Raw genomic sequence first — 72,089 nt, 5'->3', positions numbered from 1 at the left:
ACCTAGAAGTGACAAAAGCATGGATTAATTTTTCTGCATCATTTTTGGACAGAAAGTTTCTGATTTTTGCAATGTTACGTAGATGGAAAAAAGCTGTCCTCGAAATGGTCTTGATATGTTCTTCAAAAGAGAGATCAGGGTCCAGAGTAACGCCGAGGTCCTTCACAGTTTTATTTGAGACGACTGTACAACCATTAAGATTAATTGTCAGATTCAACAGAAGATCTCTTTGTTTCTTGGGACCTAGAACAAGCATCTCTGTTTTGTCCGAGTTTAATAGTAGAAAGTTTGCAGCCATCCACTTCCTTATGTCTGAAACACATGCTTCTAGCGAGGGCAATTTTGGGGCTTCACCATGTTTCATTGAAATGTACAGCTGTGTGTCATCCGCATAGCAGTGAAAGTTTACATTATGTTTTCGAATAACATCCCCAAGAGGTAAAATATATAGTGAAAACAATAGTGGTCCTAAAACGGAACCTTGAGGAACACCGAAATTTACAGTTGATTTGTCAGAGGACAAACCATTCACAGAGACAAACTGATATCTTTCCGACAGATAAGATCTAAACCAGGCCAGAACATGTCCGTGTAGACCAATTTGGGTTTCCAATCTCTCCAAAAGAATGTGGTGATCGATGGTATCAAAAGCAGCACTAAGGTCTAGGAGCACGAGGACAGATGCAGAGCCTCGGTCCGATGCAATTAAAATGTAATTTACCACCTTCACAAGTGCCGTCTCAGTGCTATGATGGGGTCTAAAACCAGACTGAAGCATTTCGTATACATTGTTTGTCTTCAGGAAGGCAGTGAGTTGCTGCGCAACAGCCTTCTCTAAAATTTTTGCGAGGAATGGAAGATTCGATATAGGCCGATAGTTTTTTATATTTTCTGGGTCAAGGTTTGGCTTTTTCAAGAGAGGCTTTATTACTGCCACTTTTAGTGAGTTTGGTACACATCCAGTGGATAGAGAGCCGTTTATTATGTTCAACATAGGAGGGCCAAGCACAGGAAGCAGCTCTTTCAGTAGTTTAGTTGGAATAGGGTCCAGTATGCAGCTTGAAGGTTTAGAGGCCATGATTATTTTCATCATTGTGTCAAGAGATATAGTACTAAAACACTTGAGCGTGCGTCTCTCTTGATCCTAGGTCCTGGCAGAGTTGTGCAGACTCAGGACAACTGAGGTTTGGAGGAATACGCAGGTTTAAAGAGGAGTCCGTAATTTGCTTTCTAATAATCATAATCTTTTCCTCAAAGAAGTTCGTGAATTTATCACTGCTAAAGTGAAAGTCATCCTCTCTTGGGGAATGCTGCTTTTTAGTTAGCTTTGCGACAGTATTAAAAAGGAATTTCGGATTGTTCTTATTTTCCTCAATTAACTTAGAAAAATAGGATGATCGAGCAGCAGTAAGGGCTCTACGGTACTGCACGGTACCGTCCTTCCAAGCTAGTCGGAAGACTTCCAGTTTGGTGTGGCGCCATTTCCGTTCCAATTTTCTGGAAGCTTGCTTCAGAGCTCGGGTATTTTCTGTGTACCAGGGAGCTAGTTTCTTATGAGAATTTTTTTTAGTTTTTAGGGGTGCAACTGCATCTAGGGTATTGCGCAAGGTTAAATTGAGATCCTCAGTTAGGTGGTTAACTGATTTTTGTCCTCTGGCGTCCTTGGGTAGGCAGAGGGAGTCTGGAAGGGCATCAAGGAATCTTTGTGTTGTCTGTGAATTTATAGCACGACTTTTGATGTTCCTTGGTTGGGGTCTAAGCAGATTATTTGTTGCAATTGCAAACGTAATAAAATGGTGGTCCGATAGTCCAGGATTATGAGGAAAAACATTAAGATCCACCACATTTATTCCATGGGACAAAACTAGGTCCAGCGTATGACTGTGACAGTGAGTGGGTCCAGAGACATGTTGGACAAAACCCACTGAGTCGATGATGGCTCCGAAAGCCTTTTGGAGTGGGTCTGTGGACTTTTCCATGTGAATATTAAAGTCACCAAAGATTAGAATATTATCTGCTATGACTACAAGGTCCAATAGGAATTCAGGGAACTCAGTGAGAAACGCTGTATATGGCCCAGGAGGCCTGTAAACAGTAGCTATAAAAAGTGATTGAGTAGGCTGCATAGATTTCATGACTAGAAGCTCAAAAGACGAAAATGTCATTTTTTTTTTTTGTAAATTGAAATTTGCTATCGTAAATGTTAGCAACACCTCCGCCTCAACAGTTCCACAGATGATGCAATCTCGATTGCACTGCCCTTTCCCACCTGGACAAAAGGAACGCCTACGTGAGAATGCTATTCATTGACTACAGCTCAGTATTCAACTCCATAGTGCCCTCAAAGGTAATTACTAAACTAAGGACCCTGGGACGAAATACCTCATCGTGATGGGCTGCCCCCTGGTGGTAAGGGTAGGTAACAACACATCTGCCATGTTGATCCTCAACACAGGGGCCCCTCAGGGGGGGTGCTCAATCCCCTCCTGTGTTCCCTGTTCACCCATGACTGCATGGCCAAGCAAGACTCCAACACCATCATTAAGTTTGCAGATGACACAACAGTGGTAGGCCTGATCACCGGCAATGATGAGGCAGGCTATAGGGAGGAGGTCAGAGACCTGGCCGTGTGGTGCCAGGACAACAACCTCTTCCTCACCGTGATCAAGACAAAGGAGATGATTGTGGAAAACATAAAAAGGAGGACTGAGCACGCCCCCATTCTTATCGATGGGACTGTAGTGGAGCAGGTTGAGAGCTTCAAGTTCCTTGGTGTCCACATCAACAATTAACTATCATGGTCCAAACACACCAAGACAGTCGTGAAGAGGGCAGGACAACACCCATTTCCCCTCAGGAGACTGGAAAGATGTGGCATGGGTCCTCAGATCCTCAAAACGTTCTACAGCTGCACCATCGGGAGCATTCTGACTGGTTGCATCACCGCCTGGTATGGCAACTGCACGGCCTCCGACCGCAAGGCACTACAGAGGGTAGTGCGTAGGGCCCAGTACATCACTGGGGCCAAGCTTCCTGCCATCCAGGACCTGTATACCAGGCGGTGTTAGAGGAAGGCACAAAAAATTGCCAAGGACTCCAGCCACCCTAGTCATAGACTGTTCTTTCTGCTACCACATGGCAAGTAGTACCAGAGCGCCAAGTCTAGGTCCAAAAGGCTTCTTAACAGCTTCTACCCCAAAGCCATAAGACTCTTGAACAGTTAATCAAATGGCTACCCGGACTATTTGCATTGTCCCCATCCCACCCCCCATTTTTACACTGCTGCTACTCTGTTTATTATCCATGCATAGTCAATTTACATATTACCTCAACTACCTCGACTAACCAAAGCCCCCGCACATTGACTCTGTACCAGAACCCCCTGTGTAGCCTCGCTACTGTTATTTTATTGTTGCTCCTTAATTATTTGTTATATTTCCATTTTCTTAACTGCATTGTTTGTTAAGGGCTTGTAAAGTAAGCATTTCACTGTAAGGTCAACTATACCTGTTGTGTAGACCTTACATTGGTAATATGACACCATATTACCAATTAGGTTCAAAGGTAGTGCACCAGGAAACAGGGTGTCGTACTGTATGCCGACCAGTTGTCGTTGATGTGTGGAGTTTCAGAGTATTAAACAGATGAGAGAGAAAGCTTAGGCTGTAACCGTGTGTGTGTACCCCCTGCTCTGCTCTGCTCTGTCAGAGTGAGTGATGCCCAGTGCCTTTCAGCTGCAGCTCTCTGTGCCAACTCACTAATATCATAATGACATGCTCCCTGGTAGGAACACATCATTCACTCTACTCCTCCTTGTACCTTTCTCACTCTGCCTACAGTGCCTTCATTCCTGCTTTCTCTACCTCCTCTCTATTTATCCTGTTACCTTCCTCTGCTGTTCTTTCTCCTCACACCTTTGTTTATCCATTTCTCTCTAGCTCTCTGTCAACTGGACTTTTAGAGTAGGCCTCCTCTTCAAGCTCTGGACTTTAAATGTTCCAGGCGGTAACTTTAATCAAACGGTCTCTCAGGACCTAGACATTCCACGTGTTTGCCATTTGAAACTCTAAAATCTCAGTTACTGTAAATACTCGAGACCAGTGTACTTCATCTTACGTTAGTATTTCAATGACTGTCTTGACACCCTATTCCCTATCTAGTGCACTTCATTACATTGTTTGATCCATCACTTGTTTTCTTTAGACTGAACCATCAATCTAGAATCTATCAATCAAGTGGACCGTCTCCTCATCTCACCCCTCTTTGATTACCCAACCTCCTTCCACCCTCTTGCTTTTACTCTTCTCCTCATCCTCTCCACTCCTTTCCTCTTCTTCCTCCCCTCTCCTCCTCCTCCTCTCAAATCCGCTGCTGTTACCTGCTTCATGCTCTCTGAATGCAAGCCTCGGCTCGCGGATATGTGTCTATCTCTGGGATTATATAATAAAAGCCCTTACACAACACACACATACAGATTCACATTGGGTGTTGGCATTTGTGGATAGAGTTTGTTTCATGTTTGAATTAAACCAAATCTCACTCAGCGCACACACACACGTGTGTCTACAGGCTAACTCAGACATTTAGAAAAGCAAAATGCTTTTAGTCCACACACTTACTTACATTCACCTATACTAAGACCTTTATAAAACACATCTCTGGCTCCTGCAGTGTGAGGGTACAGATTTCATGGACTTGCCTGTCTTTCGTTTGGCAGCTTTAGTTTTCCAACTGTCCTAGAAAAGACAGAATTTGGTTTTAACTCCTAAAATACAAATTCTCTGCATTTGTCTGCTCTACAGAGACCATAACTCTGAACTAAATGCTCTAAAACAGGTCTCTGTAATGTCATTAGGATAATCACAGCCCACTGGGCACATACTGGTTGAATCAATGTTTCCATGTCATTTCAATGAAATTACAGTGAACCAACATTGAATTGACATCTGTGCCCAGTGGGAAGTAATTGTTTAGAATCTCTGGTGCCTGTTGCTAAGTAGTCTCCATGGTGATAGGGTTTATTTCCTGTAGTGATTCCACAGGGTTTACCTCTATCTTATTTGATCTTACTCCCTCTCTCATAGTCATTTTACATAAATCACCAGCAGAAAGAAAGGGAGCAGACTGTCAGTGTGAATGTGTTCTGGGTTCATGGTAGAACATCACACACAGTCAAGGTAGCTCTGCAGGTTCAAGGCCTGTGCTGTGGATATCTCCTCTGCTTTTGGCTCAGGGTGGATATGAAGCTGAGCTGGGGCAAGAAAAGGAGGCAGAGGGAGAGGAATGGAGGGAATGGGGTGAGGGAGAATAAGATGAGGTTAGAGAGTATGGCGCTGAGAGATGGGTAGAGTAAGGGAGAAAGGCATGAAGGATGTAGATAGAAAAGGGGGGTGAAGGAGGGGGTGAGTGGCTGGTGCAAGGCTTTATTTAGCCCATGCCTGCAGGTGTTGCCTAGTAACAGACTAAACAGAACGGAGCAAGAGAGACAGTGTGCATGTTGCTTTTCTCTTTCTTTGGCTCATTCTCAGTTTTTCCCATCCTCTCACTCTCTCGCTCTCTGTTTTTGCTGTTTCTTTCACCCTTGCCTAACTAACCTTTACAGTGGCCTGTGAAAGTATTCACCCCCTATTTTGTTGCCTTACAACCTGGAATTAAAATATATTTTGCAGGGATATGAGTTATTTGATTTACACAACATGCCTACCACTTTGAAGATGCAAAATATGTTTTATTGTGAAACAAACAAGAAATAAAACAAAAAACGGACAACTTAAGGGTCTATAACTATTCAACGCCCCCAAAGTCAGTACTTTGTAGAGCCACCTTTTGCAACAATTACAGCTGCAAGTCTCTTGGGAATGTCTCTATAAGCTTGGCATTCTTCAAGGCAAAATTTCTCAAGGTCCTTCAAGTTGGATGGGTTCCGCTTGTGTACAGCAATCTTTAAGTCATACCACAGTTTCTCAATTGGATTGAGGTCTGGGCTTTGACTAGGTCATTCCAAGACATTTAAATGTTTCCCCTTAAACCACTCGAGTGTTGCGTTAGCAGTATGCTTAAGGTCATTGTCCTGCTGGAAGGTGAACCTCCGTCCCAGTCTCAAATCTCTAGAAGATTGAAACAGGTTTCCCTCAAGAATTTCCCTGTATTTAGCGACATCCATCATTCCTTCAATTCTGACCAGTTTCCCAGTCTCTGCCGATGGAAAAACATCACCACAGCATGATGCTACCACCACCATGCTTCACTGTGGGGATGGTGTTCTCGGGGCTATGATGTTGGGGTTTGCGCCAGACATAGCATTTTCCTTGATGGCCAAAAAGCTCAATTTCAGTCTTATCTGACCAGAGTACCTTCTTCCATATGTTTGGGGAGTCTCCCACATGCCTTTTAGAGAACACCAAACGTGTTTGCTTACTGTTTTCTTTTAAGCAATGGCTTTTTTCTGGCCACTCTTCCGTGAAGCCCAGCTCTGTGGAGTGTACGGCTTAAAGTGGTCCTATGGACAGATACTCCAATCTCCACTGTGGAGCTTTGCAGCTCCTTCAGGGTTATCTTTGGTCTCTTTGTTGCCTCTCTGATTAATGCCCTCCTTACCTGGTCTGAGCTTTGGTGGGCGGCCCTCTCATGGCAGGTTTGTTGTGATGCCATATTCTTTCCATTTTTTAATAATGGATTTAATAGTGCTCCGTGAGATGTTCAAAGTTTCTGATATTTTTTTATTACCCAACTCTGATTTGTACTTCTCCACAACTTTGCACCTGGCCTGTTTGGAGAGCTCCTTGGTCTTCATGGTGCCACTTGCTTGGTGGTGCCCTCAGCTTAGTGGTGTTGCAGACTCTGGGGCCTTTCAGAACAGGTGTATATATACTGAGATCATGTGACAGATCATGTGATGCTTAGATTGCACACAGGTGGACTTTATTGAACTAATTATGTGACTTCTGAAGGTAATTGGTTGCACCAGATCTTATTTATGGGCTTCATAGCAAAGGGGGTGAATACATATGCACTTTTCAGTTTTTTTATATAATTTTTTGAAACAAGTAATTTTTTTTCATTTCACTTCACCAATTTGGATTATTTTGTGTATGTCCATTACATGAAATCCAAATAAAAATCGATTTAAATTACAGGTTGTAATACAACCAAATAGGAAAAATGCCAAGGGGGATGAATACGTTTGCAAGGCACTATATGTGTCACACAGGTCAGCACGCACACACAGCGATGACTCTGGGACTGCTGTTTTTCAGTAGCAGTGATAAGGGCTGCAGTTATCGGGGCCCAATTTTCCAAAAGCATCTTAAGTTCATCGTTAGAATCTTCGTAGGAGCATCGTTAATCCTCCAAGCTGTTTCCAAAAACCATACATTACGAGCGCTTAAGTGCGATGTTAGTAATGCCTGCCTCAGCTGTTCTACAGTATATGTGGTCTAAGTGCTTCGTTTGCCCTGCCCTGCCGTGTCACTTTATATACAGATCTCCGCTAGACCTAGAATAAAGATTGTGATCTGTCTCTGTGACAGCTGACAACAACTAAGTTGACTACAAATACAAAGTCAATAACTGTGTTGCATATTGGGGGGTTCACACCCTTCTAGAGAAGTTCAGGGGCTGGCCCCCTACCCCAATTCTCCCTCCGGGAGATATTTTTTCTCTTAAGAAATAGCTGTGAAATTGAGATTTTAGTGATTTTTGAAGGGAAAATACACTGAACAAAAATATATAAATGCCAGAATTTCAAAGATTTTACTGCGTTACAGTGTATGTAAGAAAATCGGTCATAAGAATTGGGAATACAGATATGCATCTACTGGTCACAAATAACTTTTTTGTTTTTAAGTAGGGGCTTGGATCTGAAAACCAGTCAGTACCTGGTGTGACCACCATTTGCCTCATGCAGCACAACACATCTCCTTCACATAGAGTTGATCAGGCTGTTGATTGTGGCCCGTGGAATGTTATTTCCGTGATATCCAATTGGGAGTTACAGTCTTGTCCCATCGCTGCACCTCCTGTACGGACTCAGGAGAGGCAACGTTCAAGAGCCATGCGTCCCTCGAAACACGACCTTGCCAACCCGCACTGCTTCTTGACACACTTCTCACTTGACCCGGAAGCCAGTCGCACCAATGCACTGGAGGAAACACCGTCCAACCAGCAACCGTGTCAGCTTGAATGCGCCCGGCCACAGGAGTTGCTAGAGCGTGATGGGACAAGGACATCCCAGCCGGCCAAACACTCCCTTAACCCGGACGACGCTGGGCCAATTGTGCGCCGCCTCATGGGTCTCCCGTTCACTGGCTGGGATCGAACCCGGGTCTGTAGTGACGCCTCAAGCACTGCAGTGCAGTGTCTTAGACTGCTGCACCACTCAGGAGGCCAATATGTACTCTTTTGATCTAAATTGCTTTTGTTTTAGAGATGAGTACTGAATTGCATGGCCTCTAAAGGCACATTTGAAGTGTCTTACACCGCTGCGCCACTCGGGAGGCCCCCTGTGGAATGTTGTCCCACTCCTCTTCAATGGCAATGCTAAGTTGCTGGATATTGGCGGGAACTGGAACACGGTGTCGTACACGTTGATCCAGAGCATCCAAAACATGCTCAATGGAGGACATGACTGGTGAGTATGCAGGCCATGGAAGAACTGGGACTTCCAGGATTTGTGTATAATTCCTTGGGGCTGTGCATTATCATGCTGAAACATGAGGTGGGGGTGGCGGATGAATGGCACAATAATGGGCCTCAGGATCTCATCAAGTTATCTCTGTGTATTCAAATTGCCATTGATAAAATACAATTGTGTTTGTCTGCAGTAGCCAGTAGCCCATACCATAACCCCACCGCCACCATGGGGCACTCTGTTCACAACGTTGACATCAGCAAACCGCTCACCCACACAATGCAATACACACTGTCTGTTATGTGCCAGGTACAGTTGAAACCGGCATTCATCCCTCAAGAACACAGTTCTCCAGCATGCCAGTAGCCATCAAAGCTGAGCATTTGCCCCTGATGTTGGTTACGATGCCATACTGCAGTCAGTTCAAGACCCCGGTGAGGAAGATGAGCATGCAGATGAGCTTCCCTGAGATGGTTTCTGACAGTTTGTGCAGAAATTCTTAGGTTGTGCAAACCCAGTTTTATCAACTCCTACGGATGGCTGGTCTCAGACGATCCCACAGGTGAAGAAGCCGGATGTGGAGGTCCTGGGCTAACATGGTTACACGAGCTCTGCGTTTGAGGCCAGTTGAATGTACTGCCAAATTTTCTAAAACTAGGCTTATGGTAGAAAAATGAACAATCAATCTAGCAACGGGTCTGGTGGACATTGCTGCAGTAGCATTCCAATTGCACGCTCCCTCAACTTGAGACATCTGTGGCATTGTGTTGTGTATTTTATAGTGGACTTTTATAGTGCCCAGTACAAGGTGCACCTGTACAATGATCATGCTATTTAATCACCTTAATATGCCACACCTGTCAGGTGGATGGATTGTCTTGGAAAAGAGTAATGCTCACTAACTGGGATGTAAGCAAATTTGTGCATAGTTTGAGAGAAATACATTTTTTGTGTGTATGGGCATTTTCTGCAATCTTTTATTTCAGCTTATGAAAATGGGACCAACTCTTTACATGCTGCATTTATATTTTTGTTCAGTGTTCATTCAAAACATGGTCAATATATCCCAACCACAACTGAAAGGCTAGTCATGGCTCACAACAACACGGCTCACATCACCACCATCATCCCTGAAACCCTAGACCCACTCCAATTTACATACCGCCCCAACAGATCCACCGATGATGCAATCTCTATTGCACTCCACACTGCCCTTTCACACCTGGAAAAAGGAACACCTATGTAAGAATGCTATTCATTGACTACAGCTCAGCGGTCAACACCATAGTGTCCTCAAAGCTCATCAATAAGTTAAGGACCCTGGAACTAAACACAGGGGCCACTCAGTGGTGTGTGCTCAGTCCCCTCCTGTACTCCCTGTTCACTCATGACTGCACGGCCAGGCATGACTCCAACAGCATCATTAAATTTGCCAATGACACAACAGTGGTAGGCCTGATCACCGACAACGATGAGACAGCCTTAGGGAGGAGGTCAGAGACCTGGCCGTGTGGTGCCAGGACAACAATCTCTCCCTCAACGTGATCAAGACATGATTATGGACTACATGAAAAAGAGGACCGAGCATGCCCCCATTCTCATCGCCGGGGCTGCAGTGGAGCATGTTGAGAGCTTCAAGTTCCTTGGTGTCCACATCACCAACAAACTAACATGGTCCAACCACACCAAAACAGATTCTATCTCAAGGCCATTAGACTGTTAAACAGCCATCACTAGCACATTAGAGGCTGCTGTCTTTAGGCATAGACTAGAAATCACTGGCAACTTTAAGGGTTGGAACACTAGTCACTTTAATGATGTTTACATCTGGCATTACTCATCTGATATATACTGTATATACTGTTCTATACTTCTACTGTATCTTAGTCAGTTCCGCTCTGACATCGCTCGTCCATATATGTATGTAGTCTTAATTCATTCCTACTTAGATTTGTGTGTATTGGATATATGTTGTGTAATTTGTTAGATATTACTTGTTAGATATTACTGCACTGTTGGAGCTAGAACCACAAGCGTTTCGCTACACCCGCAATAACATCCGCTAATCAAGTGTATGTGACCAATAAAATTAGATTTGCCTAAGAACAGCCCTTAGCCGTGGTATATTGACCATATACCACTCCCCTCGTGCCTTATTGCTTAAACAAGCAATTATCACATGTAGCCCAACAGATGCAGCCTATAGGCTGAAGCATGCGGTTGCCCATCTGTATTTGTGCTTATCAGCTAGATCAGTGCTTCCCAAACTTTTTCTGTTATGGCCTTTCATCATGGAGAAAAATCATATGCGCCTCCCCACAAAAATATGGTATATGAATACATTTTATTAATCAAGAAATAGTACATACAAAACACAATTTCCTGGTTTCCCTACCACATTGAAATCAAGAAATAGTACATACAAAACCCAATTTCCTGGTTTCCCTACCACATTGAAATCAAGAAGGAACAAATAATAAAGGAGAAATAAACCTACTTACTGCTGTGCAATGTCCCACGCTTCCCTATCAATGAAGGGGTGGGCCAATTTCTACATTTTCTCATTTGGTTCAAAGTATTCTTTGGGTGATTTATTCGGTTGCAGGAACATGGTGAGTGCTTTCCCCCCACAGTTTTGACCTTCAAATGTGTTTTATTTTAATTATTTATTTTATTTTCTATTTGTTTTTTTACCCCTTATTCTCCCCAATTTGTACTTAGTCTTGTCCCATCGCTCTCTGGAGAGGTGAAGGTCGAGAGCCATGTGTCCTCCGAAACACGACCCTGCCAAGCCGCACTGCTTCTTGACACACTGCTCGCTGAGCCAGCTGCACCAATGACTTGGAGGAAACACCGTCCAACTGGCTACCCTGTCAGTGTGCATGACCCCGGCTGCCACAGGAGCCGCTAGAGCGGGACGGGACAAGGACGTCCCGGCCAGCCAAACCCTTCCCTAACCCAGGCGACGCTGGGCCAATTGTGTGCCGCCTCATGGGTCCCATGACACACATCTGCGATGCAGTGCCTTAGACCGCTGTACTACTTGGGAGGCCTCAAATTTGTTTTCTAAACATAAATGAGGATAGGTTGCTGCTGCTGGCTAGAGTCTGAGACAGGCAGGTTGCCTCTGACTGGGTATAGAAACAGGCTTGCTTGAGCCTTCTGCCTGAGGTTCAGAGAAACAGCACTTCTCTAATTCTGTAGCCTATTAGAATCCAGTCGTTTCAATGTTTTATAATACTACCAAAGTTGTCTTTCAACTCACAAAATTGAGCCCAATATAACTGTTACCAATTATCACTCATTTTGAGAAATACTGCCCTCATGCGAGATGCGTATCTGCTCACTACGCAATAGAAACATAATATTCCCAATAAAAAGTGACCTCACTTTTCTATTTTTTGTGTTATTACATAGAACCGATCAGAATGCCAAAGTCATGTCTGGAAATGTTTTTCCGGGATGTGATGTAATATGGATGACCCGGCAAGCCAGACTATTCCCTATACAGTAACGTAAACTCACTCACTTTTGTACATCGCCTTGGTCCGTACAATTGACCTTATTTTAGAGCCCCAAAAACGTAATACTTCCAGATCAACTGTATTGTCAATATCATTTTAAAGCACAATTTCTCCCCTTTCCAACAGAATCAATTACATGACCCCCACGCTGCCCGTTTCAAGCAGGCAATGAGCCCCGTCGGATCCTTTTAAAAATGGCGGGTGGGGAAGCGAAACTAATGTGTGATAGTGAGAAGGAGAGATATTGTTTGGGAAAATTGCTTTTTTTCAAATAGTTGCTTTATGCTTGCTGTACGTTACACTACATGATGTAACGGAGGGTCTGTTTTTTCAACTTTTCTCCAATACTATAGATCCATTACCATGTCGATCAACGCTTGAATAGAAATGATGTTCACACCCCAGATTTTGAAGTCAACACAGTCGCTACAGTCCCATTAGTATTTCTTTGTTAAGTTAGCACTGCATGAGTGAGACAGTTGCTATCAACACCTACCTCACAACTACATTTAAGTAAACTAAAGTTTTGGAAATACATAAACGCTACTTAACCAGTTATAAAATAATGTTACCAGTATATGCATTTATCTTAGCCAGCCAGTAAAGTTAGTTATTTTAGCCAGCCAGCTAGCTAGCCAACTACCACAGACAACATAGCTAAATAGTTTATCTCCATCACTACTGAAACTTGTGATGTACTGGTAGGTCGGTAGGAAATAAAGTATAATTGGAATCCTGCCTTCCACTGGTTATATTAACTTTGGTGTCCCGTCCACGGGACGGTTAAGCTAACGTATGCTAATGCCATTAGCATGATGTTGTAAGTAACAAGACATTTTCCCAGGACGTAGACATATCTGATATTGGCAGAAAGTTAAATTTTTTGTTAATCTAACTGCACTGTCCAATTTACAGTAGCTATTACTGTGAACAAATACCATGCTATTGTTTGAGGAGAGTGCACAATTTTGAAAATGAAAAGTTATTAATAAACAAATTTGGCACATTTGGGCAGTCTTAATGCAACATTTTGAACAGAAATACAATGGTTCATTGGATCCGTCTAAATCTTTGCACATATACTGCTGCCATCTATTGGTCAGCATCTAAATTGCAGCTGGGCTGGAATAATACATTATGGCCTTTCTCTTGCATTTCAAAGATGATGGTACAAAAAAAATACAAAAGAACAGTTGTTTTTTTCTTTGTATTATATTTTACCAGATCTATAGTGTTATATTCTCCTACATTGATTTCACACTTCCACAAACTTCAAACTGCTGCCTCAGTTTGTATGATGGCAATTTGCATATAATCCAGAATGTTATGAAGAGTGATCAGATGAATTGCAATTATTTGGAAAGACCCTCTCTTTGCCAAGCAAATTAACTGAATCCCCCAAAAACATTTCCACTGCATTTCAGCCCTGCCACAAAAGGACCAGCTGACATCATGTCAGTGATTCTCTCGTTAACATAGGTGTGAGTGTTGACGAGGACAAGGCTGGAGATCACTCTGTCATGCTGAATGAGTTCGAATGACTGGAAGCTTCAAAAGGAGGGTGGTGCTTGGAATCATTGTTCTTCCTCTGTCAACCATGGTTACCTGCAAGGAAACACGTGCCGTCATCATTGCTTTGCACAAAAAGGGCCTCACAGGCATGGATATTGCTGCCAGTAAGATTGCACCTAAATCAACCATTTATTGGATCATCAAGAACTTCAAGGAGAGTGGTTCAATTGTTGTGAAGAAGGCTCCAAGAAAGTCCAGCAAGTGCCAGGACCGTATCCTAAAGTTGATTCAGCTTCGGGATCGGGGCACCACCAGTACAGAGCATGCTCAGGAATGGCAGCAGGCAGGTGTGAGTGCATCTGCACGCACAGTGAGACAAAAACTTTTGGAGGATGGCCTGGTGTCAAGAAGGGCAGTAATGAAGCTACTTCTCTCCAGGAAAAACAATAGGGACAGACTGATATTCTGCAAAAGGTACAGGGATTGGACTGTGGAAGACTGGGGTAGTCATTTTGTCTGATGAATCCCCTTTCCGATTGTTTGGGGCATCTGGAAAAAAGATTGTCCGGAGAAGACAAGGTGAGCGTTACCATCAGTCCTGTGTCATGCCAACAGTAAAGCATCCTGAGACCATTCATGTGTCGGGTTGCTTCTCATCCAAGGGAGTGGGCTCACTCACAATTTTGCCTAAGAACACAGCCATGAATAAAGAATGGTACCAACACATCCTCTGAGGGCAACTTCTCCCAAACATCCAGGAAAAGTTTGGTGACAAACAATGCCTTTTCCAGCATGATGGAGCACCTTGCCATAAGGCAAAAGTGATAACTGAGTGGCTCGGGGAACAAAACATCAATATTTTGGGTCCATGGCCAGGAAACTCCCCAGACCTTAATCCCATTGAGAACTTGTGGTCAAACCTCAAGAGGCAGGTGGACAAACAAAACCCCACAAATTTTGACAAACTCTAAGCATAGACTTTGCAAGAATGGGCTGCCATTAGTCAGGGTGTGGCCCAGAAGTTAATTGACAGCATGCCAGGGCGGATTGCAGAGGTCTTGAAAAAGAAAGGTCAACACTGCAAATATTGACTCTTTGCATCAACTTCATGTAATTGTCAATAAAAGCCTTTGACACTTATGAAATGCTTGTAATTATACTTCAGTATTCCATAGTAACATCTGACAAAAATATCTAAAGACACTGAAGCAGAAAACTTTGTGGAAATGAATATTTGTGTCATTCTCAAAACTTTTGGCCACGACTGTACAGTCGACATGTGCACAGTTCCCTTACTCCAATCCGATCGCATCAACTGGACAAACCGGTCCCACTTCAAAGCTAGCTTCTCTTTTTTGGTCCACAAATGAGTTGTAACCCCGTCCTTGTGGATATTACTGCATTAGCTACGAACAACGGAAAACTACTACAACGCTCACTCGACTACCACTACCAAACCAGTGGAGGCTCCTCATAAGGAGGAAGGGGAGGACCATCCTCCATAGGTAAATTCATTTAAACAACTATCCTCCAACCTATCAGAGCTCTTGCAGCATGAACCGAGATGTTATCCACCCAGTCAAAGGATCAGAGAATTAATCTAGTAATGGAAGCATAAACTACAGCTAGCTAACACTGGGATGCATAAAATGTGATGAGTAGTTGACTCAGAGAGAGAGACAATAGTTGAACAAATTCATTTATTCAGAGAGAGAGCAAGAGAAAAAGAGAGAGATTGTATGACCATATTAGAGACACATATTTCCCTCAGATTACACAGACCCACAAAGAATTTGAAAACAAACCCAATCTTGATAAACACCCATATCTATTTGGTGAAATACCACAGTGTGCCACCACAGCAGCAATATTTGTGACCTGTTGCCACAGGAAAAGGTCAACCAGTGGAGCACAAACACCATTGTAAATACAACCCATATTTATATTGATTTATTTTCCCTTTCATACTTCAACTATTTGAACATTGTTACAACACTGTACATAGCCAATAATATAACATTTGAAATGTCTATATTTTAAAATGTTTGAGTGTAATGCTTACTGTTCATCTTAGTTTATTTCCTGTCTATTTCACTTGCTTTGGCAATGCAAACATAAGTTAACCATGCCAATAAAAGAAATAGAAAGAGAGAGGGCGAGAGTAAGGACAGAGCGATCGAGAGAGGGATCGGATGAGCACACCTCGTCATTTCAACTACCAGCTCTCAGTCTCAAGTCAGAATTCAAACCTTGTGGTTGTAATCAATGAGATAACAATATATATTTACCCACTCAAAAAGACAGACAAAAGTCAATTGAGTTTCTCATGTGTTATCACTATGCTTTAAATAATTTAACAGCACAGCAAGTTGAAATGGAAATAAAATGTCTAATATTGTGTTTAGTTATTCAACAGATTTAATGTGTTATCACTTTGCTCCATCTAATAGCAGAACTTGAGATTACACCAAAAATACATGGTGCAAGTGATCACTGCTGTTTAAGATTCTGCACAGATTATTACAGCAATTGTGAAGATCTCCACAGACCTGCGACGACATACGCATGCTATCTACGCATGCTATCTACGCATGCTATCTACGCATGCTATCTTGAACATGCACGCTTTATATGATTACATAAGAAGAAATGTATGGTTACAGTAACAAGAAATTGTGGTCATGGATGTGTTAGGGTTAGGGCTAACCTTAACCCTAACCCTTTTTCATTCGTTTGTAAGAGCCTTCATTTTAGGCTATTTACTGTATTACAAAATGAATATTGACAACACAACCAAATATCAACATTTAAGTAGATTTATGTTCTGCTTGGACAATTCCATCTGTGCCACTGACTTAGTCTGGCTTTAATTTCAGTTTATCTCCAAATGTTTGATTCATATGTTGGATTCACGTCTCCATCTCAACCAATAACCAAAATCAAAGAATCCAACTTTAAATGCACTTTAACTAAAGTTTGATTTAATTTAGTCCTATTCTTTAACTTTCCCTGATTGATGATACCGTATGAGTGATAGAGTATGGTCACATTTAATTTGCTATGTTAAACATACCCTTAGGAATGACTTTGATAGACACAGTGAATCTATGTATATTTCTCAACAATCCTTCTCACGATAGCACATTGGTAAAAGTCAGTGACAAATATCCTAGCAAGCTAAGCAGGTCTGGGCTTGATTAAAACCCTGGATGTGAGACCAAAGGGCTGCTATAGATAGATTAATTTATCAGTAGGAGTTGCTGCCCAGTCTATGGGTTTCTGACAGTGTATATAACTTTGAAGATATGACAGTTTTAAAGGTACAAATGCAACATATTTTACAAGGTTTGTCTGTTGAAATTTGGTTACCGTGATGGCATAGTCCTGTTGAAATTTCACCCTAAAAACAGTTTGACTTATTTCAAATTCAGTGCATTTTCCACATAGATTCCACGTCACAATACATTGACAAATTCCATTTAAACAACGTTGATTCGACCAGTTCGTGCCCTGTCTGCCCTCAATGTGTCCCATTCAGATGATCGCTCACATGCACACTCACATGCACATAAGAGTCCCACCTCAGGCAAACAGGGTATTATAAATCAATCCGTTCTTCAGGGAAAAGGAATCTAGAGAGAGAGATAAGAGGATCACCTTGAGAGGATCCCCAGAGCACAGTCTGCATTCACACAATGGAACAAACACACACACCCATTACACCCTTGCACCCCCTATCCACACACACAGCGATGCAAGCTTCTGAGAGCTTTCAAAAAAGTGTCTAAAAATAAATTTTTCCCACATGCACTGTGCCATATAAAATATTTATAGTAACTCCCAGTCCTTTAGCTCTGGTATTAATGCAGCAAGACTTGGAGAGGTGTGTGTGTGTGTGTGTGTGTGGTTGGCTCTTCTTCTTCTAGTAAAACCTGGAAGTTCTCCATTTCCCACATCCCCACGAGGATAAAAAAACAAACATTTTAAGCTCAGGGGTGAGGTTAAGGGTTACAATTAAGTCCCTATTATGTGTATTGCATTGTGTACATGTAGAATGTGTATTATTAATGGAATATATATTTAGTATATAGAGGAGGAAGCATGATTTATTGAACAGGTCTTTGAACATGTAGAGCGCTGTGGTGTTATAGATTATGGATGGGGCCTTGGGCCACCTCGGCTGTCCTGGACCAGTCTTAACAACACATCCTATCTCTGTTCAATGGCTTAGTAGTCCTATCTTACTCACATGAATGTACTGTACATTCCATTCATTTTTAACGGCCTACGCCAATTTCTCGCTCACAAAAGAACACAGGCACATTTTTTTATGTGTAGTGGGTGCAGAAAGTCACCACTCCCTTTCAAAATGTTCACCTTTTGTTGCCTTACATCCTGAAATGAAAACACATCAAATCAGACTATTTCCAGATTTATTTACACACAATATCCAAGTGAACATAAAATTCTAAAAAACTCAAATGTATTAAAATGAAACTGTAAAATACCCTATTTGGATAAGTGACCCCCCCCCCCCCCCCCCATAGGTTAATACTTGGTGGAACCACTTTTAGCTTGAATTACAACCACGAGTCTCTTTGAATACGTCTCTACTGACTTTGCACACCTAGACTGTGCAATAGTGGCCCATTTCTTCCTTGCAGAATTGCTCAAGCTCAGTCAAATTTCATGGTGACCGTTCATGGACTGCAGTCTTCAAGTCATTCCCACTTATTCTCGGTGGGATTTAGGTTGGGACTCTGACTAGGCCTCTCAAGGATATTCACCTTCTTGTCCTTCAGCCACTGTACGGTTGCTTTGGCGGTGTGCTTTGGATCATTGTTATGTTGAAACGTGAACCATCTTCCCATTTTTTACTTCCTGGCAGAGAGCTGCAGGTTCTCCTCAAGAATCTGTCAGTATTTTGCACTGTCCATTTCCCCTTCTATCCTGACAAGTGGTCCAGTCCCTGCTGACAACAGGATGCTTCCACCCCCATGCTTTACTGTAGGCATGGTGGTCTTTACTGTAGGCATGGTGGTCTTTACTGTAGGCATGGTGGTCTTTACTGTAGGCATGGTGGTCTTTACTGTAGGCATGGTGTTCTTTACTGTAGACATGGTGTTCTTTACTGTAAGCATGGTGTTCTTTACTGTAGACATGGTCTTCTTTACTGTAGACATGGTCTTCTTTACTATAGACATGGTGTTCTTTACAGTAGACATGGTGTTCTTTACTGTAGACATGGTGTTCTTTACTGTAGGCATGGTCTTCTTTACTATAGACATGGTGTTCTTTACTGTAGGCATGGTGTTCTTTACTGTAGGCATGGTGTTCTTTACTGTAGGCATGGTGTTCTTTACTGTAAGCATGGTGTTCTTTACTGTAGACATGGTGGTCTTTACTGTAGGCATGGTGGTCTTTACTGTAGACATGGTGTTCTTTACTGTAAGCAAGGTGTTCTTTACTGTAGGCATGGTGGTCTTTACTGTAGGCATGGTGTGCTTTACTGTAGGCATGGTGTTCTTTACTGTAGGCATGGTGTTCTTTACTGTAGACATAGTGTGCTTTACTGTAGGCATGGTGTTCTTTACTGTAGACATGGTGTTCTTTACTGTAGGCATGGTGTTCTTTACTGTAGGCATGGTGTTCTTTACTGTAAGCATGGTGTTCTTTACTGTAGGCATGGTGTGCTTTACTGTAGGCATGGTGTTCTTTACTGTAGGCATGGTGTTCTTTACTGTAGGCATGGTGTTCTTTACTGTAGGCATGGTGTTCTTTACTGTAGGCATGGTGTTCTTTACTGTAGGCATGGTGTTCTTTACTGTAGGCATGGTGTTCTTTACTGTAGACATGGTGTTCTTTACTTTAGGCATGGTGTTCTTTACTGTAGGCATGGTGTTCTTTACTGTAGGCATGCTGTTCTTTACAGTAGGCATGGTGTTCTTTACTGTAGACATGGTGTTCTTTACTTTAGGCATGGTGTTCTTTACTGTAGGCATGGTGTTCTTTACTGTAGGCATGCTGTTCTTTACTGTAGGCATGGTGTTCTTTACTGTAAGCATGGTGTTCTTTACTGTAGACACAGTGTTCTTTACTGTAAGCATGGTGTTCTTTACTGGAGGCATGGCGTGCTTTACTGTAGACATGGTGTTCTTTACTGTAAGCATGGTGTTCTTTACTGTAGGCATGGCGTGCTTTACTGTAGGCATGGTGTTCTTTACAGTAGACATGGTGTTCTTTACTGTAGACATTGTGTTGTTTTCTGTAGACATGGTGTTCTTTACAGTAGACATGGTGTTCTTTACTGTAGACATGGTGTTCTTTACTGTAGGCATGGTGTTCTTTACTGTAGACATGGTGTTCTTTACAGTAGACATGGTGTTCTTTACAGTAGACATGGTGTTCTTTACTGTAGACATGGTGTTCTTTACTGTAGACATGGTGTTCTTTACTGTAGGCATGGTGTTCTTTACTGTAGACATGGTGTTCTTTACAGTAGACATGGTGTTCTTTACTGTAGGCATGGTGTTCTTTACAGTAGACATGGTGTTCTTTACTGTAGACATGGTGTTCTTTACAGTAGACATGGTGTTCTTTACTGTAGACATGGTGTTCTTTACTGTAGACATGGTGTTCTTTACTGTAGGCATGGTGTTCTTTACTGTAGACATGGTGTTCTTTACTGTAGACATGGTGTTCTTTACTGTAGGCATGGTGGTCTTTACTGTAGACATGGTGTTCTTTACTGTAGACATGGTGTTCTTTACAGTAGACATCGTGTTCTTTACTGTAGACATGGTGTTCTTTACAGTAGACATAGTGTTCTTTACTGTAGGCATGGTGTTCTTTACAGTAGGCATGGTGTTCTTTACAGTAGACATGGTGTTCTTTACTGTAGGCATGGTGTTCTTTACTGTAGGCATGGTGTTCTTTACAGTAGGCATGGTGTTCTTTACAGTAGACATGGTGTTCTTTACAGTAGACATGGTGTTCTTTACAGTAGACATGGTGTTCTTTACTGTAGGCATGGTGTTCTTTACTGTAGACATGGTGTTCTTTACAGTAGACATGGTGTTCTTTACTGTAGACATGGTGTTCTTTACAGTAGACATGGTGTTCTTTACTGTAGGCATGGTGTTCTTTACAGTAGACATGGTGTTCTTTACTGTAGACATGGTGTTCTTTACAGTAGGCATGGTGTTCTTTACAGTAGACATGGTGTTCTTTACTGTAGGCATGGTGTTCTTTACTGTAGGCATGGTGTTCTTTACAGTAGGCATGGTGTTCTTTACAGTAGACATGGTGTTCTTTACAGTAGACATGGTGTTCTTTACAGTAGACATGGTGTTCTTTACTGTAGGCATGGTGTTCTTTACTGTAGACATGGTGTTCTTTACAGTAGACATGGTGTTCTTTACTGTAGACATGGTGTTCTTTACAGTAGACATGGTGTTCTTTACTGTAGGCATGGTGTTCTTTACAGTAGACATGGTGTTCTTTACTGTAGACATGGTGTTCTTTACTGTAGGCATGGTGTTCTTTACTGTAGGCATGGTGTTCTTTACTGTAGACATGGTGTTCTTTACTGTAGGCATGGTGTTCTTTACAGTAGACATGGTGTTCTTTACTGTAGACATGGTGTTCTTTACTGTAGACATGGTGTTCTTTACTGTAGGCATGGTGTTCTTTACAGTAGACATGGTGTTCTTTACTGTAGACATGGTGTTCTTTACAGTAGACATGGTGTTCTTTACTGTAGACATGGTGTTCTTTACAGTAGACATGGTGTTCTTTACTGTAGGCATGGTGTTCTTTACTGTAGGCATGGTGTTCTTTACAGTAGACATGGTGTTCTTTACTGTAGACATGGTGTTCTTTACTGTAGACATGGTGTTCTTTACTGTAAGCATGGTGTTCTTTACTGTAAGCATGGTGTTCTTTACAGTAGGCATGGTGTTCTTTACTGTAGACATGGTGTTCTTTACTGTAGGCATGGTGTTCTTTACTGTAGGCATGGTGTTCTTTACTGTAGGCATGGTGTTCTTTACTGTAGGCATGGTGTTCTTTACTGTAGACATGGTGTTCTTTTGGTGGAAAGATGTATTGGGTTTTTGACATATCGTTTTGCAATCAGGCTAAAAAGTTCAATTTTGGTCTTATCTGACCACAGCACCTTTTGCCACTTGGCCTTAGAATCTACAATGTGCTTTTTGGCAAAGGTCAAATGAGACTTGAATTGGCTTCTTTTGAGGAGTGTTTCTTTCTTTCCACCCTCCCATAGAGGCCAGATTTGTGGAGCACTTGTGATATTGTAGTCACATACACACATTGACCAGTCTTTGCCATAAAGGCAAACCTTCAAACTCGCCGTTGGCTTGAAGGTAGCCTCTCTGATCGGTTTCCTCCTTGCCTGGTCATCCAGTTTGGAGGGACAGTCTGATCTATACAGGGTCTGGGTGGTGCCATACGCTTCCACTTCTTAATAATGGTCTTAACTGTGCTCCGAGGGACAAAGCATTTGAAATGTTTTTATTTCCATCCCCTGACTTGTGCCTTTCCACAACTTTATCTCGTAGATCTTGTGAAAGTACCATTCTGCACATAGTGGATTCTTTGCTTTTAATTGCACTACTAAGCAGTGGAGTCTTCTATCAACAACTGCTTTTATTCTGAACTAATCAAAGTCACTACAATTGATCACAGATTGAAGCCAATTAGCTTGACTTGTGATCTGGAAGGTGGTTGGTTATACCTTAGCAAGCTTCTACTGTTACTGTTTAACTTTTAATGAATTGTCAGAATTCTTTCGATTTTTTCCCCACTTCAGTATTGTGGGTTACTGTGTGTAAATACATTCGGAAAAAGTCTACATTTGTGTTTTCATTTCAGGCTGTAAGGCAACAAAAGATGAATGTTTTGAAAGGGGGGGTGACTTTCTATACCCACTGTAAGTGGTTGATCTAAACAATCATTTACTGGTATCCATGTATCTTTTTATCATGTTTCATGTCATTCATCCATTGTATTCATTTATAATTCATGAAATGTGTACAGTAATTCCAGAATGAATTGAATTCTCTGTGTATTTTAGCTATAGTCATATACTGTGATGACAGAAGTCTACATGAGATGTACTGAGAGCGAGATGTTCTTCACAAAGGAACCGATGCAATTCCAGAGCACTGAAATATTCTATTCAAAGGACATGTGATAGGTGACTTGCCCAAGTGGCTTGACTTTATGTGTACCTTTAATTGAACACCATTAAATTAATCAATATATAAATACAATCAATCGACTACCTCCCCTCAGCTGAGCCAATCCAACCCGGCACAGCTGGCTGTAAAGGACTCATCAGCAGTCTCCAGGAAACAGCAAAGTCACTCAGCTACTCCCATCTAATATACATAGATAATGCTATTCTGATGGAGTACGGGATGCCTTTCCCTCTCTCTGTCTCTGTGTGTCTCTCTCTCGCACTAATTTTCTCTCAGTCGTTGTTTCTCTCTTTCTCTCTCTCTCTCTGTTTGTATAGTTGCTTTCTATGTGCTTCTTGTGGGGCTTGTTCCTTGTCAATGACATTTGATAGCCTCGGTGTGCGTCATGGTGTGTGTGTGTATTTTCTCCGATTGTGAGAGAGCCACAGCCCAAAAAGAGAGTGAGAGCATGGCAGACAGTAGGGTAGAATAATATAATAATATCACAATCATTAAAGTCTTGCTTTGTTTGCATTGTTGTGTCCTCTTTAGTGAACACAGTATGTTGTCATACAGAGAGATAAGTCATATAAGTTTATATATATATATATATATAGTACCAGTCAAATGTTTGGACACACATTCTCATTCAAGGTCTTTTATTTATATCTGCTATTTTCTACATTGTAGAATAATAGTGAAGACATCACAACTATGAACAAATCAAAATATATTTGAGATTCTTCAAAGTAGCCACCTTTTGCCTTGATGAGAGCTTTGCACATGCTTGGCATTCTCTCAACCAGCTTCATGAGGTAGTCAGCAGGAATGCATTTCAATGAACAGGTGTGCCTTGTTTAAAAGTTAATTTGTGGAATTTCTTTCCTTCTTAATGCGTTTGAGCCAATCAGTTGGGTTGTGACAAGGTAGGGTGGTATACAGAAGACAGCCCTATTTGGTAGAAGACCAAGTCCATATTATGGCAAGAACAGCTGAAATAAGCAAAGAGAAACAACAGTCCATCATTACTTTAAGACATACAGAAAATGTCAATACAGAAAATGTCAAGAACTCTGAATGTTTCTTCAAGTTCAGTCGCAAAAACCATCAAGCGCTATGATGAAACTGGCTCTCGTGAGCACCGCCACAGGAAAGGAAGAACCAGAGTTACCTCTTCTGCAGAGGATAAGTTCATTACAGTTACCAGCCTCAGAAATTGTAGCCTAAATAAACGCTTCATAGAGTTCAACAGACACATCTCAACATCAACTGTTCAGAGGAGACTGTGTGAATCAGGCCTTCATTGTCAAATTGCTGCAAAAAAAAAACACTACTAAAGGACACCAATAAGAAGTAGAGACTTGCTTGAAGAAACACAAGCAATGAACATTAGTCCTGTGGATATCTGTCCTTCAGTCTGATGAGTCCAAATTGAGATGTTTGGTTCCAACCGCCATGTCTTTGTGAGACACAGAGTAGGCGAACCATGGAGGAGGAAGTGTGATGGTGTGGGGGTGCTCTGCTGGTGACACTGTCTGGGGTTTCTTTGGAATTCAAGGCACACTTAACCAGCATGGCTACCACAGCATTCTGCAGCGATTTGCCATCCCTTCTGGTTTGGGCTTAGTGGGACTATAATTTGATTTTCAACAGGACAATGACCCAACACACCTCCAGGCTGTGTAAGGGCTATTTGACCAAGAAGGAGAGTGATGGAGTGCTGCATCAGAGGACCTTGCCTCCACAATCACCTGACCTCAACCCAATTGAGATGGTTTGGGATGAGTTGGACTGCAGAGTGTAGGAAAAGCAGCCAACAAGTGCTCAGCATACTGTAAGTGGGAACTCTTTCAAGACTGTTGGAAAATCATTCCAGGTGAAGCTGGTTGAGAGAATGCCTAGAGTGCGCAAAACTGTCATCAAGGCAAAGGGTGGCTACTTTGAAGAATCTCAAATCTCAAATATATTTTAATTTGGTTAAAACGTTTTTGGTTACTATATGATTCCATATGTGTTATTTCATAGTTTTGATGTCTTCACTATTATTCTACAATGTAGAAAATAGCAAAAATAAAGAAACCCCCTTCAGTAGTTGTGTCCAAACTATTGACTGGTACTGTATATAATTAAGTGGTAATAGAAAGACAAAAACAAGTGTGCTCGGGGATCAAATAACACTATATCAGTTAGACCTTGACGTGCTGAACTCTGCGTAACCCACACATGAGTCTCACACACACACACACACACACACATAAAGGCAGTCCAACACCAGCAGTCCTTAAGATATAGTCTTCCATTCCAGATAGTCATCCATTAAAATGATGTATTAGTGCAGTACGAAGCTATTACTCATCCACTCTGTCAAACTATCTCCCTGTGCTGCACCTCGTCCTCCTCTCCCTCCTGTTCTCAACCTCCCTAACTCAACACCCTCTCAGTCCACTGGGTCAGCTATAGACCTGAGCCACTTCACTGGTTGTGTATGTATTCTGAAGTTTACCTTGGGCTTTGGGCATTCCTTGGGTATTCCTTGGGCCCTTGGGCATTCCTTAGATAGAGAACCATTGAAAAACTGCAATATTTCCTTGATAGCCTTTTGTCTTTTTACTAAATGTTTTACCCCTAATTAGTGGTTCCTTCTTGTCTTTTCTGGGTCAAGGTAATTGACAGTACTTCTATGTGTTGTGTTGTAGAGGGTGGTGAATCGGTGGGGATATAAACACCACTCTGTCACATCTATTTCCCCCTCAATAGTGAGATGATGAAGTGGTATTAATGGCTACAGTGTTTGAGTGACTGTAGAGACATAGGGTGCGCATGCACACACACACTCGTATGCGTACACACACTCGCACGCGTACACACACACACACTCACAGAGGATGAAAGCAAGGACAGACAGTAACGTGAACAGAATAATGTGCCCACTCAAGTAGAGGACAAGTAGAGATCATAAAGAACGTTCTGTTCTCTTCTGATATCACTTGAACCAGACCTGATAACACTTCAGACTGGAACCAGCTAATGGAATCTGAGACAATGTAGAAAGATACTGTGTTTTCATATGAAACTGGAGCACAACAGAAGCCAAGAGATAACACAGAAAATGTATGTAGCACTAAGTAACAGTTGACTTCTTAAGGAAGAACCTTTCACTCTGAAAAACAGGTGAAAACAAGTCAATGCTTAATAAATGCGTAGTATTGCTCGGTAAAGAGACCCTAACATTGGAAACAGTTAGCTGTGCCTCAGTTAACCACTATTAATTCAATGTACTCAAACTACTCCAGAATACCTCTAACTCTGTGGTTAGGGGAAGAAAAAACTAAGATCTTGGACATTGAACAGATAGATGTCTCACAACTCTAGTTTGGTCATGATGACATGAAAAACAGCAAAGATCTTGGATAGAGAAGAGATAAATAGATAAATGTTTGTGTATCATGTGAGGGAATGCAAACAAAACCAGGTCCATTCGTCAGTTTCAATAAGCCGTAACTTTTATTGCACATTCCTGTTTGGTCTTGCAACGACCTTTCACCTTTTGAACCGTTGACCTCGGGCTGGACTACACACTTCAGTCGGGAGTAGGGTGAAGTTGCTCATAGAAACTGATCTAGAAACATATTTGCACATTCCACTCTAATGGTTAGGGTTTAGGCAGGGTAAGCTGATCCTAGATCTGTGTCTAAGGCCAACTTCTACCCAAGCAGTAACGCAGTCCGGAACCAGAGAAAGAAGGATGGACATTGGTGATATCACAGAGGAGAGTAGGAAATACATGTGAGAGCCAAGAGTTGATTGATCCTTCAGTTCCATTGAGCTCCATAGAATTCTGCTCCTTGTGACAGATTACTTCCTGGAGAATGTTGGGGCTTTATGACATCATTATCTAGTCCTTCTTAATCTGGTTCCTTGAAAGTCTCCCACAAAATATACACCTGAACACCCTTCTGACACAGATACACATCATCATTCTTAGTTCGGATTTATTTTTCTCTTTTTCTGTGACAATACCTGCGACATGCTTCAAAATCTTCATTTTGGCAAACCACAAATAAATTAAAACACAAACATTCAGAGAACACAACGTGACAGTATTTTTTTAGGGTAGTCGGAAAGAAAAATATACATACAGAAAACAGAAATCAAGAGAACAAGAGAAGAGAAGCATTTTACTGTTTGTTTTTTACCCCGACTTCGTTTTTTCCGTTGCTTTTCTTGAAAAAAAGATAGCTAGCTACCAATCACTTACCACATGCAGATATAATACAGAATCGATTCACTCAGTTAGTGTCTGCAAACTACCGATCTAAACTATATCACAAAATGATACTTTTCAAACCAGCAAACACCCAATTTGGAGATATTTCATCTTCTATTAATTGTTCACTTTACAGTAGATTTCTCCTCTCATCGTAACGCCCAGTGAAACACCCACAGCCAACCCTGACTTCACTGCCCACAAAAGAAGAGAGAAGACCATCATCAGCATTGACTTATGCCTCATCCCAAATGGCACCCTATTCCCTACATAGGGCTCTAGTCAAAAGTAGTGCACTAGATGGGTATTACAGTAGGGTACCATTTTGAAACCTACCCTTTCCCATGATTAGATACCAGATGGTGATTTCTGTAACTTTCCCCAAGGGAGCATCACAGACACAGCAAGCAACCCCTCTCACACACATGTCATCCCCCCTGATGAGGAACATACTGTATAAGAACATGCTGTATGAACATTGCCTTACACACAATGTAAAGCAAAAAATTTGATGTGTGGAGCTCCGGGAAGTGAGAGTGACAGAATGTCAGAGCAGAGTTGGGTGTGTGTGTGTGTGTGTGTGAGTGAGTGAGTGAGTGAGTGAGCAGAGCAGGACATATGATGGTATTACTCTCACTAGTTATTCATCAGACAACTCTGTCTCTCTGTTCAAATTTCACCGCAATTAGCAGCTATCTCTCTGTAGTGCTCATTCACAGCCACACATATAATGCACGGCATAGGAGGGACTTGGAGGCTAGAGAGAGAGTGTGTGTGTGTGTAATTGTTATGAAACACACACACACACACACACGCTTCTCTTCAGCCATTTTGGATTCCAGCTGACATTTTGAGAAGCCGGCGGGAAACATCAAAGCTTGCCACGCACCCTTCTCTCTTCCTCTGCCTCCCGTGTTCCCTCTCTTCCTCCCTCTAATCCAGACATCAATCAGGAGCTCACTGAGACACACTCATCTCTCAGAGGACACTCGTTTATTATTCCACCACTCCATCCTCACCAGGGCTCTGCTTTGTCCATCCTCATTTAGGGGTATCGTGTGTGTGTGTGTGTGCGTGCGTGCACATATGAATATCAGCGCTAAATGTTGAGGAGTGTGTGTGTGATGTGCCAATGCAAAATAGCCACTCTGAAGTGTGTGGTGTACAATCCCATGGGGAACTAGTAGAGATGATCATTTCCTCTGGTCAGGACATCATCATCATTACCCCTGTAACAACATCTCCATACAGTAATAATGTACTAATACCATTACTGGCATACTGACGGTAAAGAGATCAGCATAGTACAGTTCCCATCACATAGGAACACAATGAAAAGCCATGTTGAGACACACACATGCATGAAAGCACACACTCCCTTCATGTGCCTGGTTATTAGCTCGACCATCTGGTATCTAAATCATGGGAATTATAGCTGCTGGTCTTCTCCTACACATGATAATATGACGAGAGAGAGAGAGAGAGTGAGAGGTGAGAGAGATTAAGAGAGAGCTAGAAAGAGTAGAGAGAGAGAGAGAGGGGAGAGAGAGAGAGCGCTGTAGTTGACTGCCATTCTCTTCATCGTACAGAGTCTCTGGGTATAAAACAAGTGATGTTTTTTCTCCATTAGAAATCAATAACCATGTATGCAACACAGTGAGGTCTAAATTTAGCCACAAAGAGGGAGAGAATGAGAGAGAGGAGAACGGACGATAGAGAGATAGAGAGCACAGCTCTACATACATTACAATCTTCATGTTGCATTGAACTGTGAAAAACAGCACAGTCAAAAGGAAAAGAAAGGAACAGAGAGAAAAAGAAGAGAAAAGGAAGGGGTGAATGCGTGAGTTGCTGTCCTGCACAGCCAGTCTATTAAACGTCAACAGGCTGGTTTGTAGGTAAATGATCAAGCAGGCAGAGGGGATGGAAAGTTTGACTACAGTTCAGTGCAGTGTGGTGTCAGCTTGGAGAGAAGGATGAGAGGAGAAGAGGAGGGAAGGTGAGCAGGGAAGGTGGGGTAAAGGTTGGAGAGGAGAATACATCGCTCTCTTCGCAGTAGTCTTTCACAGTCTTAACCCGTAGATCCACACACAGTCTGTCTGAATGTCCCTCAGTGTGTGTGGGTGTGTGTGTGTCGGAAACCCAATCCATGGCCCGCTGTGACACACACTCCACTGACACACCCTCCACTGACAGACACACCTCACTCTGAACCCTCTACTCAGCCGAAGGGAGAGAAAGAGAAAGTGAAGGAGGGAGGGAACGAGGGACAGAGGAGTGCAGCGCTGGAGGGATGTGGAGAAATGACGACTTGATGATGGCAATGATCGGCAAAGTGAAAAAGTAGACCTCGATGACGAGCGTTCGTTTGTTCATTTTTCTGAAGAGTTTCAGTGAGGTGATTGAAACAACAAAAACTAAAAACAAAACAACTGGAGCGGTGGAGCTGTAGTGTCAAGAAGGAGGAGGAGTTGAATTAGCGTGGTGTGTCGTGGTTAGCATGGCTAGCTAGCGTCATGGCCAACCTCTTTCCTCAGCCGTCAGACACAGGGGGGGAGACCCAGCCGTACTTCTCGTGGGTCTTCACCAGACTCTTAAAGGTGGCCTCTGCCTCTTTGCGGCTAAAAGCCTTCTTGGACTTCCCTGCTTTCCTGCAGATACGCCCCTACGGAGAGAGAAAGGGAGAGAGAGGGAGAGACATGATTAGTACAGTATTTACATAATTCTTTGCCTCAACCAATCACTGATACTATAGAGAAAGAGAGATAGATAATGAGTACATTACATCTGCATTCAACACCTCAAGTATTTTCACCCAACCACCATCTTCCATCTTGGTAATAAAAGAGCAACAACTGTATTTTCCTCGCACACAAAGGCTAATAATATATGTGGGAGAGAAGAAAAAGGAAAGAGAGAGTGTAGGCGGTGCATGTGACACTAAAGCTCATCGATCTCTTAGCAACAGTGGCTCAGTCTTCTCTAAAGAGCATTGTGTGGGTGGGAGAACAAAATAACACAACATAAAGTCCCTGACTTTATCTTAAAAATGTGAATATTTAGCCTCAGTGGCACAATAAGGGGCATACTAAAGCTAATATAAGATGCACGGCTGATTCTGCCTTTGGAGGCATCGTGTATTGTTTTAAATGACATCATCTAATTTATGATTCACCTCTGGAGCATAACGTGTCGGAGAGTCAACTCACACACCCACGTACACACAGGCATGGAGAAAAAGAGAGAGAGAGAGAAGTGCTGAGAAAACACAGGCCAGAATGGCTCCTTGCCACCACAATGGTAAATCAGTTTCCATTGGTCACACTTAAACCACATAAAAAATGTATGTATTAAACGAGCGGCTCCTGTGTCTAGACGTCATTTTGGGTCATAGGGATCAATGAAATCTCCTTTTGGCTCTGGTGAAAAGTAGTGCACGATGCTGACTCTGTCTGCATCTGAAATGGCACCCTATTCCTTATATTGTTCATTACCTTAGGATGTCATTTCTGGTCAGAAGTGTTGCACTTCATGTAGAACTTGAGATTGTTTCAGATACAGACATTTTTGTGTCAAATGAAGAGCTTGTGTGTCTGGTCGGCCATTTTGTGTCTTGAGGATGCTGGGGGTGAGTAGGATGAGATCAAAATGCTGAGTGGTCAGGTGATTAGCAACACAGTTTCCATGTCTGACTGAGCTGGTTAATGAGACTAAGTGACTCAGACAGATTAGAACAGGAACATAATAAGAACAGGAGGATCATCAGCTCGGGACTAAGGCTGTGTCTCAAAAGTTAGAGTGGTAGGCCCACTATAGGGAGTATCTCAATTGCATGCTCCTCGCGTCCTCTCTCTCCTCTCTCTTCGCCTCTTTCTCAAAACCCATTGAAGGAGAAGGTCAGAGGGGAGGGACCTCTGACTTTCTCATCCAATGTTTTTTTTTGAGAGGAGAGAGGACGCAATGAGTATGCAATTGAGAGTCTCCCATAGACTATTGATATGCTCACTCAAGACACTGTGTCAGCAGTAATGGCCACCCTTTTCTCTCAAAACGACTAGAATGACTGGAAAAGTGAAAGAAATGTTTGGTATTTTACAAGGCAGAGGAATCCAGAAAAGACTTCAGTCGTCGAGACAGACACAACCTTCTTATGAATAAATCACTGAGTTCATGAAACCTAGGACCCCTTCCTGAGAGGTGAAAGGTCAACTGCTTGCCTCCCTTATCATTAGCTAGGTATAATCCTGTCCATCTGTCTGAATAATATTATATTATGTGCCAGTTGCCGCTGTTACAACCACGGATTTCTATATACATAGATGACTGACAGGGAGACTGGCCAGTGGATTAACACACACCCATTATTAGACCAATTACAATACACACACACATACACGCACGTACGCACAGCAGAAACTCTAAAATCTCATCAATTATGACCAATTAACCAATTAAATTTGAGCCAATTTCCTGAATTGTCTTGCACTGATTGAATTAAACTGGATATCACAGCCATTTAAGAGCTAGGCCTTATTTCCCCTAATCCACCTTGCCTGGAAGAGAGCAATGTAGAGACTGACTACCATGTGGTTTACATTGCATCAATCAACAATATCACTCCATCGGTCAGCACACTCCATTAACGTGCAACGATTATTTCCGTCCCTCTAGCCACCACAGCGGTTATTTCCTTCCCCTTAGCTGTGTGACGATTATTTCCGTCCCCTGTCTGACCTGTGCACTGGGTATTAACTTCCCCCTTGCCAGGGTGCCTATGTTTGCCAGGGGACAGGGTGCAGTGGTGGTGTGTGTGGACAGACTAGGGACAGAAATAACTAATTCCTGCCTTAGGGCATGTCCAGGCAGACGCTTAACGAGACAGAAATAACAGCGAGAGAGAGAGAGAGAGAGAGAGAGAGAGAGAGAGCTCAGTGAACTCATGAGCTCAGTGAGGTAAATGGGCAGCCTTTCTAAAAGCTCTTTGATTTGAGAATTAAAAAGTGAAAATTGAGCTTTAATTAACTCTCTAATGTTAGGGGGGAGGGGGTCAGAGAGAGGACAGGTGTGTGTGTTTGCGTACGTGTGTGCGGATGTCTTGGTGAGGTTGTATTTGCATCCAGAGTGTGTTGAGGCTGTACACTGCAGTAGTCTGTCATTGTTTATCTAGTTCACTTCAGCCTTCCCTCCCTCGCTTGCTCACGTCCAGTGGGACACACACTTGTCCGTTGTGTGAAGTGAAGTGGTTGATGGGTAATCTTGTGAATGGAGATCAGTCAATGGGCCAGGCGGCGCTCCGCTCAGTGCCCCAGTGCATCTTGGGAAGAGGATTTGAACCTGGGATGATTGCATAACACCTGGCTACATGTGCCAGAGAACAGGATCAAGATGAATAAACATGCTATGGGACTGGAGAGGTGGACATATTATCAACACAACAACATATCACTGAAGACTTGTTGTTGACTGTGGAGATTAATGTGCAATATGCAAACAGATATACTGGAATTGCAATATGACGTGATGTGATGTCAACACATCATGTCTGATTGTGTGTAGCTTGTGCAACATGCAAATATACAGTACCAGTGAAAAGTTTGCACACCTACTCATTCAAGGGTCTTTCTTTATTTTTACTATTTTCTAAATTGTATAATAATAGTGAAAACATCACAACTATGAAATAACACATATGGAATCATGTAGTAACCAAGAAAGTGTTAAATAAATCAAAATATATTTTTTATTTGCGATTTCTCAAAGTAGCTTTGCACAGTCTTGGCATTCTCTCAACCAGCTTCATGAGGTAGTCACCAGGAATGCATTTCAATTAACAATTGTTAAAAGTTAATTTGTTGAATTTTTTTCCTTCTTAACGCGTTTGAGCCAATCAGTTGTGTTTTGACAAAGTAGGGGTGGAATACAGAAGATAGCCCTATTTGGTAAAAGTCTAAGTCCAAATTATGGCAAGAACAGCTCAAATAAGCAAAGAGAAACAACAGTCCATCGTTACTTTAAGACAAGAAGGTCAGTCAATGTGGAACATTTCAAGAACTTTGAAAATTTCTTCAAGTGCAGTCGCAAAAACCATCAAGCGCAATGATGAAAATGGCTCTCATGAGGACCGACACATGAAGGGAAGACCCAGAGTTTATTAGAGTTACCTTCCTCAGAAATTGAGGCTCAAATAAATGCTTCACAGAGTTCAAGTAACAAAAACATCTCAACATCAACTGTTCAGAGAATAATGTGTGAATCAGACCTACATGGTCGAATTGCTGCAAAGAAATCACTACTAAAGGACACCAATAAGAAGAGACATTAGACTGGTGGAAATCTGTCCTTTGATCTGATGAGTCCAAATTTGAGATTTTTTGTTCCAACCGACGTGTCTTTGTGAGACGCAGAGTAGGTGAATGGATGATCTCCGCATATGCGGTTTCCACCGTGAAACATGGAGGAGGAGGTGTGATGATGTGGGGGTGCTTTGCTGGTGACACTGTCAGTGATTTATTTAGAATTCAAGGCACACTTAACCAGCATGGCTACCACAGCATTCTGCATCGATACGCCATCCCATCTGGTTTGCGCTTAGTGAACTATAATTTGTTTTCAACCCAACACACCTTCAGGAGAGTGATGGAGTGCTGCATCAGATGACCTGGCCTCCACAATCACCCGACCTCAACCCAATTGAGATGCTTTAGGATGAGTTGGAACGCAGAGTGAAGGAAAAGCAGCCAACAAGCGCTCAGCATATGTGGGAACTCCTTCAAGACTGTTGGAAAACCATTCCAGGTGAAGCTGGTTGAGAGAATGCCAAGAGTGTACAAAGCTGTCATGAAGGCAAAGGGTTGCTATTTCGAAAAATCTAAAATATTACATATATTTTGTATTTAACACTTTTATGGTTACTACATGATTCCATATTTGTTATTTCATAATGTTGATGTATTCACTTTACAAACCCTTTATAAATACAGTACCAGTCAAAAGTTTGGACAGACCTACTCATTCAAGGATTTTCCTGAACTATAATAGGTGTAAACTACATATAAACCTATTACAAACCCTTTTTTAAATACAGTACCAGTCAAAAGTTTGGACAGACCTACTCATTCAAGGAAAATCCTTGAATGTCCAAACTTTTGACTGGTACTGTATTTAAAAAAGGGTTTGTAATAGGTTTATATGTAGTTTACACCTATTATAGTTCATTTTCTGTAGTTGTGCAACATACAAATAAATGTATAGAGGGTATGGGTTTATAAACTGTTTATAGACTTTTACTAATCTCTTCCTGACAAAAGATGAAGTGTAGAAAGGTAAAACATTTCAGAGTAAATTTGGTCTTAATTCAATAATGGTCCTCTCTGGATGTGGTTAGGTTCATGGTCATGACCACTGACCCAAAAAGCTGTGATAACATGTATGATAACACTGATAATCAGACAAGGCCAAACCGCTCCTAAAGACCATGCAGTACTTGAATTGGAGTGGTGCACCTCACATTTTCTACTGCTTGAGTACCGCTTATAGAATAATCACTTGGATATTAACTCTGGTACTGTAAAATTAAAGAACCAGCACTTTTTTCATTCAACTTCAATCTAGTCTAGTACACAGCAATGGGGAAACCATAGGAATCTATTGTCTTTTTATTCAGTAATTATATCATCCTCCCATGCAGGAGATAGTTATTATTGGATGTGATTATTTCTCTCTCAAGCAGAACCACCACAGGGAACCACAGAGTAGCATTACTAGTAGCATTCAAGTAGGAATTACTGTGTTAGTTTCACGTTTGGTATGTGGCAAACCAATCACATGGGAAATCGGGATACACATACAAACGCACAAGCAAAGACGCATGTGCACGCTCACACTTGCATAATTAATCAATATTGTTTTCATTAGCAAACTGGAGGAGGAAGGCACTGGGATGTAATTAGTGTACACTGACTGCAGAGCTGCTCTCGCTCTCTCTCTTTCTCTCTCACACGCTCTGTCTCCCTTTTAATATCACCCCATCAGTGTAATCACAGATAAGATGGAAAAAACTAACTGCTAATCAAGATGCGTGTGTGTGTGTGTGTGTGTGTGTGTAGGCTACTGTGTTTGTGCATGTGATTGATTGAGCAGCATTTAACTGCATTCTGAAGGCAAAAATGTCCCCCTTGAAGCAGAATAATGATCACCAATTCCCCAGGAGAGCATTTCCAGTAGCAGCCATGATAGTTGAGTCTCCTTCACAGGCCTAAGGCCTCAGGCGGTGGGCCTGCTGCTCACAATGCATCATTAGGGACAAATATATTAAGTAAAATTAAATATTTGAGATGATGTAACCAACACCAATCTAGATTATTGATGTCTTTGCTATGGATCTCTTTGGGTGTCACGCCCTGGTCTTAGTATTTTGTGTTTTCTTTATTATTTCGGTCAGGCCAGGGTGTGACATGGGTTTATTATGTGGTGTGTTTAGTATTGGGGTTTTTCGTAGGATTTGGGATTGTGGCTTAGTGGGGTTTTCTAGCATAGTCTATGGCTGTCTGAATTGGTTCTCAATCAGAGGCAGGTGATTATCGTTGTCTCTGATTGGGAACCATATTTAGGCAGCCATATTCTTTGAGTGTTTCGTGGGTGATTGTTCCTGTCTCTGTGTTAGTTTGCACCAGTTTAGGCTGTTTCGGTTTTCACGTTACGTTTATTGTTTTTGTATTGTTTCGTGTTTCATCTTCATTAAAGATGTATCGAATTAACCACGCTACATTTTGGTCCGACTCTCTTTCACCCGAAGAAAACCGTAACAGAATCACCCACCACAACAGGACCAAGCGGCGTGGTAACGGGCAACAGCAACAGCGGCGCAAAGAGGAATGGACATGGGACGATGTATTGGACGGCAAGGGTTGCTACACCTGGGAGGAGATCCTGGCGGGAAAGGATCACCTTCCATGGGAACAGGTGGAGGCAGCTAGGAGAGCAGAGGCAGCCGGAGAGAGGAGCCGGCGATATGGGGGAACACGGCTGGCAAGGAAGCCCGAGAGTCAGCCCCAAAAATGTATTGGGGGGGGCTCACAGGGAGTATGGCTACGCCAGGTAGGAGACCTGCGCAAACTCCCTGTGCTTACCGGGGGAATAGAGAGATCGGGCAGGCACCGTGTTATGCTGTGGTGTGCACGGTGTCTCCAGTGCGGGTGCATAGCCCGGTGCGGTACATTCCAGCTCCGCGTATCGGCCGGGCTAGAGTGAGCATCGAGCCAAGTGCCATGAAGCCGGCTCTACGCATCTGGTCTCCAGTGCGTCTCCTTGGGCCGGCTTACATGGCACCAGCCTTGCGCACGGTGTCCCCGGTTCGCCTGCATAGCCCAGTGCGGGCTATTCCACCTCGCCGCACTGGCAGGGCCACCGGGAGCATTCAACCAGGTAGGGTTGGGCAGGCTCGGTGCTCAAGAGCTCCAGTGCGCCTGCACGGTCCGGTCTATCCAGTACCACCTCCACACCCCAGCCCTCCGGTAGCAGCTCCCCGCACCAGGCTCCCTGTGCGTGTTCTCGGCCCAGTACCACCAGTGCCAGCACCACGCATCAGGCCTACAGTGCGCCTCGCCGGTCCAGTGCTGCCAGAGCCTTCCTCTACAGCACTGCAGGAGTCTCCCGCCTGTTCAGCGCTGCCAGAGCCTTCCTCCTCTACAGCGCTGTCGGAGTCTCCCGCCTGTTTAGCGCTGCCAGAGCCTTCCGCCTCTACAGCGCTGCCGGAGTCTCCCGTCTGTTCAGAGCTGCCAGTCTGCAAGGAGCTGCCAGTCTGCAAGGAGCTGCCAGTCTACAAGGAGCTGCCAGTCTGCAGGATGCCGCCAGAGCTGCCAGTCTGCAAGGAGCCGCCAGAGCTGCCAGTCTGCAAGGAGCCGCCAGAGCTGCCAGTCTGTATGGAGCAGTCAGAGCCGCCAGTCAGCATGGAGCAGCCAGAGCCGCCAGTCAGCATGGAGCAGCCAGAGCCGCCAGTCAGCATGGAGCAGCCAGAGCCGCCAGTCAGAATGGAGCAGCCAGTCAGCATGGAGCAGCCAGAGCCGCCAGTCAGCATGGAGCAGCCAGTCAGCCAGGATCTGCCAGAACCATTGGGGTTTTTCGTAGGATTTGGGATTGTGGCTTAGTGGGGTTTTCTAGCATAGTCTATGGCTGTCTGAATTGGTTCTCAATCAGAGGCAGGTGTTTATCGTTGTCTCTGATTGGGAACCATATTTAGGCAGCCATATTCTTTGAGTGTTTCGTGGGTGATTGTTCCTGTCTCTGTGTTAGTTTGCACCAGTTTAGGCTGTTTCGGTTTTCACGTTACGTTTATTGTTTTATGTATTGTTTCGTGTTTCATCTTCATTAAAGATGTATCGAATTAACCACGCTGCATTTTGGTCCGACTCGCTTTCACCCGAAGAAAACCGTAACAGGTGTTCTTTACATTGCCCATGCATTTACGGTTGTGACCACATCATATGTGTCAATGTAACTATATCATTTGAAATGATACTACACTGAGTGTACAAAACAATAAGAACACTGGCTCTTTCCGTGACATAGGCTGACCAGGTGAATCCAGGTGAAAGCTATGATCCCTTATTGATGTCACTTGTAAATCCACTTCAATCAGTGTAGATTAAGGGGGGGTTAAAGATTTGTTTGTTGATGAGACATGGATTGTGTATGTGTGCTATTCTGAGGGTGGTAATAGGTGTCAGGTGCAATGTTTTAAGTTTGTCAAGAACTGCAATGCTGCTGGGTTTTTCACACTCAACCGTTTCCCGTGTGTATTAAGAATGGCCCACCACCCAAAGGACATCCAGCCAACTTGACACAACTGTGGGAAGCATTGGAGTCAACATGGGCCAGCATCCCTGTGGAACGCTTTCGACACCTTGTAGAATACATGCCCTGACGAATTGAGGCTGTTCTGAGGGCAAAGGGGGTGCAACTCAATATTAGGAAGGTGTTCTTAAGGTTTTGTACACACAGAGTAAGGGATAAACGCCGATGTTCTGTAAATAACCTTGGAAATAATAGATGACACAGAGTTCATTTTCCAAGGTAATGTACAGAACGGAGGCGTTTATCCCGCTTATACCACAGTTGCCAAAGAAAACAATACTAAAGCACACATATACCTGCAAAAATAACATGTTTTCGGGTATATTTTCATTTTGATAATGAATTCATACTTTCTCCTCTTTCCACTTTGTTCTATCACCAGTTGTTAATTATTTTTGTTATTTCTATATGTACATCGTTCGTTTTTTATGTTCCGTTGCCAGCCAACGGTCGCTAGCTAACTAGCCAACTCCGCTAACACAGTTACGTCAACCTGAGCCAGCAAAGTAGGAGCATTCACGTTTGTTTAGCAACATCTGTTTTGTAGCAACATCTATTTGGATACATCTGACCATAACAATGCCTGGTTTTGAACATTTGCTACCTCGTCAGGACACTGTTCATTACAGTAGTCGAGGAGATTGCATTGCAAATGAAACACTTTGCAGAAGCTAGCTAAAGTAGAAGCTAGCTAAAGTGAAATAGTTTGTTGCTAGCAAATCTGCCAATATAACAACCAAATTCAAGAGTATCAGTGTCTGAAAACAGCTGGTTAAACTAGAAACATGTAGGACGTTTTGACAGCATAGCACCACATGCGACATGACTGCAACATTGTTGAAGGACCAGAAAAATTAATGTTCATCACGTTACGTTGTCGGAAGATGCTGCCAGTGTTGCCAACAATTTTCCAAGGAAAGTAGTTGTTGGTTGCTGAATTTGTTGCTAGTTGATGCCAATTTATGCTGTCTCTCATGTTTTCTATTTATGTCACGACTTCCACCGAAGTCGGCTCCTCTCCTTGTTTGGGCGGCGTTCGGCGGTCGACGTCACCAGCCTTCTAGCCATCGCCGCTCCATTTTTCATTTGTTTTGTCTTGTTCCCCGCACACCTGGTTTACATTCCCTAATCACATTGTGTATATATATTCCTCTGTTCCCCCTATGTCATTGTGTGGTATTGTTTTTCTAAGTCCTGTCATCTCCTCCCTTTGCCCGGTCTCCCTACGGCCATACAGACTGCGGAGGCCTTGTTGACACAAGTCTTAATAAATCCTCTTAAGCCCACCCGACACACAGACGTCCCATCTAGCCATCAGCAAATGCAAATGCGCTACGCCAAATGCTAATAGCACTCGTTAAAACTCAAACGTTCATTAAAACACACATGCAGGGTACTGAATTAAAGCTACACTCGTTGTCAATCTAGCCAACAAGTCAGATTATTAAAATGCTTTTCGGCGAAAGCATGAGAAGCTATTATCTGATAGCATGCAACACCCCGAAATACCTGAAGGCGACGTAAACAAAAGAATTAGCGTAGCCGGCGCCACACAAATAGCAGAAATAAAATATAAAACATTCATTACCTTTGACGAGCTTCTTTGTTGGCACTCCTATATGTCCCATAAACATCACTATTGGGTCTTTTTTTCGATTAAATCGAAAAAAACACTGTTTCAAAACGCAACGTAATTTTTTTAAATTAAAAAAGTCGACGATAAACTTTCACAAAACACTTTGAAATACTTTTGTAATCCAACTTTAGGTATTAGTAAACGTTAATAATCTATCAAATTGATCACGGGGCGATGTGTATTCAATAGCTCCACGTCTTCAAATCATGGTCGGAAATCTCTCTTCCAAAACTTCCTGTCGGAGACCGGATGGAATGGGGTCTCTCTTCCTCGTTTGACCAAAGAACAACTCCCAGGCAATTGCCAAGACTGGCGACATCGTGTGGAAGCTGTAGGACTTGCAATCTCGGCCCCATCTAATTTGCTGTGCTATAGACAATACATGCAAGTGGCGCATTGATATTTTTCCCACTTTTTGGTGATCAGTTTTCCTTGCGCTTTTCGACGAAACACACGTTCTGTTATAGACACAGCCGTGATTTAACCAGTTTTAGAAACGTCTGAGTGTTTTCTATCCACACATACTAATCATATGCATATACTATATTCCTGGCATGAGTAGCAGGATGCTGAAATGTTGCGCGATTTTTAACAGAATGTTCGAAAAAGTAAGGGGTAGGCTTAAGAGGTTTTAACGGCACTACGGGGTGCCTGAGGATATAGTGTCTGATCGGGGTCCCCAGTTCATGTTGAGGGTCTGGAAGGTGTTCATGGAACGTCTGGGGGTCTCGGTCAGCCTTAGCTCAGGTTTTCACCCCGAGAGTAACGGGCAGGTGGAGAGAGTATACCAGGATGTGGGTAGGTTTCTGAGGTCCTATTGCCAGGACCGGCTGGGGGAGAGGACAGCGTTTGTGCCCTGGGCGGAGATGGCCCAGAACTCACTCCGCCACTCCTCCACTAACCTCACCCCCTTCCAGTGTGTATTGGGGTATCAGCTGGTTCTGGCTCCTTGGCATCAGAGTCAGACCGAGGCTCATGCGGTGGACGACTGGTTCCGGCGCGCGGAGGAGACATGGGACGCTGCTCATGTCCACCTTCAGCACGCCGTGCTGCGCCAGAAAGTGGGCACAGACCGTCACCGCAGTGAGGCCCCGGTGTTCGTACCGGGGGACCGGGTCTGGCTCTCGACCCGAAGCCCTGCCGGAAGCTGGGCCCGCGGTTTGTGGGGCCATTCTAAGTCCTGAGGAGAGTGAACGAGGTATGTTACAGGTTACAGCTTCCCCCCGATTACCGTATTAACCCCTCGTTCCATGTGTCTCTCCTCAGGCCGGTGGTGGCTGGTCTGATCCAGAAGTCTGAGGTGCGGGAGGTTCCTCCGCCCCCTCTGGACATCAAGGGGGCCCTGGCGTACTCTGTGTGTTCCATCCTGGATTCGAGGTGTCGGGAGAGGGGCCTACAGTACCTCGTGGAGTGGGAGGGGTACGGTCCGGAGGAGAGGTGCTGGGTTCCGGTGGCGGACGTGTTGGACATCGAACTGCTGCGGGAGTTCCACCGTCTCCGGCAAATCGCCCTGCACCTCGCCCTACGGGTCGTCCCCGAGGCCGTGTTTTGTGTTACGTGTTTTATGTGACGCGCCAGGCTGGTTTTCCATGTTCCGTGTTTATTTTCACGAAGTGTGTTTATTTGGTAAACTATAGCTTTTGTGACTGTTTTCGCGCTTTGCACTTTTGCCATTTTTGCTGGAGGTTTTGACGCAGCTGCGTCCGTCTGCTGTTTGCTCCTGCAATAATAAAGTGTGAGCCTGTTCACAACTTTCTGCTCTCCTGCACCTGACTTTGCTACCAGTACACACACCCATGACAATTTATTTTATTTAACTAGGTAAGTAAGTTAAGAACAAAATATTTTTTACAATGACGGCCTACCGCGGCCAGACACTAACCTGGACGACGCTGGGCCAATTGTGCGCCGCCCTATGGGACTCCCAATCATGGCCGGTTGTGATACAGCCTGGAATTTCACCAAGGTCTGTAGTGACGCCTCTAGCACTGAGATGCAGTGCATTAGACGGCTACGCCACTCGGGAGCCCGAGCTCATGCAATGATAAATTATCCAAAGTAAAATATAATATTTGAAGGATAACAACAAGGAACCAAATTAATACATTCACTTCACTTGCTGCTGAAGACCGAGAGGCTGGAGAGGACTGAGAGGCGGGGGAAGGGGCACAAGTGATGGGTGCACACACACGCAGCGGCCGGCTAAGGCGGAGCCGCAAGCGGCACAGCTGAGCTCGGCCGAGCAGGCACACACACCAACAAGAAAGTCACTAAATCAAACAAAAGTTGCTGTTTTTTCCCTCATTTTCCTCTAATTTCAGTTTGTGTGGTTGTTGGTTTAGCTTTTTGTTACTTTCTAGCAAGTGCGGTCTCAATGCAGTAATTTATATTGACATCATGATTAGGTGCCTCTTTACATCCCGATATCGGATGCATGACTTGACCTTCGCCTCTCCCGAGCCCGTTGGGGAGTTGCAGTGATTGGATATCGTGAAATTGGGGCAAAAAAGGGGTCAAAATTACTACAAAAATAAAAAGCAACAACACTTTTGTCACATGATCCATTCGAAGGTTCGGGATTCCGACCCGGTTGTCATGTCAACACAGCTGTCAGTGCTGAGCAGCACAACCCATGATCATGATTGACAGATCAAGACACTTTTATACAGGAGATGTATAAAAATGATTGTACATGGTTTAGCAGTCAATAAATGTAATTGCTAAGTGAATCAACTTCAACTGACCAGTTTCCAATGAAATTGTCCACCATTAACTATGATAGCTAGTTTATTTCATTGCTTGCCTGGTTAGCTCATTGCAAGCTAGCGAGCTGTGATGTGTTTGCAATGTCATTTTGGCTACCTAGCTAAATTATACAGGCTGCAGTTATTTTATATGCTTCCTGTTACAATAACCAAACGGTTGGATAAACAAATACTTTGTGAAACCACAATGTAATGAAGCAGATGACATGGAGTGAGTTTAGAATTCTCAAACAAGCAGCTTCAATTTGATTGGCTGCTGCATGCAATTTTAATCGGGTTTGAGTTGCTTCATGTAACAGCAAAGTTGCTTGATGATGTCACTTGCAACCTTCAACTGCAACTAAAAAGTAAAAGTAAAAAATAAACCCCTCTTATGCCGCTGGAGGGGAGGGGGGGTCCTTGATATTTTTACATAAGTTCCTCTTGTCATGCACAAATGCACCTGTTAAGAAACTACCCGTGAGAACTGTTAGAGCTCCCTGGATCGATGATGAATTAAATAATTGTATGGTTCAAAGAAATGATGCAAAAAGGTGGCTAACAAGTCGGGCGGCTCAGCTGATTGGTTGACCTACTGTCAATTGAGAAGTGTTGTGACTAAAATGAACCACAAAAAATAATAAATTATATTACCAAACAAGATAAATTACGAAATTAAACTCCCATGCTCACCTATTCCATATCTCGCCATTTATCAAATGATATGGAGTGACCTTGTCATTCTATGTTAGACATTTATTTTCCCCACTAACGGTGAGGATTTCTGGAGGTGATAAAGGATGATGCATTCCGATGAGGAGGTAGGAGGATGAATATGAATCTCACACAGAGTAGAGAACATTCAGAGCACAGCTGCGAAATGGCGGCTGTAATGTCACAGCTAAAGATTAATCACGTCTAAAATGTGTAGATAGATTTCTGCTTCTCTCTCCTTCGCTCTCTCTCTCTCTGAGACGGGGGAGAGAAATAGGTCTCCCAATATGAGATCTGTATCACAATAAAACAACATTCCGATTCAACACAGTTTGGCAGATATGAACACGGGTAAGCTACTACATTGACAGCTTTTACGCAGTACGGTTACACTAAACATTGCGCATGACGCATGAGTGTCAAGTGTCAACATTCAACACCAAGACTTTACTGTCCACTGCGTCTCGTGTTTCAAAACAACACGCACAAGGGACTGGGGGATAGAGACCCATGCATTAATAAAACAAATAGATCCTCACCTGTCCTTTTACGAGACTTGCGGCAAATTGCCTCATCACGGCTTCCACTGTGTAGGCGCTGGACCATCCGCGGGGGGTTAACAGCTCCATACATATCGCTCCGCCATCCAGCACGTACCCGTTTTCCAACCGGGGGGTGAGCACCCGCATGAAAGGCGGGGAGAAGGGGAAATTGTCGGGGAAAGAGACATTCAACAGTATGAACTCGGTGTTCGTTTCTTTCATGTCCTGCCACAGCGCCGAGTCTTTGTCTACCTGGTGGAGCTTGACGTTCCAGTCAAATAGGTTGTCGTCGACCAGCTCGACCGTTATAAAGTTGTCTCCCAACCGCCGGATCTCCTGGAGTTCCTTCATGAGTCTTCTCGTCCGGACTTGGGTGCAGTGCTGCCGGTGAGGGGCTAGTGGTGGTATCGAGGCACTGGTCGCTGATTTCCCAACCCCGATCCCACCTCCTCCTCCTCCGCCTCCCATCTGCTGTTTCTCCTTGGTGTCCTTGGCCTGTTGCTTATCCTTTACGGACGGTTTGTCCTTGCTGCTGTGCTGATCCAGCTTCTTCGCTTTTATCTCGGGGGTGCTGAGGAGGTTGTTGGTCTCGTTGGTGGTCTGAGAGTGCTGCTTGGCGTTGTTCTTGGTGTTCCCCTTGGTCCCCTTTAGCGAGCCCTGGTGATGCTTGGGGTCCTCTGTGTCCCGGTCGTGAAGACGAATCAGACCGATTTTACGCAGTAGAGTGGCCATTATGTCTCCGCCGAGCGCAGGGGGATCGAGATTCACGATTCTCCCTTTATAGCCAACCACTGATGTTAGACGGTGAAACCGTAAAAAAAAACTTTGCACCGCAATCCCTCAGCTATACTGCAGCCTCTGGACAGACGCTTGCACGTAGCCTATTCCTTCTTCAGTGCATCATTCTGACGAGGTCCGACTGAAAAAACACACACACCATTAATAAACCGATGAACTGCTGTCTATTCGTTTTGCAGTTTAATGAATCTGCCACTGAAGATAAAATAATCCTATTCAATAGTAGCGTAGTGGACTGACTGTGTTGTGGCAATTGACTGCATTCCTAGTGGCGATCAATGGCTGCTGAATATCGCTGCTATTATCCAATAAACTACATAGGGTACAGAATAGATAGCTGCTTTGAAATATGCATTTACACTGTTATTACTCTTATAAACGGTTATAATTCACATATAGCACACCACCTCTATTTTAATATACACATCGATTTACCATTTATAATTCCGTTCGGAAAAATTAAACCCCAAATGTCCTCGTGTAACCTATGCGACGAAAAGGCGAGTCTTCAGCTGCATTGACAGCAGCTATTACAGTGGAGAGAGAGGGATATTAAACGGTTACCATCCAACAAAGCGAGCTAAAGCCTTTGATTTAACTGCAGCTGCCGCGACACTGTCTCTAATGTTACTGAGGACGAACCAACCCCGCTAATCCTTGGCGAGGACTCACACAATCCTCGTTAGCTCGCTGCGCTCACACACACACAAATTGCAGCGGAAAGGGACGACCGGCCAGACGTGGGTTGGCTTCCGCTGCTCTACCTGGTTTGAATGGTTAATGATGTGGAGAGAGGGGGATAGATGTGGACGAAACAGGAGAAAGTGAAAGTGGGCTGGGCTTCTCAGCCAATGTCATCCTATCATAGCCGATACGTAAGAGCTTTTCCCACTCCCGTAATATAGGTCTATATGCCTCAGGGCTGGGGACAATTCCATTTCAATTCCAGTCAATTCAGAAAGCAGGGTGATGTCAGCATTAGTGGGACATCAGGTGTAGTGGTACATTTTCGTTAGATTGTACTGAACTATGGTAATTTTGCAACCCATGCACAACAAAAGTTATTTGGTTTCTCCTGAATGTGTTCTGTGTATGACCAAATAGCTGTGGGTTAGTGTGACGTCATTGTAGTGTGTGTGGTCAGGTTTCCTAGATGGGGTGACCCATTAAAACTCATGAAACACCTCCATACATACAGTGGCTTGCGAAAGTATTCACCCTGCTTGGCATTTTTCCTATTTTGTTGCCTTACAACCTGGAATTAAAATGGATTTTTTGGGGAGTTGTATCATTTGATTTACACAACATGACTACCACTTTGAAGATGCAAAATATTTTTTTATTGTGAAACAAACAAGAAATAAGACCAAAAAAACAAAAACTTGAGCGTACATAACTATTCACTCCCCCAAAGTCAATACTTTGTAGAGCCACCTTTTGCAGCAATTTCAGCTGCAAGTTTCTTGGGGTATGTCTCTGTAAACTTGGCACGTCTAGCCACTGGGATTTTTGCCCATTCTTCAAGGCAAAACTGCTCCAGCTCCTTCAAGTTGGATGGGTCCTGCTGGTGTACAGCAATCTTTAAGTCATACCACATATTCTCAATTGGATTGAGGTCTGGGCTTTGACTAGGCCATTGCAAGACATTTAAATATTTCCCCTTAAACCACTTAAGGTTGCTTTAGCAATATGCTTAGGGTCATTGTCCTGCTGGAAGGTGAACCTCCGCCCTAGTCTCAAATCTCTGGAAGATTTTCCCTCAAGAATGCAAAATTGGAAAAATGCCAAGAGGGATGAATACTTTTGCAAGGCACTTTATGAAACCTTGTGCTAGATTGACAGGGCTGTGATTCTTTCAATTATAATTCAACAATCTAGCTTTTTGTGTTAAATTAGTAGTTATTTGTAAATATATACGGAATAAAAATATAAAAGCAAAATGTAAAGTCTTGGTCCCATGTTTCATGAGCTGAAATAAAAGATCCAGTGGTCTTTTATGATCTATACACAGAAAAAATAAAAGGCCACTCTAAAATGTGCAGTTTTGTCACACAACACAATGCCACAGATGTCTCAAGTTTTGAGGGAGCGTGCAATTGGCTTGCTGACTGCAGGAATGTCCACCAGAGTTGTTGCCAGAGAGTTGAATGTTCATTTCTCTACCATAAACCGCCACATCCGAATTCTTCACCTGAGGAATCGTCTGATACCAGCCACCCAGACAGCTGACGACAATGAGGAGTATTTCTGTCAAATAAATCCCTTTTGTGGGAAAAAAAACGTATTCCGATTGTTTGGGCCTGGCTCCCCAGTGGGTAGGCCTTGGTTCCCAAGTGGGTGGACCTATGCCCAGTCAGGTGAAATCCATAGATTAGGGCCGAATTTCCTTATGAACTGTAACTTAGTAAAATTGTTGAAATTGTTGCATGTTGTGTTTATATTTTTGCTCAGTATATAATAGCCATTCATGTAAAAAGTTATTATTATTTTATGAAATTAGATTTTTAGTGCTGTTCCACTTCCCCTGAATTGTGCTTGAATAGTGGGACCTTTTCAGCTACAAAACAAACCTTTAATACATGTAAATGTATTTCCCTTCATTAGATATTCTATAAATACACTGAAATATGTTGTTTTAGTTGTTCATAACATCTCTGAATCGATTTTAGATGCTATATAGTAAATAAACATCATATGATGACGGTTGAAGGAATCAGGGGGATATAATAAGGGTAGGAAAAGAAAGAAAGGAAGCAAGCACCTGACATGTAAGAAATGGAGGATAGAAAAGAGTCTACATTTATGAACGGGGAGAGAATTTGGGGGATAGTAGAGGTGTTTCGGGATCAAGTAAAAGCTGTACAGACTCCCTTAGTTAGATTTTCACCAAGATCTTGGAATGTCTTTCAAATACATTTTCTAATGGCATGGATAGGTTTGTTTTAAACGGTTGTTGTCACAAAATTGTAAAAACAGAGTGTGTTATCTACAAGCTTCTACAAAGTCTTATTGATGAGTTCATGACAAGTGTGAGGTCAAGTGGAACACTAATGTATTTCCAATGAGAAAAATAGTGTCCCAGTTCATTTACTAAAGTGTCCCACTAACACTGAAAGCCATGCTTTAGCAAACGTATGGGTCTGATTTTCTTTTAGTGGTTGTAGCATCCACTGAATAATACATTTTCAAGTTGTTTGATCATAAACATTTAGATAAGACCTTAATTGAAATTAGCATCACTAGAGTAGGGGTAAACTGATGTTGATTGTCTTCATAGCTATCTACCAAAATGTGTCCCACTCATGCATACTTCCAAAACTGAAATAACTGGTCCTCTAAATTATTTTGTAGCTTATTCATGTTTATGTTCTATCCTAACAGGACAAGAGAGGTGGGGATATATTTAGTGTAGCCTATAGCCTAATGTTAAGGCTATTATATTACAAAGTGGCTTCAAACAGGCTGTCTTAAGTAGCCTACAAAGTATTTTTTACTCTATTTTATATTTTGTATATTTTAATGTTTCACTGCACTGCTTTTATTAATTGAAAACATTGACATAACATTGTCCACCAAACTATACATATATGCAGGCAAATTCACTGCATTACACATGCATGGTGAGGATGATACATTTTAAAATCAATGTTATTTGCAACAATGTTTCGACATTTCAGAACACGATGCTTTGCGGTAATCTTGAGCTGCAGACGGCAGTCTGTCGCTACGGCAACTACACATTCGCCAATGATTGGCTTTCACCCTTCCGGAAAGCAGTATGCCATGGGAGTGTTTGTCACTAGTTACCATAGCCACAAAGTACAAATGGTTGAAAACAAAAATGTGCTTTTTGCTATTAATTTAAGGTTAGACGTGAGGTTATCAGTGTGGGTAATGTTGGGGTTAAGGTTTGTTTTAAAATCAGATTTTAAGAAGATACATTTTAGAAATAGGCGGGGTTTAGCCTTAATGATCCCCTTGTGGCTGTGGTAACTAGTGACGACCCCATGGGGGTCTGGGAAGTGATTAGCATTGTGATGAATTGACAAAAGGCTTTGTCTGGGGTTTTATATTTTCACAAATATATGAGAAATGAACACATAACGTTTTGTTGGCGACATGGCTGAGAAATTTGATAACCTCGAGGAGCATCTCGAGAAGTTCGTTGAAAATATTCGACAGATGGGAATTATCGTTAGCGACTTTCAACCTAGCAGTCAAACAGGACTCAATCAAAAACTGTAAGTGATGCCAGTTAGCTAGCTAGGTGTTTCTAGTATTACTAGCCATCATAGCTAGCCACTTAAATATGTTACTACTAACTCCCCAAGTTATCAATACACGAGTTGTTTACAAACGTAAAATTATGGTTAACCAATGCTAGCTAGCCTCCACATAGTTAAGTTAGTTAGCTACGTTGATAGCTAGTTAGTACAGTCAATGTCATAGACCAGGGATGGGCAACTCCAGTCCTCGGGGGCCGGAGTGGTGTCACACTTTATAAAAAGCGGAAGATCATAATTAGTTTATTTAAATGGAGTCAGGCATGTTACTTGGAACTGGGGAAAAAGTGACACCAGCCCCCCGAGGACTAAAAGTTGCACATCGCGGTCATAGACACACAAAAGGGTATAAAAGACTGCACATATTATTTTCTTTAACGTTTATTTAACTAGACAAGTCAGTTAAGAACAAATTATTATTTACAATGACTGCCTACCAAAAGGCAAAAGGTCTCCTGTAGGGACAGGGACTGGGATTAAAAAACGCATCACAAGAGAGACACCACAACACTACATAAAGAGAGACCTAAGGACAACATAGCGTGATAGCAACACATGACAACAACATAGTAGCAGCAACATATCATGACAGCAGCAGAAAACATGGTACAAACATTATTGGGCACAGACAACAGCACAAAGGGCAAGAAGGTAGAAACAACAATACATAACGCAAAGCAGCCACAACTTTCAGTAAGAGTGTCCATGATTGAGTCTTTGAATGAGGAGCGAAAACTGTCCAGTTTGAGTGTTTGTTGCAGCAGGTTCCAGTCGCTAGCTGCAGTCAACTGAAAAGCGGAGCGACCCAGAGATATGTGTGCTTTGGTGACCTTTAACAGAATGTGGCTGTCAGAACAGGTGGAGGATGAGGCCTGCAGTAGGTATCTCCTTGCATACAGAGATGACCAGTTTACAGACTAGGTTAAACGGTGACAGTCATGTTGAGGTAGTAAGTTAGTTGTATGGTAGTTGTGGTTGATGATTTTGCCTGCTAGTTGTTGAAACGTCTCTACTCCTGTGCATTTCAGAAACTACATGATCACGGGACTGCAGGACATTGAGAAATGTCGCCAGCAGCTACATGAGATTAACGTTCCTCTCGAGGCTTTTGAGTGAGTAGATGTTCCAACTTAAACATACACTTTCCCATGTCTAGATCTGTAGTTTACTTTTGAAAGCCTGGGGAAGTTGGATGGAAACTAGTGACACATTGCCACTAGGGTTGGACGATTTTACCACCGAGCACACAGCAGGGCGACATGCCAATTGGCCTATACCCTTTTCCCCATAGCCTAAATGTTCAATACATATAAGGTAGTTAGAATATTAGCATAAGGCAAGAGGACAATGTAGATTGTACAAAGAGAGGAGAGATCCAAAGCAGTGCAAATTGTCAGACAGTGCCTACTGTGATTTTTCCCCCCCCCTCCAATGTCTGATGATCATGGGCCTTTTACAGCGGACACTCCGTCGTCTGGCTTATTGTTTTAAAATCGTAATTTCCCTTTTTCTCCCCAATCCCCATTCGATTTGAATATGACTTGTTGGCTTAGGCATAACCTACTCTTTCATGATCAACCATCAAATTAATCTATAGGCCTAACAGAGTTCCAACTCAGACAGTTGTTTGAAAATAGCCTAAATAAAAACATAGTATAGTTATGAGAGAGAGAGATAGACTAATCGAATAGGAAGTATAAACACACATGGTACGTTTCTGCGTTACTTGACCAAAGTGTTGGCAAAGTAAATTGTGCCGTCAGAAAATCCCTCCTTGCAAATCAAACAGCCAATAATATATGCCAACACACAGGCTACTGTCAATAAGTTGCAGTAAATGTTACTTTGACAAGTTAAAATGATAAACTAATATTTGTAATATTGTCAGTGTTTATTATAGTAATATTGTCCGTGTTTATTAATGTCCCGCACAACAGGCAATCGGTCATATGCTCCCGCAGCAGCACTTTCAAAAAGCGCAACCAGAATATGAATTAATGATGAGTCGGTGTCTGAGTTGTCTCAAACATTATTTTCAATAACTTATGAATTGTGCATTCATGTAAAAGATAAACAAATGATTATTTAGCACAAAATCAACATTTATTAGTCACATACATGTTTAGCAGATGTTATTGCGGGTTTAGCGAAGTGTTTGTGTCTTTAGCTCCAACAGTGCAGTAATATCTAACAATTTCACAACAATACACACATCTAAGTAAAGGAATGGAATTAAGAATCTATAAATATGTGGGCGAGCAGTGTCAGAGCGGCATAAACTAAGATACATTAGAATAGAATACAGTATGAGATGAGTAATGTAAAATATGTAAACATTATTAAAGTGACTAGTGTTCTATTTATTAAAGTGGCCAGTGATTTCAAGTCTATGTATATAGGCAGCAGCCTCTAATGTGTTACTGATGGCTATTTAACAGTCTGATGGCCTTGAGATAGAAGCAGTTTTTCAGTCTTCCGGTCCCAGTTTTGATGCACCTGTACTGACCCCCGCCTTCTGGATGATAGTGGGGTGAACGGGCAGTTGCTCGGGGGTTTAATGTCCTTGATGATTTTCCCTTCCTGTACACATCTGTTGCTTTATATGTCATGGAGGGTGGGTTGTTTGCCCCCAGGGATGCGTTGGGCAGACCTCCCCACCCTCTGGAGAAGCCCTGCGGTTGTGAGCGGTGCAGTTGCTGTACCAGGCGGTGATACAGCCCGGCAGGATGCTCTCAATTATGCATCTGTAAAAGTTTTTAAGGGGTTTTAGGTGCCAAGACAAATTTCTTCAGCCTCCTGAGGTTGAATAGGCGCTGTTGCACCTTCTCACCACACTGTCTGTGTGGATGGACCATTTCAGTTTGCCAGTGATGTGTACGCAGAGGAACTTGGAGCTTTCCACCTTCTCCACTGCGGTCCCATCAATTTGGATTAGGGGGGTGCTCCCTCAGCTGTTTCCTGAAGTCTACAATCATCTCAATTTTTTTGTTGATGTTGAGTGAGAGGTTATTTCCCTGGCAACACACTCTCAGAGCCCTCACCTCTTCCCTGTAGGCTGTTTCGTCATTGTTGGTAATCAACTACCTACTACTGTTGTGTCATCTGAAAACTTGATGATCGAGTTAGAGGCGTGCGTTGCCACACAGTCATGGGTGAACAGGGAATACAGAAGGGGCTGAGCACGCACCCTTGTGGGGCCCCAGTGTTGAGGATCAGCGAAGTGGAGGTGTTGTTTCCTACCCTCACCACCTGGGGGTGAATTGCCAGGTCCAGGACCCAGGGCCTTGAGTTTAATGATGATATTGGAGGGTACTATGGTGTTGAATGCAGAGCTGTAGTCAATGAGCAGCATTCTTACATTGGTATTCCTCTTGTCCAGATGGGATAGGGCAGTGCGATGGCGATTGCATCGTGTTAAATGTCTTACTCACGTCGGTCACGGAGAAGGAGAGCCCACAGTCCTTGGTAGCTGGCTGCGTCGGTGGCATTGTGTTATCCTCAAAGCGGGCGAAAAAGGTGTTTAGCTTGTCCGGAAGCAAGACGTCAGTGTCCGCAACATGGCTGGTTTTCTTTTTGTAGTCCGTGATTGTCTGTAGACCCTGCCACATAAGTCTTGTGTTTGAGCTGTTGAATTGCGACTCCACTTTGTCCCTATACTGACGTTTTGCCTGTAACATTCTTTCTAGCACTTGAATGAACATTGGCGTAGGCTAAAAATGAATGTCTATCTTTAGGCTATGCTTTTTCCCTATCAAACTGTACAAATCCTAAATATAGACCTTTTTTCCTCCATCTACACACAATACCCCATAATGACAGTGAGAACATGTTTTTAGATTATTTTTAAAAAATGTATTGAAAATAAAATATCTCATTTACATAAGTATTCACACCCCTGTGTCAATACATGTTAGAATCAACTTTAGCAGCAATTACAGTTGAGTCTTTCTGGGTAAGTCTCTAAGAGCTTTGCACACCTGCATTGTGCGATATTTGCACATTATTCATTAAACAATTTTTCAAGCTCTGTCAAGTTGATCGTTGTTAGACAGCCATTTTCACGTCTTGCCTTATAGTTTCAAGCCTATTTTAAGTCAAAACTGTAACTAGGCCACTCAGGAACATTCAATGTCGTCTTGGTAAGCAACTCCAGTGTAGATTTGGCCTTGTGTTTTAGGTTATTGTCCTGCTGAAAGATGAATTTCTCACAGTGTGTTGGAAAATGGACTGAACCAGGTTTTCCTCTAGGGTTTTCCCTTTACTTAGATCTATTCAGTTTCTTTTTATTTTAAACTCCCTAGTTCTTGCCAATGACAAGCATATCCATAACATGATGTAGCCGACGATCATGCTTGAAAATATAACATGTGATACTCGGTGATGAGTTGGATTTGCCCCCAAACATAACGCTTTGTATTCAGGACATAAAGTTAAATTCTTTGCCACATTTTTTGCAGTTTTACTTTAGTGCCTTATTGCAAACGGGATGCATGTTTTGAATAATTGTATTATGTACAAGCTTCCTTGTCATTCTTAGTATTGTGGACTAACTACAGTTTCCTCAGTTTTCTCCTATCACACCCATAATACTTTAACTTTTTTAAAGTCACCATTGGCCTCACGGTGAAATCCTTAAGCGGTTTCCTTCCTCTCTGGCAACTGTCGTATCTTTGGCTATGCCGGATTAAGTGATAGGACAAGCTATTCTATAAAATAATTTCTCTGTAATCTACTAATAGGTGCCCTTTGCGAGTAATTGGAAAACCTCCCTGGTCTTTGTGGTTGGATCAGTGTTTGAAATTCAGTGCTCAATTGAGATGCCTTACACAATTGTAAGTGTGGGGTACAGAGATGAGGAAGTCATTAAAAAATAACTGTTAAACACTATTATTGCACACAGAGTGAGTCCATGCAATTTATTATGTGGCTTGTTAAGCAAATGTTTACTCCTGAACTCATTAGGCTTGCCATAACAAAGGGGTTGAATACTTGACTCAATACATTTCAGCTTTTGATTTGTTATTAGTTTGTAAACGTTTCCAAGAACACAATTCCACTTTGACATTATGGGGTATTTTGTGTAGGCCAGTGACACAAAATCTCAATTGTAATCCATTTTGAATGTGGAAAAAGTCAAGGGGTATGAATACTTTCTGAAAGCTGTTAAATAGCCTAAACAAAATAAGTATGAAAATAACCTACATTTGTAAAAACAAAAGTCTTTCAAGGTTTGACAGAATATTTTAGCGTATCCTGCATTGCCTTCGTTAATTATTCAGACCTCTTGAATTTTGTTACATTACAGCCTCATTCTAAAATTGATTAAATCAGTTTATTCCCTCATACATCTACACACAATACCCCATAATGACGAAGCAAAAAAAGTTTTTTAGATTTGTTTTGCTATATAATATATAGGTATATTAGCTATATCTCAAATGCAATTACATTTACCCAGGTATTCAGACTAGAGGTTGACCGATTAATCGGAACAGTATTTTTGGGTGCCGATTTGCAGACTTAAAAATATATATATATATATTATTATTATTTTTACACCTTTATTTAATCTTTATTGAACTAGGCAAGTCAGTTAAGAACATAGGGACCGAGGGACAGTGGGTTAACTGCCTTGTTCAGGGGCAGAACGACAGATTTTCACCTTGTCAGCTCGGCGGATTCAATCTTGCAACCTTAACTAGTCCAACGCAATAACGACCTGCCTCTTTCTCGTTGCACTCCACAAGGAGGCTGCCTGTTATGCGAATGCATTAAGCCAAGGTAAGTTGCTAGCTAGCATTAAACTTATCTTGTAAAAAAACAATTAATCATAATCACTAGTTAACTACACATGGTTGATGATATTACTAGATATTATGTAGCGTGTCATAAATTGTATATAATCTGACTGAGCATACAAGTATCTGACCGTGCGGTGGTAGGTAGAAGCAGGCACGTAAACATTCATTCAAACAGCACTTTCGTGCGTTTTGCCAGCAGCTCTTCGTTGTGCGTCAAGCATTGCGCTGTTTATGACTTCAAGCCTATCAACTCCCGAGATTAGGCTCGTGTAACCGAAGTGAAATGGCTAGCTAGTTAGAGCGCGCTAATTGTCCATGTGTTCCTGGTTTGAGCCCAGGGAGGAGCGAGGAGAGGGACGGAAGCTATACTGTTACACTGGCAATACGAAAGTGCATATAAGAACATCCAATAGTCAAAGGTTAATGAAATACAAATGGTATAGAGGGAAATAGTCCTATAATTCCTATAATAACTACTACCTAAAACTTCTTACCTGGGAATATTGAAGACTCATGTTAAAAGGAACCACTAGCTTTCATATGTTCTCATGTTCTGAGCAAGGAACTGAAACGTTAGCTTTCTTACATGGCACATATTTTACATGGAACATATTGCACTTTTACTTTCTTCTCCAACACTGTTTTGCATTATTTAAACCAAATTGAACATGTTTCATTATTTATTTGAGACTAAATATCTGTTATTTTTGGCCCAACTGCGCCCAGAAAGCTGCTCCTTTAACTCTGTTTCCGAACGAACTAGACGACCAGTTCTTTTAGGCTTTAGCCGTACCCTTATCCTACTCCTCCCCTGTTCCTCTGGTGATGTAGAGGTGAACCCAGGCCCTGCAGCCCTCAACAACACTCCCATTCCCCAGGCACTCTCATTTGTTGACTTCTGTAACCGTAAAAGCATTGGTTTCATGCATGTTAACATTAGAAGCCTCTTCCCTAAGTTTGTTTTATTCACCACTTTAGCACACTCCGCCAACCTAGATGTCCTAGCCGTGTTTGAATCCTGGCTTAGGAAGGCCTTCAAAAATCTAAAAAGGTTCAATTCCATTTAAAAACGTTTAAATTCCTTGCTCAGAACATGAGAACCTATGAAAGCTGGTGGTTCCTTTTAACATGACTTCAATATTCCCAGTTAAGAAGTTTTAGGTTGTAGTTATTATAGGAATTTATAGGACTATTTCTCTCTAAACCATTTGTATTTCATGTAACTTTGTCTATTGGATGTTCTTATAGGCACTATAGTATTTGCCAGCCTAATCTCGGGAGTTGATAGGCTTGAAGTCATAAACAGAGCTGTGCTTCAAGGACTGTGAAGAGCTGCTGGCAAATGCAGGAAAGTGCTGTTTGAATGAATGCTTATGTAGCACTGTGATTGTGTTCCCCTAGATTATGCACCAAGTTGCACACGGACCAATTCAAATAGGCCAGGTCAAGAGGGGATGATAATAATTTGATAATAATAATAATAATTCAGAGTATTTTTTTTTTTAATTTTAACAGCTGCTAATGTTATTTTTTGGTGTACAAACACTTTTTCATATCAATATTGTACATACACGTGATTGTAAAGTTTTGTATATTTTGGTTTGGCCCATCGTGGGTTATCTGTATTTCCGTACCCCCTTATTGTTCTTTTTTGCCTGACCTTTGGCTAGCAAGGTATGTTGTCCTTGGCTCTGAAATTGTTCAATATAAAACCGTGGTAATGTTACACAATGTGCTGTTATGCAACCATAAGTTTGTTACAATGTGGACAATATAAAGATTTGTGGTAACAAGTTTCACAAAGCTCGATAACTAGGGTACCTATTGTAACTTGTGAGTACTTGGGACAGTGTTTGAGTGAGTGTCCATGTGCTTGCGCAGGTGCCTGAGAGCTGTGACTGCGCCAAGGGGTAAAATATTCTGTGTTGTTTCTTTCTCGTGTAGGTATGTCTTTTATTTTGTCCGAATTATGTTCTATATCATTTTACTTGTATTGTATGGTGCGCTGTTGTGCACTGAATGTGTGCACGCAGCACCTATTATTTATTTTTGCTGCTCTCTTTTGCCTGACCTTTGGCTAGCAAGGTGCCTGAGAGCTAGGACCGCGCCAAGGGCAAATAAAAATAATTCAACCAGCAGACCTCCAGTTGCGGCAGCGTCCTAATTAAAAGTACACAACGCAGAACGAACCACGCTACACTTACGAACCTGCTGCTGCCTACCACCGCTCCGTCAGACTTCTCTATCAAATATCAAATCATAGACTTAATTCTAATATAATGAACCCTTAGAAATACGAGCCTTAGGTCATTCATATGGTAAAATCTGGAAACTATAATTTCGAAAACAGAACCTTTATTCTTTCAGTCAAATACAGAAACGTTCCGTATTTTATCGAACGGGTGGCAACCCTAAGTCTAAATATTGCTCTGACATTGCACAACCTTCAATGTCATAAGTATGTACAATTCTGGCTAATTAATTACGGCCTTTGTTAGGAAGAAATGGTTCACACAGTTCGCATTGAGCCAGTCGGCCCAAAATGCTGCATATACCCTGACTCTGCTTACCATGAACGCAAGCAAAGTGACATAAATTCCCTAGTTAATATTGCCTGCTAACATTACTTTTTTAAAACTAATTATGCAGGTTTAAAAAAAAATATTATGCAGGTTTTAAAAAAGGCAGTTGGTTATATAACTTGTGACATTGATGCTACGAATGTGCTTTTTTCGCAAATGCGCTTTTGTTAAATCACCCGTTTGGCTATGTATTCTGTGATTCGATGATAAATTCACAGGCACCACATTGATTATATGCAACGCAGGACAAGCTAGTTAAACTATTAACTATATCATCAACCATGTGCAGTTAACTAGAGAAAATGTTAAGATTGATAGTTTTTTATAAGATAAGTTTAATGCTAGCTAGCAACTTACCTTGGCTCCTTGCTGCACTCGCGTAACAGGTGATCAGCCTGCAACGCAGTCTCCTCGTGGATTGCAATATAATTGGCCATAATCGGCATCCAAAAATACAGATTATGAGAACTTGAAATTGGACCCAATTAATTGGCCTTGCCGATTTAATCGGTAGACCTCTAGTGTGAGGGGTGGAACAACAGGGCTAGCTAAGGCATATTGAGCAGGGCTGGAGGCTCTACAGTGAAATAAGACAAAAATTACTAACCAAAACAGCAATAGACCAGGCTTATTGACATTAGGGAAAGGCATGCATTTTGACTATCCGGATAGCCCAAAAAATATATTATTTTAATAGTGAAGTCCATTTCAAATGCCCATCCCTAGCTCTCATTCAAATGCAAAATCCAATAGTTAAGTTCTCCAGACTTCTAATAGTCAAGTCAACAAGATTAGTTTTCGGAGGATGGCCATGCTAGACTATGGTGAGCATAATGGAAGGACAGTCACCCGTGTACCAGCACTTTCTCTCCCTCAGATCTCCACTTGGTCACAGACCCTCAGCCTAACTCAACTGATGTAATGTTTTGTCTTGTGTTGTCAGATACATAGACCAGGGGCGTAACCCCCAGCTGTACACTAAGGAGTGTCTGGAAAGGGCCCTGGCCAAGAACGAGCAGGTCAAAGGAAAGATTGACACCATGACGGTAAGTGGCAGTAGATTCAAGCCTAATAACGGCCTAGAAATTGAAGATCAGTACTTTGAGGAAATTACTTGATGACAAATAGTCTTGGTTACACTTTTAGTCAAAGCCTTCTGGTACAATGCATTAGGGTATGATTGTCTGGTAGCCTAGTGGTTAGAGTGTTTGGCCAGTAACCAAGAGGTTGCTGGAATTAATAGCTGACAAGGTAAAAATCTGTTGTTCTGCCCCTGAACATGGCAGTTAACCACTGTTCCCCGGTAGGCCGTCATTGTAAATAACAATTTGTTCTTAACTGACTTGTCTAGTTAAATAAACTAACAAATATTTTTTAAATAATGCATTCTAAGATGTGTCCTAACCATATACAGTATAAGCCCATTATACTGTCTTATTACCATCAGAACCATAAAGATCCTGACTAAATAACAGTAAATAATCTACAGCTTCATTCTCTGACCCCTCTGTTCTGTCTTTGGTTGCAGAAATTCAAGAGCCTGCTGATCTCTGAGCTGGGGAAGGTGTTTCCAGAGGAGATGACCAAGTACAAGGCTATCCACGGAGATGACCCCCCCTCATAGTGACCCTTGACCTTTAATCCCCCTGTCCCTTAACCCCCTGCTTAAAGCCACAGTGGGGTCTCACCCAGCAGGATCAATGAGTCAACCTGATGACATGTATTAATATTCAGGGAACATTCATGTAAAAAGTGTCTTGTTGACTTTGAGAAATAGATTGAGAGGGTGGTAGAGGTAGTTGGAGGAGCAATTCTTTGTTTCTGATGTTGGAAGAGTAATGTGGCAAGGATGCTTTATGGATGGGTTCAAAAAAATCATAAAAGGAGCTAGAGCTGAGGATTTGATAGGAAGAACTGTCAGCCAGGAACATATGGCCTTTTTCGAGTTTCTTTTAGTTGTGTTGGAAATATAACATTTTCTCAATCTGATATCTGACAAACTGTTTCCTCATGCTGTGTTGAGATCCCACCTACAAGATGTACATAATGTTTATACTCATACAGAACCTTTTTTTGTAAAGACTTAAACATCATTGTACAACACTGCAGATCTGGACTGTGACTCTGTTTTGTATCAAGCTCCGGTATCAAAAGGGTGTCTTATTCATGGGCAAGAAACTAGCCCAGAGGTTTGCAACCCTCCAATTTGTTTTGATTTTATCTGGTTTGTTTTTGTTTGTTTTGCAAATAAATGGGCTTGTGATTTGAAAGATTAGTCTGGTATTTACTGCTATGCTAGCGCCTTGTAGATCACAATTCACGAACAGAGACTTACAATTCAAGTTCAATGTAGAAGAAGTAAAGGCCTCAATGTCACATTATATTCTTTCATCCAAGGGTCAAATCACCAAGGACATTACATTTGTAAGAGGTTGTGTTCAGTGGGCATTAAAGAAGGAAAAGGGATCTTTTTTTCTTTTTAACCAACAGAATTTGTCAAATGGAAATGCTTTTCAATTTCTCTTTTCCATTTGGAAACATTCTCTCCCTACAGTATGTGGCCAGATCAGACCATCACCATGGTGAAGGGAGCACGCGAGCGCATACTTTCTGTGGTGTGGGGTTGTTCTGAGACAAATGCTCCAGAAGCGTGGAGCCGTCATCCGGGTAGGTCGTGGCCCAGCATGCTGCCTCCTGCTGGGGAAGAGAGACAGGGACACTCCCCCTGAGCCTGAAGACCAACTCCCTGGGGTGGGGGGGGACAGGATGTTCCCTATTATTATGTCCAGTGAAGCAGGGTTTTTTATTAATCTTGAAGACTGGGAGCCTGGTCACCGGATTAGAAATAAGTAGACAACGGGATAGAATGGAGACTAATGTTGACTACAAGACCTTAAGACAAAACACTGCAAACAATAGGAAAGATTGAACATGCATGCTGTAGCTTCAAGATGTTTGCATACGATTAAACAAAGCAAAGCATACGTTATTTTGAAATACTTTGCACCAAAAAAGGACGTAATATGTTTGACCTTAAACACCTTACCCCAGTTGGACACTGAGCAAAAATATAAATGCAACATGCAACAATGTCAGATTTTACTGAGTTACAGTAAATATAAGGAAATCAGTCAATTGAAATACTTTCATTGGGCCCTAATATATGGATAACACATGACTGAGAATACAGATATGCATCTTTTGCTCACAGATACAGTACCTTGAAAAAAATGGTAGGGGCGTGGATCAGAAAACCAGTCAGTGTCTGGTGTGACCACCATTTGCCTCATGTAACATGACACATCTCCTTCACACAAAGAGTTGTTGTCCCACTCCTCTTCAATGGCTGTGCAAAGTTGCTGATTATTGGCAGGAACTGGAACACGCTATCTCACATGTCGATCCAGAGCATCCCAAACATGCTCAATGGCTGACATGTCTGGTGAGTATGCAGGCCACGGAAAAAACTGATGTTTTCAGCTTCTAGGAATTTTGCACTGCCAACAATTGTGTGCCTTGCGACATGGGGCTGTACATTATCATGCTGAAACATGAGGTGATGGCGGGGGATGAATTGCACAACAATGGGCCTCAGGATCTTGCCACGGTATCTTTGTGCATTCAAATTGCCTTCAATAAAATGGAATTGTGTTTATCTGTAGCTTATGCCCACCCATACCATAACCCCATTGCCACCATCAGCAAACCACTTGCCCTCACAATGCTTTACACATGTTCTGTGGTTGTGAGGTTGGTTGGAGACACTGCCAAATTCTCTTAAAATGAAGTGGCTTATGGTAGAGAAATTAGCATTGCATTCTCTGGCAACAGCTCTGTCGGACATTCCTACAGTCAGAATGCCAATTGCATGCTCCCTCAACTTGAGACATCTGTGGCATTGTTGTGTAACAGAACTACACATTTTAGAGTTGCCTTTTATTGTCCCCCTCATGCTATTTAATCAACTTTTTTATAGGCCACACCTGTTAGGCGGATGGATTATCTTGGCAAAAGAGAAATGCTCACTAACAGGGATATAAACACATTTGTGGACAAAATTTGAGATGCTTTTTGTGTGTATGGAAAGTGACTGGGATCTTGTATTTCAGCTCATGACCTACACACGGGCCCAACACTTTAGATGTTGCATTTTTATTTTTGTTCAGTGTAGATGCCTGGTTGCTTAGTAATTGGCACGTTAGTGACAGAGACCTCAGTGCTCTTCAGCGACGCACAGACATGACAATGCAATCTGTCCTTAGGGGAACAGGTGGTGTCATATGTGCGGGGGCATCTTTGTTTCATTATCTTCCTCTTCCTCTTATCTTTCTCCTTATCTTCCTCGCTTTGTCCTATACTTGTTATATGCCGTCAGCATTTTGCGCTCCTCGTCTCTTCAGGTGTTTTTTTAATCACCTGCAATGACACATCATAGGTCAAGCGTAAACCTTTCAGTCCCCAGCAGCACAGGGCAAGGCAGAGCGGAGGGATTTTAATCTAAATGTCCTTTGTATGTTTTTCTTCAGTTTATTCCTGTTCACTTTTTTATTCCATTTGAGTACATAGTTGAAAATTGCCGTATAAAATCAAGTCAAATGTTATTTGTCACATGCGCCGAATTCAACAGGTGTCGACCTTACAGTGAAATGCTTACTTACAAGCCCTTATTAACCAACAATGCAGTTTGAAAAATAAAAAATAAAAAGATATTACAAAGATATTACAAATAACTACAAAGAATAAGAAATCAAAGTATAATAATTAAAGAGCAGCAGTAAAATAACAATATTGAGACTATATACAGTGCCTTGCCAAAGTATTCGGCCCCCTTGAACTTTGCGACCTTTTGCCACATTTCAGGCTTCAAACATAAAGATATAAAACTGTATTTTTTTGTGAAGAATCAACAAGTGGGACACAATCATGAAGTGGAACGACATTTATTGGATATTTCAAACTTTTTTAACAAATCAAAAACTGAAAAATTGGGCGTGCAAAATTATTCAGCCCCTTTACTTTCAGTGCAGCAAACTCTCTCCAGAAGTTCAGTGAGGATCTCTGAATGATCCAATGTTGACCTAAATGACTAATGATGATAAATACAATCCACCTGTGTGTAATCAAGTCTCCGTATAAATGCACCTGCACTGTGATAGTCTCAGAGGTCCGTTAAAAGCGCAGAGAGCATCATGAAGAACAAGGAACACACCAGGCATGTTTGAAGCCTGAAATGTGGCAAAAGGTCGCAAAGTTCAAGGGGGCCAAATACTTTCGCAAGGCACTGTACAAGGGGTACCAGTACAGAGTCAGTGTGCGGGGGCACCGGTTAGTCGAGGTAATATGTACATGTAGGTAGAGTTATTAAAGTGACTATGCATAGATGATAACAGAGTAGCAGCAGTGTAAACGGGGGGGGCTTTTAGGGCCTTCCGCTGACACCGCCTGGTATAGAGGTCCTGGATGGCAGGAAGCTTGGCCCCGGTGATGTACTGGGTGGGTGGTGCTGGCTTTGTGCGTGTGTGAATTACTTGTTTGAGGTAACAGTTTTTCTTCCTCTGTTTCACTCCTCGTGGGCACGCAGGCTAGTCGCCCCCGAATCACACATTCTCGACCGTTACCTAGGTTACCTACCTCCTCTTTTATGATGGCCACATTCCTTTTTCTTTTTCTCTCTGTCTTCAGCATTCCCCTAGGAGTGAGACAGAAAGAGAGCGGGAATGTGAGGTTTTTTGATTGAAATAGTCTTTCTGCTAGAGGTGGATCCCCTTGCTCTTTGTTATTTGCAGTTCCTGGCCTTGAGTAGCTTTTATAACACTGAATGCTATCTAGTTCAATGAGAGTACTGGAAATAATAATGGTTGTTCCTAACAGTTCCATTTATTAGATGAAGTATAAACTGTATTCCTATTGTAAACTATAGATGGCAAATGTAGGAAGTAGTGTTAAGTAATTAAAGCAACATAATTCAAAATCTTCTCTCCTCTTTCTGTTTTTGTTACAGCCTGAATTCAAAATGGGTTGAATAGTTTTTTGTTCTCACCCATGTACACATAATACCACATAATGAAAGTAAAAATATGTTTTTAGAAAATCTTGCTAATGAAATACAAACATTTACATAAGTATTACATAAGTACCCCCCTGAGTCAATATTTAGTAGAAGCACCTTTGGCAGCGATTACAGCTGTGCAGAGTATGTGAGTGGAGTTGAGCTGTAGGAAATCCAGCTCATTACTCATGGAGCTGTGTATCTGGTGCTCCAAGTCCTTTCCAACCGCTCTGCACTCACGGGAAAAACTGCTGCTCCAAATTCGCTCTAATCACAATTGAACCAACACCCATCTATTGTTGTGACTACCTGGACCTACTATTTGGTTTTGAAGTATTGAAACCAAACCATGTGATTTGAATGACAAGTATTTGAACCGCTCACAATTTCAAATAGGCTACATGTCATATTAAACAGCATCTAAACACTCTAAGTAGGTCAGGAGCCAGACAGGGAGCCTAAGAAGGAACGGAAATGAATTATTTAGGCTATATTATTTCAATTATTTCAAGGCTAAATTCTACAAAGAAATACATTGTGAAGCATTTGCTAGTGTGGCACACTAGGATGGTAGGGAGTCAGGGACATTAAGCGCCCAGCATTGAAACAACATTTCATTGTATTAAATCATTATATTCTATCAACTGCACATATAGGATGTGACTTACTTAGAATTAAATACAAATTAAATGAAAAATGCCTTAGACTCAGTCTACAGTAGCTTTGAATTCATTTTCAGAAACATCAGTTTGGCCAAAGTCTGTGGCTTCAGGCATATGGTGCCTGGAGAGGCAAGCAGCGAAGAATATCCTCTCTGCGCTTGCAGAGGCTGGATGCTAAACACCCTTTTGGCTGCTCTTGCCAGGCTGGGATGCAGAGTTTTTATTTACATATATATGCATATATATGTGTGTGTGTGTGTGTACAGTACCAGTCAGAAGTTTGGACACATTCAAGGGTTTCTGTTTATTTTTATTATTTTCTACATTGTAGAATAATAGTGAAGACATCAACATAATGGACATATGGAATCACCTTTATTTAACTAGGCAAGTCAGTTAAGAACAAATTCTTATTTCCAATGACGGGAACAGTGGGTTAACTGCCTGTTCAGGGGCAGAACGACAGATTTGGACCTTGTCAGCTCAGGGATTTGAACTTGCAACCTTTTGGTTACTAGTCCAACTCTCTAACCACTAGGCTACCCTGCCACCCTATTGACAGCTTTGCACATTCTTGGCATTCTCTCAACCAGCTTCACATGGAATACTTTCCAACAGTCTTGAAGGAATTCCCACATATGCTGAGCACTTGTTGGCTGCTTTTCTTTCACTCTGCGGTCCAACTCATCCTAAACCATCTCAATTGTGTTGAGGTCGGGTGATCTGATGCAGCACTCTATCATTCTACTTCTTGGTCAAATAGCCCTTACACAGCCTGGAGGTGTGTTGGGTCATTGCCCTGTTGAAAAACAAATGATAGTCCAACTAAGCGCAAACCAGATAGTATGGTGTACGCTGCAGAATGCTGTGGTAGCCATGCTGGTTAAGTGTGCCTTGAATTCTAAATAAATCATACACAGTGTCACCAGCAAAGCACCCCCACACCATGACATCTCCTCCATGCTTCACGGTGGGAACCACACATGCAGTGATCATCCGTTCAACTACTCTGTGTCTCACAAAGACATGGTGGTTGTAACCAACAATCTCAAATTTGGACTCATCAGACCAAAGGACAGATTTCCACCGGTCTAATGTCCATTGCTCATGTTTCTTGGTCCATGCAAGTCTCTTCTTCTTATTGGTGTCCTTTAGTAGTTGTTTCTTTGCAGCAATTGGACCATGATGGCCTGATTTACACAGTCTCCTCTGAACAGTTTGACATGTGTCTGTTACTTGAACTCGGTGAAGCATTTATTTGGGCTGCAATTTCTGGTTACTCTAATGAACTTATCCTCTTCAGCAGAAGAGTCTTCCTTTCTTGTGTCGCTCCTCATGAGAGCCAGTTTCATCATAGTGCTTGATGGTTTTGTGACAGCACTTGCCATTTTCCGGATTGACTGACCTTCATGTCTTAAAATACTGATGGACTGTAAATTTATCTTTTCTTATTTGAGCTGTTCTTGCCATAATATGGAATTGGTCTTTTACCAAATAGGGCTATCTTCTGTATATCACTCCAACCTGGACACAACTGATTGGCTCAAACGAATTCCGAAGGAAAGAAATTCCACAAATGAACATTTAAGAAGGCACACCTGTTAAGTGAAATGCATTCCAGCTGGTTGAGAGAGTGCCAATATTTTTCTTTTTTCTTTTTAGGGGGTAGATCAGCTTTAATAGTGCAGATAGATTGTAGCTTCCATCAAGGTAATTGTTTGCATCACTTCCAATCGCCCATATATTTTGGGGCATATATATACACAATATACATACACACATACATGCATATTTATACATATTTTGTATATATTTTTTCCTTTATTACCCTCCAACCCTACCACCCCTCCCCAATTGGAGCAAACTAGTGAACAACAACACTTAGGCCTGCATTTCCAGCTTATACATACTATATACATTTTATGGACACAGTCTATTTTACAATAGTTTTATTTAGCTTGTTTTCACTCCTGTCCTTCCTCTACCCTCAACCTCTCCCATCTATATCGGATGTCCATCTGGTTTGATTTCTATTTGCCATATCTTTCAAACTGTGCGCTTTCACAAAAGTTCTTAACCTCTATACGTTTTACTCTATATACGTTTTACGGACACAGTATGTTTTACATTAGTTATCTTGTTGTTATTAGTACAGTGCCTTGCGAAAGTATTCGGCCCCCTTGAACTTTGCGACCTTTTGCCACATTTCAGGCTTCAAACATAAAGATATAAAAGTGTATTTTTTTGTGAAGAATCAACAACAAGTGGGACACAATCATGAAGTGGAACGACATTTATTGGATATTTCAAAAAAAATTAACAAATCAAAAACTGAAAAATTGGGCGTGCAAAATTATTCAGCCCCTTTACTTTCAGTGCAGCAAACTCTCTCCAGAAGTTCAGTGAGGATCTCTGAATGATCCAATGTTGACGTAAAAGACTAATGATGATAAATACAATCCACCTGTGTGTAATCAAGTCTCCGTATAAATGCACCTGCACTGTGATAGTCTCAGAGGTCCGTTAAAAGCGCAGAGAGCATCATGAAGAGCAAGGAACACACCAGGCAGGTCCGAGATACTGTTGTGAAGAAGTTTAAAGCCGGATTTGGATACAAAAGATTTCCCAAGCTTTAAACATCCCAAGGAGCACTGTGCAAGCGATAATATTGAAATGGAAGGAGTATCAGACCACTGCAAATCTACCAAGACCTGGCCGTCCCTCTAAACTTTCAGCTCATACAAGGAGAAGACTGATCAGAGATGCAGCCAAGAGGCCCATGATCACTCTGGATGAACTGCAGAGATCTACAGCTGAGGTGGGAGACTGTCCATAGGACAACAATCAGTCGTATATTGCACAAATCTGGCCTTTATGGAAGAGTGGCAACAAGAAAGCCATTTCTTAAAGATATCCATAAAAAGTGTTGTTTAAAGTTTGCCACAAGCCACCTGGGAGACATACCAAACATGTGGAAGAAGGTGCTCTGGTCAGATGAAACCAAAATGGAACTTTTTGGCAACAATGCAAAACGTTATGTTTGGCGTAAAAGCAACACAGCTCATCACCCTGAACACCATCCCCACTGTCAAACATGGTGGTGGCAGCATCATGGTTTGGGCCTGCTTTTCTTCAGCAGGGACAGGGAAGATGGTTAAAATTGATGGGAAGATGGATGGAGCCAAATACAGGACCATTCTGGAAGAAAACCTGATGGAGTCTGCAAAAGACCTGAGACTGGGACAGAGATTTGTCTTCCAACAAGACAATGATCCAAAACATAAAGCAAAATCTACAATGGAATGGTTCAAAAATAAACATATCCAGGTGTTAGAATGGCCAAGTCAAAGTCCAGACCTGAATCCAATCGAGAATCTGTGGAAAGAACTGAAAACTGCTGTTCACAAATGCTCTCCATCCAACCTCACTGAGCTCGAGCTGTTTTGCAAGGAGGAATGTGAAAAAATGTCAGTCTCTCGATGTGCAAAACTGATAGAGACATACCCCAAGCGACTTACAGCTGTAATCGCAGCAAAAGGTGGCGCTACAAAGTATTAACTTAAGGGGGCTGAATCATTTTGCACGCCCAATATTTCAGTTTTTGATTTGTTAAAAAAGTTTGAAATATCCAATAAATGTCATTCCACTTCATGATTGTGTCCCACTTGTTGTTGATTCTTCACAAAAAAATACAGTTTTATATCTTTATGTTTGAAGCCTGAAATTTGGCAAAAGGTCACAAAGTTCAAGGGGGCCGAATACTTTCGCAAGGCACTGTATACTGTGTGTGTGTTCATACAATGCCCCCCCCCCTCACACACACAAGTGACAGCCATCACCTCCTCAATAAGGGCCAGAAGGCAGTCACAAGCCAGGCCACCTATTCCTTCTGTCACTCCTGTTACTATGGTAACACCCCTCCCCCTCTCCGGTCCTTGGCTAGATGGAGAGACAATAGCCCGTGCTGTGTGTGTGTGTTAATGCATATTCAGGGAGAAGGCAGTAGGTGTCTGTTGCCCAGCTGTGGTGTGTATTTGTTATTCATATTAGAGCCCTAGAGGACAATGGAGGCAGCCAATATAATCAGCTTGGATGAGACCGACCAACACACACACTGCTACTAATTCCCCCAGCCTTAAAACAGAACTTTGTCAGGTCACCTGAGAGGCAGTGAGGATCTCTAGGATTACTTTACCTGTTCAGTAAACTGTAGTAGAGACAGATAGGATGACAGTTACCTATTACCTCTGTAGGTCCATTTACACACAGGTTGTTAACATTAATCACCAAGGAAAAGGACATTACTACCCGGGGGGGATTGAGAGAAAGGAGATGAGAGAGATGGGAAAGAGAGGGGGATTGAGAGAGAAAGGAGATTGGAAGGAAAGATAGTGGGTTTAAGAGAGGGGGAGATGGAAGAGGGAAAGAGAGGGGGTTTAAGAGAGGGGGAGATGGAAGAGGGAAAGAGAGGGGGTTTAAGAGAGGGGGAGATGGAAGAGGGAAAGAGAGGGGGAGATGGAAGAGGGAAAGCGAGGGGGATTGAGAGAGAGACAGAGAGAAAGGGGGAGAGAGCTACTATACCCAGGGGTGTAGCATTGTCCAGTGAGGAGGATGGGTCACTAAATACTAAATTAAACCTATAAATTACCAGTTAGCTGTCGTCTGCACACCCAGACTCCACTGATAACCCACATTACTTTCAAACTAAGCAATACTGTGTAGGAGAAAGTGACTGACTGCACCTTTACTGTTATAAATGGGATTAATACATGGAATAATTAGATTTTTATTTCAGGATTGTGCCTGCTTTCATTATTTCTAACAATTGTATTTTTCTCTCCTCCACTCTTCTCCTCTCTCTCATCCCCATCCCTCACTCCTCCCTCTCTCCACCCTGCCCAAGGGTCCCCGTTTAATCTACAATCAGACAGATTTGCTGAGGAGCAGTTGGTGCAGGGTGAACCAGAGGAGAGAGGGAGGAGGGGAGTGACAGACAGACAGACGGACACAGAGGGAGAGGTTGTAAGATGGGAGAGAGATGGGGGGGAGAGAGAAAGAGAATGTATAAAAGAATCCTTTAATTTCCCTCTGGTTTAATTATCTACTTTTGTAGACAGCTCTGCTCTCTCCCTATTAAGTGTGTGTGTGTGTGTGTGTGTGTAAGCGTGTTTGTTTGTGGGTGTGGGTGTTAGAGCGCTGCTCCCCGTCTTAGCATTAAGTGTGTGTGTGTGTGTAAGCGTGTTTGTTTGTGGGTGTGGGTGTGGGTGTTAGAGCGCTGCTCCACGTCTTAGCATTAAGTGTGTGTGTGTGTGTGTGTGTGTAAGCGTGTTTGTTTGTGGGTGTGGGTGTTAGAGCGCTGCTCCCCGTCTTAGCATTAAGTGTGTGTGTGTGTAAGCGTGTTTGTTTGTGGGTGTGGGTGTTAGAGCGCTGCTCCCCGTCTTTGCATTAAGTGTGTGTGTGTGTAAGCGTGTTTGTTTGTGGGTGTGGGTGTTAGAGCGCTGCTCCACGTCTTAGCATTAAGTGTGTGTGTGTAAGCGTGTTTGTTTGTGGGTGTGGGTGTTAGAGCGCTGCTCCCCGTCTTAGCATTAAGTGTGTGTGTGTGTGTAAGCGTGTTTGTTTGTGGGTGTGGGTGTTAGAGCGCTGCTCCACGTCTTAGCATTAAGTGTGTGTGTGTGTGTGTGTGTGTGTGTGTAAGCGTGTTTGTTTGTGGGTGTGGGTGTTAGAGCGCTGCTCCACGTCTTAGCATTAAGTGTGTGTGTGTGTGTGTAAGCGTGTTTGTTTGTGGGTGTGGGTGTTAGATCGCTGCTCCACGTCTTAGCATTAAGTGTGTGTGTGTGTGTGTGTGTGTGTGTGTGTGTGTGTGTGTGTGTGTGTGTGTAAGCGTGTTTGTTTGTGGGTGTGGGTGTTAGAGCGCTGCTCCACGTCTTAGCATTAAGTGTGTGTGTGTGTGTAAGCGTGTTTGTTTGTGGGTGTGGGTGTTAGATCGCTGCTCCACGTCTTAGCATTAAGTGTGTGTGTGTGTGTGTGTGTGTGTGTGTGTAAGCGTGTTTGTTTGTGGGTGTGGGTGTTAGAGCGTTGCTCCACGTCTTAGCATTAAGTGTGAGTTAATAATACTGAATGGTCTGTGTTTACAGAACCTATCATTGCAATCCCACCATACACACACTACTGGATGAATGGAGAGGATAGATCACTTTCATGCTGCTCCAGAATATGCTATTACCATCATTTTGATGATGTATATGTAATCATCTATCTGTAATAATGTCTGGGGAAACGTGGTAGGTATGCATAAAACAACTCTAGGTTGGTTCCATGAACTTAAACAATGGCTGTGAATGATACCAACAAATTCTAAAATTCTACTTGTTATTTTGTCTCTGACTTTCTGGCTCAGGCTGTTTTTGCCTGTGTGTGTGTGTGTGTGTGTGTGTGTGTGTGTGTGTGTGGAATACTCTTTGTTTGAACATGTGTTTTGCGTGATGTTAATCAGATAAGTACTGTAGTCTCTCTACTTTTATGGTGTCCATTTTAGGACCGCTATATACATCGAAGTAAGTTGACAGAAATGTCCCTTCTAAACTGCGCAGGACTGCTGCGCAGAAGAAATGCCAGATTGCGCAGAGACGCAAGATATTGAACTTCACTGAGTTCGTCCCATTAGTTTGCACGACATAGATCAACGTTTTATCTGTTATCGAATCAACATTGTATCAGTTCCTTTTCAATGCAAAGAACCAACACCAATCTTAATTTGCAAAATTGAGTCTGTGATTTTGTTGTAGGCAGAGCCAGACCGCAACGGAGTACAATTATATTGGCAGGGTAGCCCACGAGCGGTTTTCAGATCGGGTAGAGCCGCGCGTGTGCACATTTGTTGATATTATTTGTGAGTCAGGGAGTTATTAGACCATGTTATGAGTATATGTCAGCAATGGAGAAGGAGTTACTGCTTCATACAAGAGCAGAAAACGTGTAGCCTACATTTAAAGCTGCCTTTGAAAAGCCAGTCAGGTAAAAAGCTCAATTAACGGGGCAGAGTTGTATTTTGAGACAGGCTTGAATATAAGCCAATAGGCAGAGGGGTAGGCTACATTGTCTTAGAAATAATAATACATTTGATTTTGTAAAGTGGTTTCTTGCATCATACAACACAAAACAAGGCAATTTATTGTCACCTATTTGCCCATGGTAAGTAAAAAATAATGAATGTCAAGACTTTCATAATGTAAAAACGTTTTTAAAGACTCATGCAAAGTAGGCTTGCATTGAACACCACATATAGGTTACTGTAGGCTATATCATAGAAATCAAAAGCTATTTCCAAGTGAAAATGTTATGGGATTTGCTCCAATGGTTTTGTTGGTAGACCTACATTATGCTCAAATAGCCACAATAGCCTATTGGCTACTGTCTAAAACTGTACGGATACAGCCTCAGTGTTCACTGTAAACGCGTGCCGGAAGTTGCACAAAATTCTCACAATGTTCAAGTTTCCACACACAAGACCTACAATTTGCTCAGTGCACCAAATAAAGGAACATTGGTTGTCAGATGGGCACCATACTACTTCCATTCCACAAAACCACATCACGCCTGTAGCCATGAAATGCTTTGAAAGGCTGGTCATGGCTCACATCAACATCATTATCCCAGAAACCCTAGACCCACTCCAATTTGCATACCACACCAACAGATCCACAGATGATGCAATCAAAGCATTTTTCTACGGCTGGCCATGCTTTCCACCTGGCTACTCCTACCCCGGACAACAGCACTGCACCCCCAACAGCAACTCGCCCAAGCCTTCCCCATTTCTCCTTCTCCAAAATCCATTCAGCTGATGTTCTGAAAGAGCTGCAAAATCTGGACCCCTACAAATCAGCCGGGCTAGACAATCTGGACCCTTTCTTTCTAAAATTATCTGCCGAAATTGTTGCCACCCCTATTACTAGCCTGTTCAACCTCTCTTTCGTGTCGTCTGAGATTCCCAAAGATTGGAAAGCAGCTGCGGTCATCCCCCTCTTCAAAGGGGGGGACACTCTTGACCCAAACTGCTACAGACCTATATCTATCCTACCGTGCCTTTCTAAGGTCTTCGAAAGCCAAGTCAACAAACAGATTACCGACCATTTCGAATCTCACCATACCTTCTCTGCTATGCAATCTGGTTTCAGAGCTGGTCATGGGTGCACCTCAGCCACGCTCAAGGTCCTAAACGATATCTTAACCGCCATCGATAAGAAACATTACTGTGCAGCCGTATTCATTGATCTGGCCAAGGCTTTCGACTCT

The 72,089-nt window shown here is 42.4% G+C and overlaps 2 protein-coding genes across 2 annotated transcripts; one reads left to right on the top strand and one right to left on the bottom strand.

The window, feature by feature from the left end:
• Window positions 1-26,346: 26,346 nt before the first annotated feature.
• On the bottom strand, window positions 26,347-45,219 carry LOC109881131 (ubiquitin-conjugating enzyme E2Q-like protein 1). The gene is made up of 3 exons (XM_020473286.2): window positions 44,853-45,219; window positions 43,617-44,538; window positions 26,347-29,797 (listed from the first exon to the last, which is right to left on the bottom strand). The coding sequence occupies exons 2-3, from the start codon at window positions 44,349-44,351 to the stop codon at window positions 29,666-29,668; spliced, it is 867 nt and encodes a 288-aa protein (XP_020328875.1). The 5' UTR covers window positions 44,352-44,538; window positions 44,853-45,219; the 3' UTR covers window positions 26,347-29,665.
• A 2,973-nt stretch (window positions 45,220-48,192) lies between these two features.
• On the top strand, window positions 48,193-59,353 carry LOC109881133 (mediator of RNA polymerase II transcription subunit 10). Its single transcript, XM_020473291.2, has 4 exons — window positions 48,193-48,658; window positions 49,729-49,812; window positions 58,027-58,129; window positions 58,612-59,353. The coding sequence occupies exons 1-4, from the start codon at window positions 48,537-48,539 to the stop codon at window positions 58,705-58,707; spliced, it is 405 nt and encodes a 134-aa protein (XP_020328880.1). The 5' UTR covers window positions 48,193-48,536; the 3' UTR covers window positions 58,708-59,353.
• The last annotated feature ends 12,736 nt before the right edge of the window (window positions 59,354-72,089 follow it).

Source organism: Oncorhynchus kisutch, linkage group LG14 (genome assembly GCF_002021735.2).
Source record: "Oncorhynchus kisutch isolate 150728-3 linkage group LG14, Okis_V2, whole genome shotgun sequence".
Classification (NCBI taxonomy): domain Eukaryota; kingdom Metazoa; phylum Chordata; class Actinopteri; order Salmoniformes; family Salmonidae; genus Oncorhynchus; species Oncorhynchus kisutch.
This window is presented reverse-complemented; position numbering and strand designations above follow the sequence as displayed.

Coding starts and splice junctions, on each gene's coding strand:
- LOC109881133 (XM_020473291.2), top strand. CDS start 48,537: ATGGCTGAGAAATTTGATAACCTCGAGGAGCATCTCGAGAAGTTCGTT. Junction 49,813..58,026: donor GTTCCTCTCGAGGCTTTTGA/GTGAGTAGATGT, acceptor TTGTGTTGTCAG/ATACATAGACCAGGGGCGTA. Junction 58,130..58,611: donor GAAAGATTGACACCATGACG/GTAAGTGGCAGT, acceptor CTTTGGTTGCAG/AAATTCAAGAGCCTGCTGAT.
- LOC109881131 (XM_020473286.2), bottom strand. CDS start 44,351: ATGGCCACTCTACTGCGTAAAATCGGTCTGATTCGTCTTCACGACCGG. Junction 29,798..43,616: donor CAAGTCTCGTAAAAGGACAG/GTGAGGATCTAT, acceptor CTCTCTCCGTAG/GGGCGTATCTGCAGGAAAGC.